The sequence below is a fragment of the Ixodes scapularis genome, unplaced genomic scaffold (assembly GCF_016920785.2).
Source record: "Ixodes scapularis isolate PalLabHiFi unplaced genomic scaffold, ASM1692078v2 PGA_scaffold3__209_contigs__length_174095766, whole genome shotgun sequence".
Taxonomy (NCBI): domain Eukaryota; kingdom Metazoa; phylum Arthropoda; class Arachnida; order Ixodida; family Ixodidae; genus Ixodes; species Ixodes scapularis.
Genome location: NW_024609868.1, coordinates 134,167,951 through 134,238,263, shown reverse-complemented (window position 1 = coordinate 134,238,263; position 70,313 = coordinate 134,167,951). Strand labels below are relative to the sequence as shown.

The 70,313-nt window shown below is 46.6% G+C and overlaps 1 protein-coding gene across 1 annotated transcript; it reads left to right on the top strand.

Annotated features, from left to right (window-relative positions):
• The first annotated feature begins 39,491 nt into the window (after positions 1–39,491).
• Positions 39,492–65,810, top strand: LOC120849824. Its single transcript, XM_040222075.1, has 8 exons — positions 39,492–39,518; positions 41,010–41,219; positions 43,859–43,933; positions 44,028–44,066; positions 47,769–47,852; positions 52,351–52,450; positions 64,606–64,708; positions 65,579–65,810. The coding sequence occupies exons 1-8, from the start codon at positions 39,492–39,494 to the stop codon at positions 65,808–65,810; spliced, it is 870 nt and encodes a 289-aa protein (XP_040078009.1).
• The last annotated feature ends 4,503 nt before the right edge of the window (positions 65,811–70,313 follow it).

Here is a 70,313-nt window from a genome sequence, read left to right as displayed (position 1 = left end):
TGCAATATTCTCAGTTGTATAACAGGTCAGTATTACCTCTTCACATAGTAGAGATTGCTTAGTGTGTGCTTGTCTACAGAATGGGTTGTGTGTAATAAACTTCTAGGAGATTTGAAAACAATACCTTGTGTCTGTTTACCTGTGCTTTTGCAAACACCTGGGTGAGTGCATTTGTTTTTTGTTGCTGTTTTGTTGAAATGTTAGCTCTTTGTTTTAAATGTGGCTATGAAGTTCGGCACGTCTCACACGTTTTTGTTTAAAGATTGCCTGAAGCTGAGCAGGTTGGTTATTCATACTTGTAGAGATTCTTAAAGATGTCCAGTGAGAACAAATAATTTGTTTCACATTTCATACGACTGCGGTAAAAAGAAAAACTACAGGCAGCTATGGCACTATGGTAGAGAGACTCATAAGACGAGATATAGAAGAAGCTATAGCAAACCATACAGAGAGCAACAGGCAACTAAAGAAATCATAAAAAAGCCATAGGCAGCTATAGCACGGTGTCTAAAATGATTCATAGAACCAGCCATAGAGATCTCGATAGCAGACCATACAAGATGCTATAGGCGGCTAAAGAAACCAGAGGAAATGCTATAAGCAGCTGTAGCACGATGGGTATAGAGAACCATAGGACGAGCTATAGAATGAGCTATCGCGGACCATACAAAGAGCAGTAGGCGGCTAAAGAAATCATAGGTAAAGCCATAGGCAGCTGTAGCACGGTGTCTAAAACGATCCATAACGTAAGCCATAGAGATCTCTATAGAAGACCTTACAAGAAGCTATAGACGGCCAAAGGAACCAAAAGAAAAGCCATAAGCGGCTATAGCATCCTTTCTAAAGAAACCCATAGATTAAACCATACAAAATTCGATAGCCAAATTTCCATTGAAAAATCTATAGACAACCATAGGGGAGACCATAGGAAAAGCTATAGGCAGCCATAAAAGCGGCTATAGCTAATTGGGCCAATTTTCTATAGCCGGCCATACAAAGGATTTTCTATAGCCGACCACAGACAATTTTTGTATGGGAGAAGAAGCGGCCACATGGCCAACGTCAACCACAGCCACGGGCTGAGGTTGGAAAGGAAGAAAACGCGTGATGAGCTCCAGGAATTGTTAGAGTTCAGCTATTCTCATTACCGCAGCTGTTGGACACGAGCTACCACCAGAGTGTCAGCCGAGCCATTGATGTTACGTGCCATAGTCGAGTGCTCACGCAGTTCACGTGTCTAATATCTACTGCGTGATGCACGTTTAAAGGTACGTTTATACTCCAACGTAACGTCGACAGGCGTGGCGTAGCGCAGCGCGCACAGATACTGATTGGTCGAAGATATCGAGTTTCTTGTTGCCGGTCACCGAAAGGCGCGCGTTCTTCGCTACGCGGCGTTCATTGCGCCCAACGTCGGAGTATAAACAGCCCTTTAAAGGGGTACGGAAACCAAATTCTGGAGCTCATTTCTTTGTTTCAACACGACGCAGGTAGCAGCACAACCACAGAAACATAAATATTGCGCTAGAAAACGCAAGAAAACATATTTTAAAGTAAATTAAACGATAATCAAAAACCACCTGGTAGTTGGTTATGAAGCTTCAATGGAATGTCGTGACGACAACATGCCTCTGAAAGCAGCGCCGCAGCGGTATGTCCGCTAACTGTATAGATTGCCTAGGCCTGAACGCAATACCGAGGCGTCTTGGTGGAAAGAGCCAAAACGAAGTGAGCCACCTTGGTTTCAGCTCTCGCGCGACGTGCAAACGCGTGCTTCGGTTGTTCTCAGGTTTGGTGCGCGTGCTGGCCCCGCGATATCTACAGCCCTTGGGTACTTCAACAAAGCGAGATTGTAACGCGTTGACGCCTCCAAGTGGCAAAACTCGTCACTACGGTACGCTTGGTCGTCCGAGGCATGATGACGTCAAGACGTCTGCCGGATCTCCCGAGATGCATCGCGCTCCTCCATGGCTGATTTTGAAGCGCTCGCCAAAATCGCGGCATTTAGAGCATAAAATATAGCCATCTGCTCAAAATACGACCGTGCGATTATTCATTACAGGCTTAGCTGATCATATTGAACTCATTTCTTGATGTTTTCTCTATATTTCAAGTTTCGATTCCGTATCCCTTTAAACCCCAGGCTAGCGTTTGTACTGCACTGGCTGAATTTCTCATCTACAGCTGGGAGACTCGTCGCCCCTTCAGGCAGATCAAGTTCTAGGCTGTATAAACATACACACAACCAAATTTTCATGAGCGGCGCTTGACTGTCGGAAGGCGGGTGGTTTCAATCCCACAATTACGTGATCAACCTTTGCTAAAGCAAGACTGAAAGAAACAGTCACCTTTTATTCTCACAAATGCACCGCGATCAAGAAGCTTCTGACTTCTCAAGACCAGGACCTGTAAGCCTCTGCAAAGTCATGAACATTTCAATCCGATATTGTTTCATCACACCTTTAACATTTCGCCGTTACGCCAACGACCATCCTCGAGCTCGTCGCCCGAGCTCTACCCCGTGCTGCCATCGTCTTCCAACTTTCGGCCTCCGCGGGCCCATGTCCGTCCCCCTCCTGGCTGTGATCCGAACAAAATACACGAGTTTTTCCGCTTCAAATTCCGTCTCCCTATTTTATTCGTAAGAGTAAGTTACATTATATTTAATATATAGTATTTTTAATGCGTTCAAATTAGTGCCCTGCTTCGTTTGGGATGTGCTCAACTCAACGACTGCCCTTGCTGGCGGGAGTTGGATCTTTACATACAGGGTGCGGCCGTAAAAACTTTCACATTTGCACGCCTAGCAAAAATCGAATGTCAAAAATACATACCTGAAATTGGGCACACGAACGTCGTTTATTCCAAAGTTTTTTGCCTATTTTTTTCAGACGTCAACTCTGGAGTAGCGAATTATTAGAAAGATAACAAATATGGGAGACGTGCATTTCCTATGGCATACCCGCCCGTTCGTCGTCTGCTATCTGGTTTACGACGCCGCTCCCAGGCGGCGCACTGAACGCAAAAACGCGGGAAACGCCACACGAAAGGCTGGTGTCGGGCGAGATAATCGCGATAAAAAGTGATTTGGACGAGATATATGAACGATTGTTGAAATTAACTGTTTCAAGTCAAGTTCTGACAGATTGTCATGCAAGCAAGAAGACACCATGATACGACAAGATCCTTTATTTACTGCTGCTCGTCTTGTTGACAGTTGCGGGTCGCTCTCGAAGACAGCAAGCACCACTTCAATGAGCTCCTCATTTTTCAGCAGGCTCTCACGTTCACTGACTGGATTCTTCTTTTAAAGTCTTCTCCACTCACAAAACGATCCGCCCAACTCAAAACAGTCGGGCGTGAAGGCGGGCGTTTATGAAATGCAGTGCGAAATTTTCGTTGTGCTGTGGCCACCGAGTTTCGCTCTACGTACCACTTGACTGCCTGGGCACACTCACTTGCCGAGTATTGCGGTATCGCAGGGCGGCGCGGAAAATATTTTGATAATAACTGCAGAAGATAGTGCAACAAAAACAATAAATAGGAACAATCAAGATGCCTCCGCAGCGGCACTCTTGATTCCAAAGTTGAGCGTTCACCGGGAACGGACCCGTCAACAGATAAGCAGACGACAAAGGAAGACACAGGTTCGTCTGCTTTAGAACATATTTTTATTAAACGAGGGCGTCCGCAAGTTTCTAAATTTGAAGTAAAAGGGCATAATCGTTCACATATTTCGGTAAAATTACTTTTTATTGCGATTATCTCGCCCGACACCAGCCTTTCGTGCTGCGTTTCCCGCGTTTTTGCGTTCAGTGCGCCATCTGGGAGCGGCGTCAGGCGGCGTCGCGAATTAGCAGACAGCGAACGGGAGGGTTTAGGCCATAGGAAATGCACGTCTGCCATTTTTGTTATCTTTCTAATAATTCGCTACTACAGAGTTGACGTCTGAAAAAAAAAAGGCAAAACACTTTGGAATAAACGACGTTCGTGTGCCCAATTTCAGGTATGTACGTTTGAAATTCGTTTTTTGCTAGGCGTGCCAAATGTGAAAGTTTTTACGGCCGCACCCTGTAAGCACAGCCCCCTGGCGGCGGCCCCTACTCATTTCCACGGGAAATTGTGTGGTGGAGTCGACAGGGGCCGTCGGCTGGATTGTCGTTGGTTGGGATCCAGAGGAGCCATGACTGTTTATTGGTCAAAAATACAACAGAAACAAACGCTTCCTTAATGGAAAAAAGTACGTCCGTGTCCTTTAGTTAGGGCGTGCACAACGGCCTGGTTGTCACAATGCACAAGGGTTCTTGGCGGTAACACGAGGATGGCCCGGAGCACGGCCCAAAACTCCCGTCGGAAGATGGTCGTGGGCGTCTGGGTCAAAATGGCAAGGCCGCCCTCCGTAATGCAGACACAAAGTCCGGTCGAGCTTGCGTCCGCGAACCCGTCGTGGAGCAGAGGGGTGATGGAGAAGGGCATAGTCGAGGGAAGGAGTGTCAGCAAAAAAGAAAAACGCTGGATCCCAGCCTGAGGGGTTGGATTCCGTTCGCGGCCGCAACATGGAGCGGTTGGAGCACATGAAGATGGGCTTCGTAGAGCAAAAAGAGAAAGGTCCAGAGACCTGCTATTTTTTGGTAAACCTTAATGGTCTGGGGTGCCTTAAGGGCGTCGAGAGTGAGAAGCAGGTCCTGGTGACGGACAGGGGTATGCGCCATGCCCGAGCGTTGTCCGTCTAAAAGAAACCTCCCCATAAACTGAAAGCCGTTTACAACTTCCTGTAACGTCGAATTAGAGCGCAGCTCTTGAGGAGGAGGAGGAGGAAAGGTTACTGAGGGGAAGGTATACCCCTTCTCCGTCCTCCTCACCTCGTCATCCTGTCGACTATTCCTCGCTTTGAGCGGCGTCGCCGTCACACCAGTGACGTCACTAATGACGTCGATGACGATGACGTCATCGTGATGACGTCATCGTCACGTGACCTCACGGGGGTCCCGTAACCCCTTCGAGATCACGTGACGATGACGTCATCACGATGACATCATCGTCATAATCACTGATGACGTCATTGGTGACGTCATCAGTCACTGATGACGTCATCAGTGGCAATGACGATGACGATGCGGATGCCGATGACGTCATCAGTGACGATGACGATGCGGATGCTGATGACGTCATCAGTGGCGATGACGATGCGGATGCCGATGACAACATCAGTGATGTCACTGATGACGTCATCAGTGGCGACTGCGATGCGGATGCCGATGACGTCAATAGTGGCAATGACGATGACGATGCCGATGGCGTCACTGATAACGTCATCAGTGACGTAACCAGTGACGTCACGCGTGTCATAATGCACCACGTGGTTACGCCGACGGCGACGCCGCTCAAGCCGGAAACGGGCGCCTAAGAGCTGCGCTCTAAAACTTAATAGTAGGGGTGGGTGTAAATTGTGAGTCCGACAGGTTGATCTTAAACCCGCAGCGAGTTAAGTTTTGCACAAACCGGTCGGTTTGTGTCTGGAGGAAAAGAGGAATAAGGGTGGCGATGTGGGTTAGTGGGTTCATACTGACAAAAAGGCAAACAGCGCACAGTAATCGGGGATGAAAGGAAGTGCAAACAGGACAAGCGCTGACTCTCAACTAAAATTTAAACACATGAAAACTAAACAAAGAAAACAGCAACTCCGCCCATGACACATGATACATTCACCACGTGTCCTAAAAAACAATCTCTTTGCCCCTCAGGCCCAGTGACGTTTGGCTTACGCAGTTCGCGCCTGCTTTGATAATAGACCGATCTCACCAGCTAGTTCGAGTACGCCACCGCTGCCGCCATGCATCGTGGAGCTGTAGTCTTTCTGCACGCGCGACAACCCCGCTGGAGGTCTGCAGGAGCAGGGCACGAGGCGGCATGAGCTGTCTCGTGAACTGGCGCCTGCATCCTATGAACTACAGTTATGGCGGCGTCACGCATGCGTAGAACGCTTAGTGAGATCGGTCTATTGCATGCCCCTCTAAACTTTCTCTATTCACTCTGTCCCTTCCATTGCCATTGATACCAGTCTTACTGAAGGTAGGTTCGCACCCTCATCCAGGACAATGCAATGGCAAATGCCCCTCTACAAAGAGATCGTTTTCTTTTGGACACGTGGTGAATGTATCATGTGACGTGGGCGGAGTTACTGCGTTCTTTGTTTTGTTTTCTTGTGATTAAATATCAGTTGAGAGTCAGCGCTTGTCTTGTTTGCACTTCCTTTGGTCCCCGTTTACTGTGCGCTGTTTACCTTTCGTGAGGAAAAGAGGGGCTGGGTGGGCAAAAAAGGAGGTTGCCTAAATGAGCCCATACCAGAAGCCGCGCGCGCGTCCTTCTCGTGCCATAGCGGTAGCCAAGCTCAGCATAAAAAAGTGGGCGGGGTGTATGCCGAAGGGGAGGTCGGTGTAGTGATAGTAGATGCCGTCCAGGCGAAAAAGCCGTTAGGCGACGAGTTTGGGGACTGCGTCCAAAATGGTAGAAGGCGTCTTTGAGGTCTACCTTAGTGAAGAAGGGGCGCGACGGCAAGGGGCTAGATACGCTGACCTTGGACTGGTTCGGGGCAGGCATATATAAAGTTCCCCGGAGGTTGCGGCGCGAAGCCACCCCCTCCCTTCCTCGGAGATGGGGGGAAGTAGGGCGCATCTGTGTTGCGCGTCTCGGCCACTGAAAAGCAGGGGCAGAGATGTGCTCCCATAAGAAACCAAAACCTAGAAACGCGTCCAAATGGAGCGTTTTTTGGGAGGCCGTGAAATGCTTCCCCTGCGATTTATCCTTCTAGAAATAGATGATTTAGTGGTTTTCGATGACGTTCAGCAAGCTTCTAATTAGAACCACTTGTCAATTTTCACTAATTAAAAGGATGTACAAAGTTCGGTTGATTAGGCGACTAATCATTACGATTAGCCCCTTCAGTATGTCCCCCTGGCCATATAACTCACCTGCACAAACCGCATAGACTGTGCAATAAAGGCTTTATTATAATTATTATTCACGGCTTTTAGAGCGCAGCTCTTAGGCGCCCGTTTCCGGCTTGAACGGCGTCGCCGTTGCCATCGGCGTAACCGCGCGGTGCATTATGGGACGCGTGACGTCACTGGTGACGTCACTAATGACGTCATCAGGGACGATGACCATGACGTCACCACGATGACGTCACTAATGACGTCATCAGTGACGATGACCATGACGTAATCACGATGACGATGCCGATCACGTCATCACGATGACCCCGCGCCATAGGCTCCTTGCACTGACGTCACATCGCATACTTTTGAACACCATGTAAAAGGAGGAGAAAGAAGCTGCTTTTGTAAGAATTTTGAGTGACGGGTTAATCTTCTATAATCTTCTGGGAGGAGAATAGCGACGTCTGCGCAAATCCGGAAGGCACAAAGGAGGATCCCGATAAGAGGGGAGCTCCTTCTTCCCCTTTTCTGTGGAGGGCATCGGAAATGACGTCATGTGCAAGCCACGTATTGAAAAATATTTTTTTTTACCGGAATTTCATTTCCAGTAAAAGTCTATTTTACTCGGTTATGGGACTGTTACTGGATTATGGGACTTCCAAGAAAGCCGTAGTTTACCGGATTATCGCCGGATTTTTTACTTGAATGTTACCAATTGTGTCACTGGAATGACACCGGATTTTTACAGGAATGCCACCGGATATTTTACCAGAATGTGACCGGATTTTGACCGAAAGTTCATTCCAGTAAAAATCTATTTTAGTGGATTATGGGACTCTTACATACACAATCCCCCTGCTCGTCTTAATTGGCTTCCTTGACTTTAGCCGTTCCCCTTGCGTCGGCTTCCAGTGATGTTCGGTGTCCGGCAAACGAGAGTGGCTTCCGGTAGGATTCCAGCGGCGGGTAATCGAAAGTGGTTCTGGTATAACTTCCAGCGAAAGTGGCTAAGCTGGTTTCTGGTGAAAATGTGTGGAAATTAACCCCTTTCCACCGAAAGTCACGGGAAGTTTTTGCCGGATTTTAGCCGTAAGTGTCTCCGGTAAAAGCTCCAGCGAAATCTGGTTACTGGAAGTGGGGGTCGGTAATATTTCCACTAATAAACTGGTAAAATATGCTGGTTTTTGGTGAAAATGAGTGGAAATTAACTCGTTTCCGCCGAATGTCATGGGAAGTTTTTGCCGGATATTAACCGTAAGTGTCTCCGGTAAAAGGTCCAGCGAAATCTGGTTGCTGGGAGTGGCGGTCGGTAACATTTCCACCAAAAAACTGGTAAAATACGCTGGTTTCTGTTGAAAATGAATGGAAATTAACCCGTTTCCGCCGAATGTCATGGGAAGTTTTTGCCGGATATTAACCGTAAGTGTCTCCGGTAAAAGGTCCAGCGAAATCTGGTTGCTGGGAGTGGCGGTCGGTAACATTTCCACCAAAAAACTGGTAAAATACGCTGGTTTCTGTTGAAAATGAATGGAAATTAACTCGTTTCCGCCGAATGTCATGGGAAGTTTTTGCCGGATATTAACCGTAAGTGTCTCCGGTAAAAGGTCCAGCGAAATCTGGTTGCTGGGAGTGGCGGTCGGTAACATTTCCACCAAAAAACTGGTAAAATACGCTGGTTTCTGTTGAAAATGAATGGAAATTAACTCGTTTCCGCCGAATGTCATGGGAAGTTTTTGCCGGATATTAACCGTAAGTGTCTCCGGTAAAAGGTCCAGCGAAATCTGGTTGCTGGGAGTGGCGGTTGGTAACATTTCCACCAAAAAACTGGTAAAATACGCTGGTTTCTGTTGAAAATGAATGGAAATTAACCCGTTTCCGCCTAATGGCACGGGAAGTTTTCGCCGGATTTTTCAATAGGGCGGTAACGTCACGTGACCCCGTGAGGTCACCTGACGTCTGTGAGGTCACGTGACCCCGGTGACGTGACGCGACCCCCGTGAGGTCACGTGACCCCTTAAAATCACGTGACACCTGTGAGGTCACGTGACCCCAATGAAGTCACGTGACCCCCGGGAAGTCACGTGACCCCCGTGAGGTCACGAGGGTCAGGTGACCTCACGGTCACGCCGACGGCGACGACGACGGCGACGCCGATGACGCTCGGTGGGAGCACTAGCAGGCTGGATGTGAAGGTGAGGAGGAGGGAGGAGAATATACCCTCAGTACCCTTCCCTCCTCCTACTCAAGAGCTGCGCTCTAATTCGGCGTTACATGGAGCTGTAGACGGCTTTCATTTTTAAAAACAAATCTTTTAAGCATATAAACAAAAACAAACTTTCGGCCTTTGCACACTCGTGTAGAAGGAAAACCAACGAAGCTGCACTATGTTGGAAATGAAGTATTTATAAATGTAAGGATTAAGGTGTGATTGGGTAATGGGTTATGTGAGAACCGTATTGTCCCCCGTTGTTTTTGTTATACCATGTCAACCTCCGAAGGCTCATGAACGGGATTCGAGGCGCCACTAGTCGTGCCTCCACCACGTTCAACCTCGGTAGGTATTCCGGTACGGGTGGGTACTTGTAGCCCTTCACGGTCGCCAAGCAGGGCACCGCGCCTTGCAGCAGGGAATCTCGGCACGTTCTGCATGCCGGTTTTTTGTAGACGTCCGCCGACTCGATACACTGCCGCAACGCGCATGCGCCCGTTTCCCGCTTCTTCTCGTCCGACACGTCGCCGATCGTGGATAAGTCTCAGGCGAACCAGGGTCGGTCGCACACGGCACACGTGACGCCAAATGGGTTTCCACGAACTCCCTCCGGAACCTCGCCGTCGCACCCGGGAACTGTTCAGCCCGCGTGGAGTGCTGTCGTCGCCGGGCCTCGCGCTTGCGCTTGGCCTCCGTAGCCCGCCCGCGCCATTTACATCGCTGGTTCTGTTGTCGGCGGCGACTTTCCAGGCGAGCGATGTGCTCTTCTTTCGCAAGGGAGTCTGAAGCGATGAACGCAGTGGGAGTCGAGGCCACACAGGCTTCCCGTCGGTTGCGGACCCATTCGCGCTGCTGCGTACGTCGCCGCTCTTTCCGCATCCAGTCTTCTTTACTCGAAACGGCACGCGCACGGCCCATCCTGAGTCTAAACCGAAAGTCCGAAACTGATAGGAGCGTAGGAAACAGCGCGAAAAACAGACGAGGACGAAGAAACACACGTGACGAGCGCTGCGCTCGTCACGTGTGTTTCTTCTTCGTCCTCGCCTGTTTTTCGCAGTGTTTCCTACAATGGATAGACCGATCTCACCAGCCAGTTTGACTACGCCACCGCTGCCGCAATGCATCGAGGGAGGTTTAGTCTTTCTGCACGTGCGACAACCTAGCTAGAGCTCTGCGCGTGTGGAGCAGGAGGCGGCACGAGCCGTCTTGTGCACTGCTGCCCGCCTCCTGCGAACTAAAGTTATGGCGGCGTCACGCATGGGCCGAACGCTTGGTGAGATCGGTTTATTCCCACCAATGCGCCCAACTATCCATTGTGCTATGATAGCTGAAAAGGATGCCGCCCTCCACGAGCGGCGGCGGCAACCAGACTGGTTGTGTGCTTGTCGCCGTCGCTTATAGATGGCGGTAGCTGTCCAGAGGTTTGTGGAGGTTTGGGTGAACAAGATTTGGGTACCGGACACGATCCTAAGAAACCTAGCCCTTAACAGCTCGGCTGTAAAAAAAGGCCGTGTATTTGACCGCTGCGCGAAACCCTAACGCATTCCTTCGAGAATCAGCGTAACGGTAGCAGCGATTTCGGAGCATTTATATTCATGTACTTCGGGAAGTCTATGCGCAGTATAAAAATCTTTTTTTTTTCTTAAGTTTAGGTGACATGTAAATTACACCAGAGTTTTCGAGTCACATATGCATATAGCTCACTATGATGAGCTACATGCTCAAAGCTGTCACTTATTGCACTTTTATGCTATATTGTTTCGCCTATACAGCAAGCTAGCGAGCTCGTCCGCTTCTTGGGCAGTGACTTCACGCCGGAGAGTCACGCTTTGATTGGAACCGTATGCCGGAGTGCTTTTGCAGAGACATTCAAATGCTTCTAAATATAGGATGTTTGAGGAAAAAAATAATCTCATTTGGGGAGAGGTGAATTTTAGAGTATTTTTGTCGTGTCAATTTGAATATCCCACGCATTCGACCCAAAAGCATCAATTACGTAACCCCCCCCCAAACCCCCCCGCGCCCCCCCCCCCCCCCCCCAAAACAAAAATGCTAAAGAACAGCTGGGTGTGACGTCATTCCGAGAGATTTCAACTGCATTTGGCGTGTCACTTGTGAGGGAACGCCTGCAGCGTTTCTGACTGCTTGAGTGAGGCTCGCGAAAGAGATCTCTGTATACGTCACGAGTCCCTCGTTCCACCGAACGCGCATTGAAGGAGGGGTTTCAGCGCTAGTTTTAAAGCGCTGTTATGGCCACCTGGCGCATAATCTTAAAATATAAATTTGACATTCTTAGTTCAGGAGGCCAAATAAACACGCTTTAATTGTTTCTCCTCAAATACAGAGTCTGTTCACTTTCACTTTAATGTCGTTGAGATTGTCGGAACAAAAAAATGTTTGACGAGATCTAGATGTGTGCCCGCAGAGTGTGGGTTTCTTTAAAGGGGCTGCGTAAAAATATACGAGATTCGGTATTGCGGGAAACTACGTTAATCATATATTTTCATAACTGGCGGAATATTTGACATATAACGGATACTTCGAAACAACCTAACGTGCAACCCTGTCACCATTGGAAAGGGCGCTTACTAAATCATGGCAGAATGCGCATTGCTATACTTATGTTCTTACTAAACCAGAAATTATTGAAGTGTCAGACTTGAAGTAACTCAGAAAGTAGGGATTTTTAGTTGCGCGTTATAATGTGCCAGACCTCATAAGCGTACTTGTTTGAACGGCTGCTAGGCTACTACCTCCCAAAGTATATATAAAAAAACACAGAAGGAGGAATCGGTATTTTCATTCTTTATCTAAAATTGAACAAAATATATTTAATGCGCAAAACTATATATAAAATAAAATGCATTCTCTGAGAACCAGTTAAAGGATCATGTCAAATACCGGTAAGGATGACTATTTTTAAAGAAAAAAAAAATGCACGACTCTTTGCCAGCCTTCCAATGGCAGCAAGAATGAACATTTCTGTAGTCACAAGCGGGATGAGAACTGTAGGGAGGCCTTACACCTGTATCGTATTGCGTGCTTTGGAGGCACGCGTGCAGCCAAAGCACGAGGAAAGACAACGACCGCGTGCGTGCTGGAGGCTCATCATCCGAGGGAGACGTCCGTCTAATCCTGTCAGCTGCTGTAGTAGTTTATTGTTTAGTCAACAGAAATAATGCAAGAGCACAGTCTGTCTCCCAGTAGGACTGATCTTCGTCATCCTTGTGGGGATTGGAAATGGCTGGGACAGTGGACTGGGAGAAAGTGGAAAAGGGATTACGTGATTGTTAATTTTGGTGGGATCAGAGACACTATTGATGTTTAAAAGGCGAACATTTTTTTCATTACTTACAGGCAGCTTAAAATGCTTTACTTGATACGTAATTGAATGCTAAGTACAGAATGTGCCTTTAAAATACTTGAGCTTGATGTGCCCCATGCTGCTAGCGAGTATCGAGAAAACTCGGTGTCCTCTCATGCTCGGGAATACGAAGCACCGGTGATTAGAAGAAGTGAAACTGCTGAATAGAAGCAGGTGCTGATCTAAGAATGTCCATTTTATGGCTCGCTTTTCGTTCTTATTTATGATAACTCACCTAAGAGTTCGGTATTTTTTTTTTTAAATTGTGGTTCCTGTTACTATTTTTGTGCATTTAGTGCGGTGTGTTTTTACATAACGCCTTGGGCAAAGACTACATTTTTGCGATTGTCGCTTCTGACCACGCGTTTCTTTTCGTACATGTGGGGGCTTGTGCTAACAAAGTATTTGTCAGTAGTATTACACCTAAGGCAGTATTTTGACCGCCTAATACGAAAACTGCCTTGAGCATTAGTTCTTATTTACGAACAAACTCCCTAGATATGATGAAGTCATCGGAGTTTTTTTATTTTTACGTAGTAAAATACTTTGAGGTTTAGACTTCTCTGAACTTTTGCTGAATGTTTACGTCATATCTACCGTGGGGGGCCCCGATCTGCACGGCTTATTGAGCGGGGATAACGTTGCAAATAAAATTAATCACTGCCGAGAGCGGCTACGCTGCAAAGATAAGATTATTCGTCACTTCTGACGCTGCTGTGGGCGTATGGTTTTTTTTTCAGTCTAAAGTTCCGGCTACTTTATTTTTCCTTCGCCGCAAAATGTTGTGAAAGAGCACCTCAAACTTAGCGATAAAAAATGATTTATTGGCAACACTGTATAACTGGGGACTAAATCGAGCACAGGGGCGTATTTTCATCGAAAGGCTTCACTCTTCACGCTGTGGCCCGTCTCCGCTAGCATCATGCCTCTCAGAAAAGTTTTAACGCCCTGTTGCCTAAAACATTGCGCCTGCGTCAAACTTTCAGCTTACACGTTCAGCGTGGTGAGTTCTTTGCATGTTTGTTCTTTACCCCTTCGGGAAATCGCCGGTGTTTAAAATGAACTTCCACCTCTTTCCTCGGAAGGGACCGCCGCTGAGCATAATCGCACCATAATTAGTCTACCTTCTTTTTTTCTTAAGGCGCGGTTACACTGAGGAAACGGTATGAGCACTTTGTCCATCAACTCAAAGGAAATATGTTTTTGGTTACCTTGTCACAATGAGTAACAGCGACTGCCGGTAAACTTGTACTTGTCGCTCGAAAACCATCTTTGCTGATTTGTTCGCCAACAATTGGAGAACACCCTGTGACACTGCACTGACGGCGCAACGAACAGAAAAAAAAAACACTCAGTCACCTTGATTGTTTACACTCGTTTGTGTGAGGTTCGGCGTCGATGGAAACGGGCCTATACGAAGTTCCAGTGCATTTAAACTGAAGTGCCGGAAACCACCGCCGGACAACGTCAACCAGTGAGAGTGATTATAAAACTAGACATGAGAAGTATTCCGCGATCTTTCTTTTAGAAGAATGCTTTCATTTGTTGACGAATCAGATAGCTCTAACCGATGAGAATAACGCTGCTCATTTCAAGATTTACGCAACCGTATTAAGGTATCTGCTGGTCTACGTTGCATTGAATGCCAATTTCTAGTGGTAAAGGGGACCAGCACCGACTGTAGCCGAAGCTGTTTTTCTTAGCGTAGAGCGTCTGAAATGACTTTGTTTACAAACTGCGACGTCGACACGTTTTGGACTTCACAATGATCGGTAGAATGAACGTTTTTTTAACGCTGCCTTTTTGTTGCTTCTGCCCGCTTTGTGATCGCTTCATTCCCACAAAACGTCACGGTGTTTGGCAACAATTTAGTCGTCTGTCAACAGCCGTTTTGAAGCTCCAAGGATCAACAGTCATGATCGGCAGCGGGCGTTTCCATGCTCAGACATTTGAATCGCTCGCTTTTGTTGATGGCTAACGTTGACGTTTAAGCTGGTTGGTATTTCAGCATTAAAAAAAAAAAAATGAAACAGTGCAAAGACGCGGACAACTTGAAGGTAGACGAGCAACAACGCTGGCTTGCGACTGAAGTTTATTTGTGCTAACATCGAGAAAATGCGTGACTGGCTTAAAGAGCATTAGGCGTCTTTTTCAATGTTCTTCTCTCGGTTTGTTTGTTTGGCGCTGCAGTATTTGTACTAGATTTTAGTACAAATAAACTCGAGTTGCAAGTCAGTGTTGTTGTTCGTTTACCTTCAAGTTCTCTTCCGTGTCTTTGAGCTGCATTCCTATTTTTGGTGGACAATGTTTGTGCGATTCTTTTCAACGAGTATGTAGGCACGCCATTTTATTAACCATTATGCGAACTGATCTGCCAGCAGTCTTTATTTCAAGGACCATTTGAATGCCCAGTCACCTGACTCTTTACATGACCTTTCAAAAAAATTGCGTACTTAAACGCATAAAACATTTGTCAAATCATCTCAGCTGCACACCACCCTTAATTTTGTTCTTTACAAAGAATTTGCCAACTTTTTATATAAATAAATGAACACAGAAAAAAAAAAACTTTACTGAATCGGCACTTTACTCAAAGCTAGTCTTGTTGTTGGCATAACATTCGCTGATCCACCGATTCGGACACACGCGCCGTTCAACACAAGTTGCGGCTGTTTTTGTTGTCGAAAGATGTGATATTGAGCGTCAGGCGTTTTGAGACACCGGCGGGGCGGGAATTCGAATAGATCGTTTCCCGAGGGTGCCGTGAGGTGGGGAAGGGGATAATTCTCCCATGGTTGGAGTACCCCCGAACACTGTCAGGGAGAACCCCAGCGGAGAGTGATTTGTGGCTGCTTCAAGTGCTGCGCCCGCCATCGGCAAAGGCAACAGACGCGGCCGACGTGCTCAGCCAACGACTTCGCTGCTGCCAGGCAGGAGGGACGATGAGGCCGAACCGACTCTTCTTCAGGCGGGACACCCGACACCGGAAGCAATCGACAACTACGCCGATGCTCGAACCCGCCTTTTGCCGACGCGGGTTTGTGTTGTGGGTGTGTATGACACCGGCTCGCCGAGCGTCCTTGGACGACGAAGGTTGCCTGCACCGGGACGTCTGGGGATGCTGTGGCGTATCGGGCTGCGTGCTTGGGCCCTCCGTGGCATCAGTCAGAGTATTGGAGAAAGGAAATCAAAGGAAGTGTTGCGTGTCCTATGGCCGTGTATGTCACCTTTGTCCGGGACCTGCGCAACAGCGAATTTTATGACCAGGATTGAGTGTGGTGGGATGGACCTACTGCGTGACGGACGAATTAGGGTACATCACCGAGGGAAAGGAGGGCAGCGAAGATTCTCAAGGGTTGTTTTTAACCCACGGGAAATGGAGGAGAGACGGAGAGACGGACTTGGGAGCCGGACTCGTCTTGGCTTAGTACTGGGCAATGCATTAGACTTCTGCATTAAACCAGCGTATTAAACAACACGTCGTCATGTCGCTGACGGAGATCAGAGTAAGGAGCTACCGTCAGGCCATCTGTGATCGGAGGACCCAGCGGGAGGAACCTATCTCCGAGGCAACATTGTCGAGATTGAAATGCACCGCCTCGAAGTCACACAGAGGGTGGTGTTGGCAGAACTGATAAGCTACACATTCACCGTGGAGTTAATACAACGATCTGCTTGTCGGGCCGGTGGATAGTGATGAAGTAATACGTTGGGAAGCTGCGGGACTTTTATTCTTATTGCTTCTTATTCAATGGAAATGGCTCATTTACGGATGATGCGCAGCTTGCCAAGTCTTCGAGCATTTCCCGAGCTTGAATTTGAGGTGGTAATTCCAATCTCACGCCAACGGTTAATCGCGTATGGCGCCCCGTGCGAGAGTTGTAGCGCAACAGCTGACGCTCCGTCTGGCCGGTTCATAGTATCGTAGGCTGTGCTATAGGCCTGTTTCTCTCGGTTAAGAGGCGCGCACAGGTCCGTAAGACCCCCCTATTCGCAACCTGCACGACCTACAGTCTGCAACGCGTAAATAATTGCGGTTTCATAAATGCGAGCGATATATCGGCCTTACTTCTTACTTCCACGTGAAAAAGGTGTAAGCGCGCACCTAAATTCCGAAGTCGATCATCCAAGAGTTAGGGAGCGCGATTCGCACACCGCGGTACCACCATCACTGAGGGTTGCGAATAAGTTGAACCCGTGACGGTCTGGTGCACTCGCTCAGCGTACTCTCAGAGCGACGTCGGAATAAAGAGGGGCCAGTCATAACAATGTCAACTTGACGAGGAAAATATAAAAAACGAGGAAAGTTTGTTATAAAGGACCCTCTTCCCGAGGCAAACGTCACACGTTTCGTCATGGACACCTAAGATGCCGACACTCACTTACCCGACCCTGCACAGACTGTTTCTCAAATTCAACGCTGCCGTTCCATCCAGCCCGTCGGTGGAACGTTTATTTAGCTTGGCTGGGGACGTCCTTAGAAGGAAAGGGGGAGAACTCTCCTATCAAGAACTTTGAAAGTCAATTGCTTCTGCGAGCGAATAAACTATTTTGGCGAAAACCCAAGCCATAAATAGACTGCATTTATTTTAGGCTCGCAAGGTTTTTCATTGATTAAAAATGCTGTTCGTTTTGCTACTACAAAAATATAAAAAGTAACTTCGAAAGTAACTTCAAAGTAACTCGCTACTTTTTACAGTACTTAGTAGTTTACTCAATTACTATTACAAATGCGTAATTTCTACTCTACTCCAATTACTTTTGGCGTCGATACATGTCTGCGGAAAAGTAAAGACATTATTAGGGCTAGTTCACACTAGCGTAAAGCTTTCTTGCCGCCGTCCTAATTTATTGATATCGAAGTCGTCAGAGCTTAGCTCACGGTTATGTGGAAGGCCTTTACTGGGCACATTGGCGGCATTTCAAGGGCTTGTACAAAGTACTTCTGGTGCAAGCTCTTCCTTTGAACTGCAGCGATGGCCTCGGGGACAAACTGTAACTCGGAGCCTGTCTTTCATTTGTAGAACGTGTCATTTATTTAGTAAATAAAGGAAGCGACGCTGGCTCAGACTGTACCGGTGGGATGCCATCACTATACTCTGTTTCACCTTGAGTTGTACCACAGGAAAGGCTACAAGTGCAGCGCCAGATACAACTACCGAATTTGCTTCAGTTTCGTTTTAATGATTAATTTAGACGGGGCGCATCGAGATGTCTCTTTTTACTTAGTAACACCTAGTATGCGCTAAAAGACGATTGGTGCGTAAGGTCATTGCTTAGTGTTTTTTTTTAACCATGTTGGCAGTTTGGTGGAAGGGTAATCATGAAAAAGTTATTGATGAATTGCAGAAAATTTCTGCAAGAACTTGTTTTCGTCACATCTTCACGCGAGGTTTTCACCCTCCATTGCAGGAGCTCTGTGATCTTAAAGGAGCTGTGCAAAGATTTTAACGTTGAAAGAATTGGCATTTTCTGCTTTTGATATTGTTCACTGTGTCACAAATGGCAGAAAACACACCTCCTTTCATCGAAATGTTGCGATTCCGCCGCGTAATAGCGAGGTAAAACTTGGAATATTTCCCGACCTGCAGCCACGAGCGGTGGCTATGAGAAACAAGCGGCGTGACGTCACTTGGGTAGTTGTAAAAAAGGTAGCAAGTTGTGCGAATACCTGCTCGATAAAAGGTAACTTTGTTATAAATCTTGTCGTTCCAACATATATATAAATGCGACAAAACTCTGGTATCATCGACAAAACTTTTATTATACGGAGTTTTAGTGGTGCCATCTATCCTAGGTCCACAGAACCGCGAACAGCCGCCAGAAGCCCGAGGGGGAGGGGGACAGCGCCGGACGGGCAAGGACGGGTGGTGACGCGGTCGCGAGCGGATGAGTTCTCGCTGCTCGCTGATGGCTCTATAGAAAGAACTTTTCGGGAACTCCGCGCCTACTCAAGTAACTTCACTGTGCACGTGACCCGGAAAACGATGCGCGAGTTGAGAGGCGGCAAAAACCTGGATCTTTTTCATTTTTTTAAATAAAAACTAGGGTATCCAGGCAAAATCTGTTTTCTGTAGTTCACTTCAGAAGTGCCAGGCATCAACTTCCACAATTATTTAAGCAAAGCCCTGAAATTCTTGCACAGCTCTTTTAAGTGTCAGTCACACTGCTCAGGCATGATACAAAAGTCAGTCTGCAAACTCGAGTCGCCGCCATCTCCGCGGTTCGAAAGCCGCGTGACAAGGTTTCCCCTTGAACTCATTGCCATGAGGCATTCGAAGCACGAACGTCGCGGTGATTCGCGCTCGAATCTCTATGCAGACTGTCTTTGGTATGATGTATAAGCAGTGGGACCCCGGCTTTGGAGTTCCGTAAGGCGGCCACCTTAAGGTAGCTTCAAGTCGTCGCGCTGCTTAACCCTCTGCGCTTTGGCAAAAGCGGTGTTTGTGCAATAAAATCATCTGATGGGCTAGTTGGGTAAACGTAATTAAAAAATAGTGCAAGGACGACGGAGGGAAGAACGAGAGACAGGAAAGAGCGCTATTTCGCTCTTTCCTGTGTCTCGTTCTTCCCTCCGTCGTCCTTGCGCTATTTTTTAATTAAAGCGGCATTTCTGTTTGTCGACGCGTATCACCGCGTTTCTCCTCTTACTTCGCAAAGTGTCGTACGGTGCTATTGCTTGGAATCATTAGTTCCACAATTTCTGAAGTACATTTTCTAAAATGTTTTGACTAGTTTTACCGTGGGCGTTGCGGATACGTGTGAGGAGGGAGGATGCACATGAATGAGCGTTAGCCCTGGCTGGCGCCCACTGATGATGTAGAGGACTATAAAGTCGTTTCACGCTGCTCACACATCACACGAAAGACAGCCTGCATACAGATTCGAACTCGAGTCACCGTGAGGTCCGCGCTTCGAATGCCGCATGACAGAGTTCAAGGAGAAATCTTGACACGCGGCACTCGAACCACGGATATTCCGCTGACATGTTTGCAGGCCCTCTCTTGTATGATGTATGAGAAATGTGACGCCGGCTTAAAGGGGCCATGAAACAAATTTTGGGTTGGGATGAATGATTTTAAATTGGGACTTCACTAATCGCATATCGTTTAGTTAGCCAAAAGAAAGAGGCTAGAAAGTCAAAAGCCAGCTTTTCGGTACGAACATTTGAAAATATAGCGGACAATTTTGTACCTTCCTGCCTTCGAAAGCTCTCCGCCTTTTCACTAAGATACATCCGCGGTTCCAAAAGCGCGTCACCGGCGCCAAACTGACGTCAGCAGAGCCCAGCTCACGCATTGAACACGAGACCTGCGTCACTCGGACGTATGCGCTCGTCAACAATCACTCCGTCAACGAATATTTGGATTCGCGTTTGTGGCCAATGAGTCCCTGACGGAACCTATCATCACTGGGGAATTACAAGTTCTATGGTGTGCATAAAACGCACGGTGGAAGCTAGGAGTCATCAGCCCGGCGCCGAAGGAATGTCACGATGGCGTGATTTCACAATTCGCATTTGAGTTGAGGATTAAAGCTAAGGAGGAAGAAGTAGGAAAATCGTTTCATGGAACCCTTTTAAAGGTGTTCCGCAGTAGTGATACACGTGCACCACGCAGTAGTGATACACGACCGCACGCCGGTACCACATACCACGGCCACTCGATCCCCCCTGTCCTAATCGAGTGGCCGTGCCGGTACGATGCTCATCCAGATCGAAACGGGCAGGGGTGGGGCTCGAACCCAGGATCCCTGGGTTCTGCACCACGAGCTTTCGCTCCACGCGCGTCGAGCTGGGTGTGCGCTTCAGCCCACTCGGCCACCGATCCTTTTTTTAGATGCGGAGCATCTCTTGCTCGGGTCTATGTCCCGCGGCGTCGTAGTCCGCACTCACACTACGCATGCGCAACTCTCCTCCTTCCCCCTCTCCAACAGCTGCGCGTTACTCTCTCCGCTCTCTCTACTAGCTGCGCGCACTTCACGTGCGTTCGCTTCTACTCACACCGCGCGCGCATGCGCAACTCTCCTCCTCTAGTCTCCTCTCCTCCAAGTGAAGGAGAGGAGACGGGAAGCCGCGTTGGTTCGTGAACGTCGAGCTGGTCGAGCAGGAGAACCCGAGGTTCGGGACCGTGAAGTTCAACGTAAACGTACGAAGCGAGCGGCGGAACCCGACCTTCGAGAACGGGAAGCCGCGTGTAAACGTCAACAGCGAGAGGCTGCTCCCGATGCTGCACGCGACCGCGAGCGCGCAGCGAAAGCGGCGGCGCGAGCCAAGCAACACGCGCAGCCCGACGCTCGCTTCAAACGTGACTTCCTGGACCGGAGCTTCAGACACAGTTGCAAGGTGTGTGATAGACTTTGGTTCGACAACAACCTCACGCGCATCGGCAACATAGCGACCACAAAGCCATCCTCATTAAAGCAAAGTGCACACCTCAAGTATTAGACGCTGCTCAATAAAGACCTTGGTTAACCGTTTCACCTTCGTCTACGCAATTAAAAAAATTACACCATCTTCCCGAGGGGAACCATGGGGTGATGTGGAGCATCGCGAAGTTTCCAACAACGTTCACGCGATGTGTGGTAACCAACGCAAGTCAACAACGTAATAACACGCAAGTTAACAACGTTACTAACAACGTTAATAACACCGTTAATAACGATCCGCCATGCTCCGCATCACCCCATGGCTCCCCTCGGAAAGATGGTGTAATTTTTTCTTTCCTGCGCTTCAGCAGAGCTTTAGCAGTGCTCGGTTAGCGCTGCAGTAGCGCTCAGTAAGCGCTTCAGCAGCGCAGTGTAAGCGCTCTCACGCTCCTCGTGTCGTGCTTGCTACTGCGGAACAGCGCGTCGTTGTTGTTGTTTTAGAGCGCAGCTCTTAGGCGCCCGTTTCCGGCTTGAGCGGCGTCGGCGTCGCCGTCGGCGTCGGCGTCGCCGTTGCCGTCGCCGTCGGCGTAACCGCGCGGTGCATTATGGGTAAATTTCCCCGCTAAATCTAGCGGAAAAATTTCCCCGCTAAATCTAGCGGAAAAATTTCCCCGCTAAATCTAGCGGAAAAATTTCCCCGCTAAATCTAGCGGAAACATTTCCCCGCTAAATCTAGCGAATAAATTTCCCCGCTAAATCTAGCGGAAAAATTTCTCCAGGTCAGGTGACCCCCCGAGGTCACGTGACCCCCAGGTCACGTGACCTTGGCGAGGGGGTCATGTGACCCCTCCAAGGTCACGTGACCACCCCACCCCCCCGATAACACGTGAACCCCAGTACCCTTCCCTCCTCCTCCTCCTCAAGAGCTGCGCTCTAATTCGGCGTTACAAGGAGTTGTAAACGGCTTTCATTTTTTCCTTTGGCATTGAAAGAAGAGGAAGTAAAAGAGCCGCTCTGCATGCAAGCGGTCGGGCAGACGATTAAGAGTCATGGGCTTTGAGTGACTAATTGATTGGGTACGACCTCATCGCTTTCTATGCGACATGCGTGACCCTGGTTTCAAAGACGCGCAGTTAAAAAAATCAGTTTCAAAAGAGCTCTGTGTCTGGGTGCCTCAGCCTGGGAACAAGGTTCACCCGGTACCCGTCGGTATCTCGGTGACAAACGATTTCGCGCACCCAGAAGGCTCTTCTGGGCATTAAGCCGTACACACAGATATGCACTAATTGCGTATGTAACAGCATTTGTCTCGTTTCTATATCAGCGTCCCACATGTTCGCTATGGTACCGCTGATGCACACCCAACCACCGGAACCGGAACCGCCATCCACGCGCTAATCCGCAGCAGTAGCCGTGCTACCAGAAGCACTTACAAGGCGCTACTGACGCGCTAACAAGGTGCTACGAAAGTGCTACCAAGGCGCTATATTAGGACTAAGCCACACGGCAGGAAGCGCCACATGAGCGTTCTTTTGAGCGCTCACGTGGCGCTGACTTAGCACTCCCCTGTATCTCTGAACAGGCCCCTTTATGTTCCCTCTCTGCAAAATACGTTCAGCCTTTCCACTCTCGTGAAGAAAGAAGACCAGCGGAGCTGTACTCGACACACTGCCGCAACGCGCACGCGCCCGATTCCCGCTTCTTCTCGTCCGACACACCGCCGATTGTAGATCCGTCTCCGGCGAACCAGAGTCGGTCGCACACGGCGCACGTGACGCCAAACGAGTTCTCCACGAGCTCCCTCTGGAACGTCGCCGTCGCACCCGGGAACTGTTCAGCCGGCGTGAAGTGCTGTCGTCGCCCGGCCTCGCGCTGGCGCTTGGCCTCCGTGACACGATCGTCGTCCGTGGCGTTGGCCCGCCGGCGCCCTTTACATCGCTGGTTCTGTTCTCGACGGTGGCTTTCCAGGCGAGCGATGTGCTTTTTGGCAAGGGAATCTGAAGCGCTGGACGCAGTGGGAGTCGAAGCGACAGCGGCTTTGCGGCGATTGCGGACCCATTCGCGCTGCTGCGTACGTCGCCACTCCTTACACAGCCGCGCGCGGCCGACCCACCGTGAGCCCAAACCGAAACTGATAAGAGCTTCGGAGGGTAGGAAACAGACGAGGACGTAAAGACAAACGTCACGAGCGCTGGGCTCGGTACGTGTGCTTCTTCTTCGTCGTCGCCGTCTGTTTTTCGCGCTGTTTCCTACGATGAATTCCCACCAACGCGCCCAACTATTAATTTATCTATGATAGCTGGAAAGGTTGCCGCCATCTACGAGCGACAGCGGAAACCAGACTGGTTGTGTGCTTGCCGCCGTAGCTTACAGATGGCGGTAGCTGCCGCGACATACCGGACACGATCCTGGGGAACCTAGCCCTTAACAGATCCGCCTTAAAACCAGTAAAAAAGTCATCGCTTGGCCCCTTTAAAAGGCGGCTCCGGTCAAAAACGGAACCAAAATAAACGACTTGTATCGGTTTAGTGGCACGAAATATGATAACAGCCAAAATATTAAGTCGAAGTGAAGCCGCGTAGTCCACTAGAGCGAATTTTAAAAATGCAACCAGGTGCTCTTTAGCGGGCGGCAAGCGGGTCAGCTTTTAGCCAGGAACACTAGCGCAGCACTTTTTCGACGTCATGTCCCGGCCGTGCGGCTGATGGTCAGTGTTGCCATCCTTGTAGCAGATAGTTTCGGTTTAGCCGAGATGCCCGAAACCAAACTTCGAGCCGTGATATCTAAAAAAAAAAAAAAAAAAAGTGCACACAATATCAGGAAAAACGATATCGTATAATTGCTTTAACTGAAAAAAAATCATAATCCCAAATTCAAAACTACTGACCAGAAAAGCACGAGACCTCGAGGTAGCTGCTTTGAAGCGTTCTTCCGCAAAACGACCCCTCGCGCTAGAAATGCATGTCACAAAGCCAGGCGCGCACGCTAGCTCGCGCTTGTAGCTTTGGCTGCAGTTGCTAACATTCGACTCCGACCAAATTTCCTGGAGGTCACTTCTGTGGAGTCCTTTAATTTAATTTGGCAGTTTTTAGAGAAGAGAAGAGTAGGGGTTCGCTTGGTCAGCTGGCGCCGTCCAGCTTGCCTGCTCCACAAGGGGTGACGAAATTCGTCATTGGAAGCTGGATGGTTCTTGTCGGAGACTAACTTGCTTCACTTGGTCGTCGACAACTAACCCACTGGAACTCTGGAGTTCTTTTTCAATAAACAGCTTAAAACTTTCGTAGCGAACAAAATTGCATAAGCGAGACAATGCCGCAAAAACTGGCTTCTCCTCTACGGGATTGGGAAGAAGGTGCTCGGATGTTAGCTTATCCAGCCTCGGGAGTCGGCTGGCTTGTGTGATCAAGTTCGGATTACGGGAACATTTTCCCTCGGAGTCCCTCAACCGGACTAGATTACTGAGCGTGAGCTTTCGAGCTCCCGCGCGAACCAAACTTGCTTGCTAAGTTTGCACTCAGAATCACTCCTTTGTTCATTCCCTTTTAGTAGATTTGCAAATTATTGCGCGTCGTCAGACCGGCGTTTCCCATTGGCCGAAGGGGCCACAAGAAATAGGCTCACTTTCTCACCATAGGACAATCGCTTACATTCCCGCTTAAAACCCGGTGATCTGTGTATATCTCGCGGACAGAGGTCAGGCGGCTTCGGATGCGGGAAAACTATTCCTTGAACTCGCAAGTCGATTCATGCAACCGAACCCGGTTTGGATTGCGCGAACTGGGCTACCCCGCCGTTCATTCCGCCAGACGGGGTTCGACGCTGCCGTTCTACCGTGCCCCTATAACGAGGGCTGGAAAGACCACTGATGTAACAGTGTCAGCCCGAATCACCGCGTTCTCCCGACCGGAGGCGCACGTTCTGCTACTCTCGGCTGAAAACGCACGTTTCGAACCTATCGCCGTAAAGTACGCCTTTTCTCGAGGTTGTCCCTCTACAAGCAGTGTTTACGCAAACTCTTTCTTACCAGTCAAGTCGTTCCGCGGGTAGACCACCTGCAGAGCCCTCGTCGATTCTTACAAGCTTCAGACCATTTAATGGGCCTGTCACTTATATCCTTAGTGCGTCGTAAGGAAGAAATATCCTTGAAACCACTAGTTCATTGTCTAATGATAACATTATGAAATGCTCTAAATGGCTACATTTAGAGTGCCAATAGTTAAAAACAATTACTAGCCGGCCTAGGATGAACTATCGGAATATTTCTGAGTACCTTATTTCTTCAAAGCAAACAGCCCGAGACAATATCTCTTTTTTTTTTTTTTAAAGATTTTCTGCGTGAGTATAAAAGACTTTAAGAAGTCTCCGAAGCTCACAAAAAGTTGGTGTCTGTGAAAATCAAGCAGTGAGCAGTGAATTTGCGACTTCTTGTGTTCTTGTGATTCCACAGATTGTTAATTAGGTTGTTGATCTGCTTTTTTACTATGCATATGTACATTAGTGTCTTCATAAACTTAAGTAACCTCGAGAGTTGGGGTAGTTCGTGTTATTTGATCATAATAATTAAACAGCGCAAAAAACCCTGATGGAGCAGAAGACACACGCCAACACTATACGAACGCTACGCGCGTCCTCCTTGTGTGTCTCGTCTGCTTTGTCCGTGTTTTTTTTTGCTTTCTTTTGACATTAGGTTTATTAGTCTATTTTTATGGAAACTATGGTCTGTACGGCCGTGAACGATAGAATCTTTTTTGTGCATCAGTTCAGTCGTTTCGCCGCCGAAACTGACAGAATTGAAGAACGAACATAAACAGATGCATCTACAAATGTTCGTAAAAAGGCCCGAAGATATAACTCGAAACCACTTTGTAGTTTTCAAAGCGGATCAACAGCATTGGTGAACTGGTTGGGCGGTACAACCGAAGACATTTGTGTAAAAAAAGGTGAAAATTACATTAAACAACAACATAGTCGCGAGTGAACTGAAATTAATCAAACAGAAGCCCCACAATAATGGCTCCAATAGACCGATTTCACCAGCCTGTTTGATTACGCCACCGCTGTCGCAATGCATGCAGGGAACTTTAGTCTTTCTGCGTGTGCGACAACCTCTCCAGAGCTCTGCGCGTGTAGGACACGAGATGGCACGAGACGCCTCGTGCACCGCAGCCTGCCTAATTTGAACTAAAGTTATGGTGGCGTCACGCATGCGCTGAACGCTTGGTGAGATCGGTCTATATATTTGTGCGCCAGCGCCTTCCATCCTCAGGTCGGGTGAATACTGAGATGGAAAGGTCTATAGAAGCTCAAGGTGGAGAGTGCTGAAGACATTTGCTTTTGACATTCTCGCCTTCACACAAGTTAGTTGCAGCCATTGAGGGATTTTTGCCTGGCAGAAGTTAATCTTATGCAGAATGTTGACTGTCGCCACATGGAACATCGTGCCAGTTGTTTGCGACTGGGCTCTCACAAGGTTTAATAAACATAGTTTCTGCCTTTATCATTCAACAAGAATTTTCAGAGCTTTAGAAGATAAAGGAAGGTCACACACACTGTGACACCGGTGGTGCTAAGACGTCATCATTTGCTGGCACGCCATGCATTCTGATCGTTTTATAAGAGGAAAAGATCTGAAAACTTTTCACAGCTCAAGAATACGCGAAGTCTATGGACGCATATTATATTTCCCAGGCAGGTTGTCTTATTTGCAGACTCTCACAGTGCTGTTACGGCACTATGCGCTCTTTCATAATTACTAAGCATCTGGTGGAGCAGCGTCTGCAAAATAAACTTAATAAAGCTATATGTTCAGGTCTTTATATACATTTTGTTGGGTGCCCAGTGTTACGGGAATTAGAGGTGATAAAGAAGCAGACAGAGTCGCTACATCATCAGTTAAATTTCCCACATATCACGCCCGTTGGCCATACCAAGACATCAAACCTCTAACAAAGTAGCGCATGGTTCATTTATGGCGGACTGAGTGGAACATGTAATGCAACAAAAAACTTCCTATTACAAAGCCGATCTTTGGGCTATGGGAGAACTATTCCCCGAGGAACCGATTCTATTAAGTACTGTTGTGTCGTATTCGCATCGTCCATTCTTACATCTCGCACAAATATTTTCTTTATGGGGAGGACGCAGCGCTGTGTGAAAACTGTGGGGAAACGCTTACTATCCCATATATTTCGTGGCTTTCTTCGGCTTTTGACAATGAACCTTCTACTAATTTTCCTGAATTGTTTCGCTTCCAAATCCTATTAAATCCTGCTCTTTTACTGGGAGAATATCCCCTCATCCCGTTTGACCGCGGCTTTACTTTTATTACTTGTACTGAATTTATTCAGTAAATATAGTCCTGCATTGCTTTTAAAATTGTTTTCGTAACCTATTTAACAATAACAGCGTGATTTTTTATTTGGCGCCGGATGGCCTTCGTAGCTGTTGCGCCATACAACCGCCCAAACAACAGCCACGGAGGGATTAGTCGAAACACGTAATCTACCTCAGAATTATTGTACACTCCTTTTTCTATACATTTTCTGTTAGCCTCTTTGCATACCCCGGTCATGAGGTGGGGCGGAATGCATAATTTTAAATAAACGGTCTTCGATCTGACCTCTTTGATCTATGGACTTAATACAAATCATCAAGTGACTTTTGGTCACTATTGTTTGTGTTTAACGTTGTACACAATGCAGTACGAAATTCGATACTTATTGTCGCGCAAGTCGCCAGTAGCCTAAGACTGACAGGGGTGGTGATTGATTCAGGATGCATGGGTTTTGCAGTGAGTTAGCGCTTCAAGTGTTCCGAGATGATTTGTGCTAACACGGACGGTGATCGCACTACCAAAACGCCTAAAAGTTATCCAACTCTTTGGAAATTTATTTGAAATGCTTTCAAATCTATCCAGCGGCGTGCCACTGACTCGGGAATACTGTACATCGTTAGAAACTCATTGGCACTCCATTGGCATCGCTATCAATGTATTAAACGGGAGAGGTACAACCCCGTTGTACCTTCCCCCGCTACCCAGCAGCGCGTGGGCAGATGCCCCCGGAGTCAGTTTTGGAGCAGTTGTCGGGGATTGTGCGCAAGCAATCATCGCTCCTCTGCCGAGGCCAATATTCACTGCGAAAAACTCGCAAAAGGCGCTCCTGTTTTCCTCGCTTTAAAGCCCCTCGATCGCGGGAAAAGTGGCGCCATTCTTTGTTGTGGAAATTGTATTTATTTATTTATTTTATTTATTTCTTACGGCCAGCCATTGACTAGCCAAGGCAGGAGTGGGTACATTGTGGAAAAGAGCACATAATTAAAATATGCGGTACGACATTACATCAGAAAATACGAGGCTATGCTTTTTTCAAACACAGATGCGCTTGGATTATTTACAATAGTTTCAGGCAAACTATTCCAATCATCTATAGATCTCACAAAGAACGAAAATTTAAATACATCAGAAAAGTACGGATAGGGATCAATCTGCCTGTTATGCTTATGTCTAACAAACCTCGGAGTCAAAAACAGTATGTATTTTTGTTTGCCCAACTTCTGGCAATCACTAATTATTGAGAAGAACGTTTTAAGGCGATTTATTTTCATATGCGCTTCAATCGTGTGAAATAAAGCTATATTTTGCAATTCTGTAACTGATGTGGTTGATCTGTAATCATTGAAAATAAAGCGAAGCGCCCTATTTTGTACTCTTTGCAGTTTGTCTATGTTTTGACGCGTGTAGGGTTCCCAAACCGGGCTGGCATAATCCATGACTGGTAAGACCGGGCTTGTGAAAGCAGTTATTTTAACTTGGGGAAAAGCGTCTCGTAGAGTTCTGCGTAAAGTCCAGAGCCGTTGCACGGTCTTTTTGCATATTTGATCAACATGAAAGTTTCATGAGAGATTCGGACAAAATAATACGCCTAGATACTTATACTCTATCACTTTTGTGAGCGGTTTCTCCCCAATACGGTAATCGAAAACTAGAGGGGTTAGCTTCTTAGTCACTGTCATAAAAACGGTTTTATTTATGTTCAGTGACATCTGCCATTCGTCACACCATTTTTTAAATTTTTTTGCAAATGCAGATTTAATTTTAGCTGGTCGGATCTACTTGTAATTTCGGTAAATATTATCGTATCATCCGCGAGATGCCTAATACGTACAGTATCTTCTAAATCCTTACCCATGTCGCTGATAAAATGAAAAAAAAGTACAGGCCCGAGTACAGATCCCTGTGGTACCCCAGATACAACCCTACAATGATGCGATTGTTTATCCCTTATAAGCTCGAGACACGTGCCTCGCGCCACTTTTGGGAAGAACATGGCGTCTGAAATCTAGCTCAGTGCTGCGCTATGCCGCCGTGATCTTCCCAAGGGCTGCAGGCAGTGGCGTACCGACTTGTTTTCGAGTAAGGGGAAGGGGGGGGGCAAACCATACCTCCCTCCCCCTGGCCGGGGGCAGTGCCCTTGGTATACCTTCGGCGTCGCCGGCCAGTGTTTGCCCTGCCCAGAGGCGGCTCTTTCAGAGGGAGCGGGAGGGGGGGGGGGGGCAAAACAGATGCATTGACCCCCCCCCCCCCCCCCCCCCCCCACACACACACACACACGCACTCTGAGAACTACGGGAGGCAAGCGCCCTTGCCCTCGCGGTTGGTACGCCCATGGCTGCGGGCTGCACGTGCCTTGCGCATCGACGCACCTTCCGCTACTTTTGAATCATGAAGGGGCCTTACCCCGCTATGGGTAGTGCACGTGCTACCCACGAGGTTATGTCTTAAAAGGAGTGAAAGAGCAATTGTCGTACTTCGCGCAAATACCGCGTGGTACAGATTTGTGACGTTAATGACCTGAGAAACACCCGCTTCATTTTTTACCGCACGCAATCGAAGTCGCAGAAAAAAATAAAGCAGAGTTCACCCCCTCAACTCGCAGCCAGGACAAGCTTCCACGTGATGCGGAGTCGGTTATATGCCGCCAATGTTGATCATAACCACGCGCTGGGGTTGGCAAAACACAAGACACGCGTTGAGTTCCAGTCATTGTTATGGTTCGGCAATTGTCGTCATTGCAGCGAACGGGCCACCACCCGAATGCATTTTTTACCGCACGCAATCGAAGTCGCAGAAAAAATTAAAGCAGAGTTCACCCCCTCAACTCGCAGCCAGGACAAGCTTCCACGTGATCTGGAGCCGATTATATGCCGCCAGTGTTGATCATAGCCACGCGCTGGGGTTCGAAAAACACAAGACATGCGCTGAGTTCCAGTCATTGTTATGGTTCGGCAATTGTCGACATTGCAGCGAACGCGCCACCACCCAAATGCTTCGCGAGCTATCGATTATCATGAGCTCAAATTAAGTGCCCATACAATGCTCGGGTTCAATCTAACAGCCGCATTCAAATATCGTCAATAAAGAATACTGCGATTTCCCAGTTACGACATCAAGTTTCGCAAAGGAGAGATTGAATGAAAACGCTGGCTTTTGTCCTTGAAGTTACACCGCAACAATACTTGGCCAGTGGCGCTGCGTGCGAGTATGTTTGAGTCCCACTAGTACCAGTAAGCTCGTGTAAAGCGAAAAACATTCCAGTTAAATATTGTGGCGCAGCCCCTTTAATTTGCATAGTGCATAGAAGCTTGGCATTGAGCGTACTTGGACCAGCAGAAGAAGTTAAAGTATCCGCACGCTGGGTTGTGAAAAAATTCCACCAGGCGGTGATACCCAAACCTCTCGCCGCGAGTAACTCCGGGAAGGACCAATAGACCAATCTCACCAGTCAGTTTGACTACGCCACTGCAGCCGCAATTCATCGAGGGAACTTTAGTCTTTCTGCACGTGCGACTACCTCGCTGGAGTTCTCCGTCTGTAGTGCCATAGCCTCCTTTGTACTCAAAGCCTGGCAGTTCGACAACGGAGCCATAGAGTGCCCGATCGCAGATATATAGCGCGAGCATCTGACAGACCATATCTTGGGGAATGTGGACGTCAGCGCACAACTTTTAAAGCGGGGAGGACCCGAAACATGATTTTCAAACCTGTGGAGAAAAGAAGCGGTAGCGCCAGGAACGTGAGGAGCACGAGCGGACATTCCGTCGCTCGGGAGTATTGTGTTTCGGCGTCTCGCCGCAGCGAGGACCCCGTCACCTAACTCTCCCTAAAAAAAAAAAGAAGACTTTTAGATACATTCTCGGCGTGCGGTCATGTATCAATACTGCGTGGCGCCCGTTAAAGACCCCAGGCTAGCAGTCGCACTGCACTGGCTAAATTGCTTATCTACGGTGGGTAACAATGTCGCCAGGTTTTGGCAGACTTCACAAGCAAAGAACGACAAATTTGACTTCTTTTCTTTTTTGGCGCAATACATTGTTGTGGAAATGCTCGAGACACGTGCTGCCAGACAGAGAAGAAAGGTTTGGTTAATGGGAGGCGCGGGCGGAGCCAGGGCGTGCACCAGACGCAGAAAGTTGTTGGCATGCTCTCTTGGCCAACCAGAAGCCTAAACGAATCCCCTACCGGTGGTAGCGAGAAACTGTTTGAATCAAAGGTATATGTTCGTATATTATTTTAATAAGCGCGTAAGAGTGAAGTGCAGTAACCCTTCGTGGTTGTAAATAGGGTGCACGTGATATTTCGATCATGATCATGCAGAAGGATGTAGAAACGAATGCTCCGGTCTATTCTGTTTTGCTCGGACAGAGTTTGGCCGCTCGGACGGCAGATTCTCGGCGCTTGGCGGACGGATTATGTCGATCGTTCCGCTAGTCGCACTCTTCCACCGTGATTTTGGATGACCGTGATTGAAACATCACGTGCACCATATTGTCAGTTACCGAGAGTTACTCCGATGAGCTTGTCAAGATTGTTTCTCGCGTCCCCCGCCAGAGTATTATTTCCGGCTTTTGGTTGGCCACATTCAAATTTCTGAAGACGCTCTAGAACACGCCAAGCCCACGTTCGGCCAATGATGCCTCCTTCTTTGTCTCCTACACTTCCCAGCAAATGGCCGAACTCTCTACCTAAACGGTTCTGCGTGCCGCGCGCCACGTCTGGAAAGAACATCGCGTCTGAAATCTAGCTGAGTGCTGCGTTGTGCCACCATGATCTTCCCAAGGGATGCACGTTGCACATGCCTCGTGCAACGTGAAGGGGCTCTAGGCTCTCTTCTCATCCGTTGTCTGCTGTTCTACCTTTTTAATTTTGGCGGCCGCTTTAATGGCGATCTGCAAGGCTTTTTCAGAGTTCTCGCAATTACGGCCGTCTGCCTCATGTGAACGAAAGTTATGGCGGCGTCTCGCATGCGCCGAACGCTTAGTGAGGCCGGTGTATTGGAAGGACTCAGCCGTGTTGTGGTGCGCGTGCATTGCCGATAAAGGTACTGTTCTACACACGGACAACAAAGCTTTGGGTCTCGCGCTGGGCTACGGATGTTTCCACTGTTTACAAAAATCACAGTTCACACGTGCTAAATCAGTCCTACCAGCGCTCGCGCGCAATACACCGATCTCACCAAGCGTTCCACGCATGCGTGACGCCGCCATAACTGTAGTTCGTAGGAGGCAGACGCCAGTTCACGAGATAGCTCATGCCGCCTCATGCTCTGCTTGCGCAGACCTCCAGCAGGGTTGTCACGCGTGCAGAAAGACTACAGCTCCCACGATGCATGTCGGCAGTGGTGGAGTACTCAAACTAGCTGGTCAGATCGGTCTATTGCGGCCAGCCAGAAAGTGCGCGTGCATAACACACAAAAACAGCAATGAAAGCGCCCTCAAGTGCTTTCATGGAAAGGTGCCGCTGCCAGTGCCGCTGCCAGTGCCGCTTTTCTTCTTTTTCGTAATAAAAGATATGTCGATAAATATGGTACCAGCGGACACTGATCTCTATGTCTATTTGCTGGATCGCGTTTGACCAGCTCCTCCTATGGACCGGAATGCGGTCACTGGCGGCCATCTTTAGGTAGAGTTATATCATCTCTAGCCATCATAGTAATATGGCGGACAGCGCAATGGCGGCAGGCTGCCATAAAAATAGCCGTAGATCTAGTACACTGTACCGTGGGTGACATTTCGTGCTTGATTGAAGTTGTTCGACGAAGCAGATTCTTGAAACCCGGCGTGAACGGTAGCCTCATCTTCGAGGACCCGGCAAAAGTTCTACAAAAGCGCAGCACCGGGGGAAAGCAGCGCAGCTCGCATGAAAAGCAGACTCCGTACCGTCGTCTGCTTTCGATGCTTCTTTCGATGCGGCTTTCGGTACGTGCTGTGCTGCTTTTCTCCCGGTGCTGCGATTTCGTGAAGCTTTTACCAGGTCCTCAAAAACCAGACTACTGTTCACGCCGGGTTTCAAAAACATGTTTCGTCAAATAATTTTAATCAAGCACGCAATATCACCCACGCTATTTTGACCGCAGCCTGCCAACCCACCTGCCAAAACGCTATCTGCCATGGATGGATGATAGCGGCTGCAGCAGCTTACATTGGCTAGAGGTGATATAACTCTACCTAAAGATGGCCGCCAGTGACCGCATTCGCGGAGCGGGCAAACGCGATCCAGTAATTGTCATAGAGATCAGTGCCAGCGGACATGAACTCCACCGACTTGCCGCCGTCGCGCGCTTGACACGCGATGGCGCGCCGGCGGGCCATGGAGTCCTCGCGCTTGCGGCGCGATACATCTTTTCCTTCTCGTGCTGAGAGCGGCAGAAGGAGCGGGGTAACGACCGAAAAGTGTTTCTAGTTTTTTCTTTCGGGAAACTGTAAGAAGTATCCACTGGGCTCCATATTTGCGGGTGCTGTCTAAAGCGCATGAGTGAGTGAGTGAGAAAACGTATTTATTAAAGGAACGGGATACATCACGATTTCTTGATAAAGTCATCCAATCGTGACGGGGGAAGGGGATTATGGGAAGGGTAGGGGGAGGAGGCTAAATGTAACAGGCGATCCCCGATGAGCGGACGAAACTAATCAGGGAATCGAGAATGTGTTTGCGGTGCGGGTGCTCGAGCCTGGGGCGGGTCCAGTCCTCGTACGTAGCTGGTCTTGCCTCTTCAGGGAGTGAGTTAATGGCGTCGTTCCGATGCTCTGCGACCCCCTCGGACGTCCAGACGAGATGGGTGCACGTGGCTGGAATCCCGCAGTGCATGCAGAGCGGGTCAGGGCCGACGTCTTCGGGTGTGGACGGGCGGTGAAAAATCGCCAGCCAGATGGGGGTAATTGCCGTCTTCGTTTGAAGCCTGCGTATGCAGACCCGTTCCCACCTGCTGTAACCAGGAGGGACAGGGTCTTCATCGGGTGGGAGAAGGGCGCCGAGTCTGAGCTTCCTGGCAGCCCTCTCCTCTTTTTGATCTCTTCAATGTCGGGTGGGAAGCCCGGGTCTTCTTCCACGAGGGGGGGACCGTGGCCAGGTGAGGGCATAAAACCTGCATGTAGCTGCGCCCTCGCGGCCTCGTTCGCCCTCTCGTTCCCCGGGACACCTTCGTGTCCGGGGACCCACGAAAGTACGATGTTGACTCGCGGACGAGATTCAACAATGATGCTCTTGATTTGTTTTACCACCGGATTTGTGCTGTTGCCCCGGCCGCATTCTTGCAGAGCTTCACGGGAATCGGTGAAGATGCGTGCTTCAGTGACTGTTCGGGGTAGCGTATGTGCCGCTTCTTGGATGGCGTGAAGCAGAGCTAATAACTCTGCCGTTTTCGTGCTGCTGGTTTTGTGCGTGATGCCACTCCATGTGGTGTTCCTGGAGACAGAGTGCCATGCAATCGCTGAGCGGCCCGCGTCGTCTCTGGCAGCATCTGCATACATGACTTCGGCGCCGGTCAGTGAATTTATCTCTTCGAGGTGTTTGTCCGCCGCGTGCTTGCGCCTTTCTTTGTGTTCCTTTCCTTGATTCTTGGGTACTGGTTTGATCGGGACTACAAGCTCGTTCTCCCATGGCGGAGATGGAGTTGGCATTGCTGCTGTTTTTGCGAGGAGCTCATGTTTCTCGAGTTTGGTGAGAATGATTCTGCCCGGTGGAGATCTGGATAGGCGATTTTCCTGCCCAATGACCATCTCCTTGGCAATGTCACGCAGAGTATTGATCTGTGCGGCAGCTTCAAGCTGTTCAACCGGTGTAAACTTGGGTAAGCCTGTAATGACTCTCATTGCCTTTCTGTTGAGTACTATCAGCGCTGCTTCTTGGGTCTTGGTCAGGCGCAGGTAATTCAGACCGTAGACGACCTTAGAAACCAGAAGAGACCTGACGAGTTTCTTGAGAAGGTCCTCTTGGGCACCCCATGCCTTGCTGGTAATTTTCTTCAGAAGGTCGATTCCTTTGTTCCACCGAACTTTGGTTTGTTTGAGCCAGCTTGACGCGCCTCCAGATCGGTCGAAGGTGACGCCGAGAATCTTTAGGGTGTCAGTAGACTCAATGTTGGCACCGTTCAGTTGGAGGCGAATGGGGTGCTTCGGCTCGCGTCGTGTCTTGGAAACGACCATGTACGCAGTTTTCTCGGTGGAGAGAGTAAGTCCGGACTGCACTGCGAATGCGTTGGTAACGTCAAGGGCGCGCTGCATATTCCGCCGTTGGGTTTTCGCAAGGCCCTTGGTAGTCCAGAGCGTGACGTCATCGGCATAAATGGTAAAACTGACGTCCGGAACATCTTGCAGGGCGAAAGCCAGATCCGCCATCGCCATATTAAACAGCGCGGGGGAGAGTACCGCGCCCTGCGGGACTCCTACGTTATTGTGCTTCCACTGGCTTCTGGTGCTGCCAACGACGACTTGGAAGGATCTGTCATTGAGAAACGTCTTAATGAAGTTAAGGAGCTTTCCCCTAATGCCCCTCTTTTGAGCCGCCTCGATGACCGTCTTATGTGGTATAGAATCAAAGGCCTTTTTTACATCGATAGCAACGACAGTGCGGGGTTGCGCCTTAAACTGTGGTTTGAGGAAGATATCGTGGTGAAGCATGGCGAGGCTGTCCTGCGTAGACAATCCCGGCCTGAAGCCGGTCTGCATGGGGTGAAGCGCATCTCGGGTATCGAGGATCCACGAAAGCCGGGCCTGAACCATGCGCTCGAAGATTTTACATAAGTTCGAAGTTAGCGAGATAGGTTTCAAATTTTGGATTGAGGTAGGCGGTTTTGCGGGCTTGGGTATGGGGAGGACTGTCGATTTCTTCCAGTCGGCCGGGATCTTGCCGCAATCCCACGCGTCGTTGTACATCTGCAGGAGTTCTTTCATGTCCTCTGTTGGCAGGTTCCGAAGGGCGGTGACAGAGATGCCGTCTGGGCCAGGTGCCGTATTGGTCTTGGCGGACTCTAGAGCTTCGATGAGTTCGCCCAGCGTGAAGGGGGCGTTCTCCGGTTCCTCGACGTTGACCAAAACCGGAGCGTAGATCTCAGTTCCAGGTGGCGGGGATTGTTGTGGGAAGAAGAAACTACCGGCTTCGTTGGCTAGGTCATCTTCCGACACTCCGAGGCGCAGGGCTAAGTTGCTGCCAGTGTTGCGAGCCTTGGTTTTCCCCGCGAGGCCTTTGTAAGTCCGCCAGACCCGGCGCAGGCCAGTCCTCTCATTGAATGAGTTGCACAATTCCCTCCATCGGTTGCGGAAGAGTTTCAGGGTGTAGCGTTTGGCCCTGGCGGTTGCCAGGTTGAGCTTGACCTTGCGTCTGAGTGTCCTCTTCGTCCTGTATGTCATTAGAGCCGATAGTCTCGAAGCCCAGAGATTCGTGAGGTGAAGATCCGGCGTCGGGGTACCCTCCTTGACTTGGTACGTGGTCTTGGAATGATTTACCGCTTCCACAATTCTGCGATCAAGCGGAAGATCTCTGAGGCTCTCCATGTTGGCACGAAAGGCATCCCACTTGATGAAGGTGACGGGTCTCTTGGGAGACTCGCGTAGCAGGAGGTCTATGCGGATCGGGAGGTGATCACTTCCCATAGGGTCAGGCAGCGTCTTCCACCTAACTTTGAGGTTCTTGGAAGCCCACGTGAGATCGGGTGATGTGTCCGTTTCGGAGTCGTGCTGCGAGAGTCTGGTGTGAGCCCCTTTGTCGTTGTATAGTTGCAGGCGGAGTGCTTCGCACGTGGCCTTGAGTTCTTTGCCTCTCGTGTTTCTGATTTCGTACCCCCACAAATTGTGCATGGCATTGAAATCTCCAGCAACGACGGTGGGCGTCCTTGGGTCCACTGTTCTGCGCAACCAGGAAAAGTCGTTTTCATTCACCCTGGGTCTAATGTACACGTTGATCACGTCCACAATTATAGATTCCAGTTTGAGTCGCACCGAAACAACTTCGCGGTTGTCACTACAGTAGGGAACCGTGTCGAGTTGTACTTGCGGAATTGATTTCCTGACAAGAGTAAGCGTCGTGCATCGAACTTCACCCTGTCGTAACATGCTCGGTTGAGAGTAGATATTATAATTGCGGACCTTGACATCCTTGACGTAGGCCTCCTGTAGCAGAATTACGTCAGGGGCTTCCTCCCAGAGAATTTCGAGTCTAAGCTTGAGCTCCGCGAGCTTGGAATGCAGGCCTCTACAGTTCCACTGCATGAACCAGATCTTATGTTGTTTCTTTCGCTTTCGGAAATGCCTCTCCGGGATGTCTGAGATGTCGGCGTTAGCGTCCATGTGGGTTGACTAGAGCGTATACGAGTCCGCAAAGACGATCTACCTTATTTTCGAGTGTCGTGAATCTGGCCTCAAATTTCTTAAATTCTGCCCTGGTTATAAAAGGCCCCGTGGGTTCCGATATCCTCAGAGCGACGCTCCATGCGTTGGTGCTTTCGTGCTTTGGTTTCAGTGGAGGAAATTGAGACTGCGACGTCAGCGGTGGGGGAGGAAAAGCAGCCGACGTTTCAAATTGGGGTCCAGGGGCCCTGGAGCCTTGTCGGTCCAGGAATTCTCTCTCAGCGTCGCGCCAGGGCTGTAGTCGCGAACCGGGTTGCTGTTGCCTTCTGACGGGAATCTTGCGTAGAGTGCAGTCATTGCTCGTTGCTACATGAGCACCACCACAGTTAATGCATTTAGGTTGGAGCTTGCATCCCACGGCGGGGTCGTGCTCGTGGCCGCAGCCGCCGCACCGGACGGCGTCCTGAGGGCAGACGTCGGCCTTATGGCCGAGTGTGTGGCACTTGTAGCAGACGAGGGGCCTGGGCCTGTACGACGACACCTTGAAAGACTCACAGGCATAGCGTACATATCTTGGAAGGGTCTGACTTTCGAAAGTTATGAGCACGGTTCTTCCAGATCGGCCGATAATCCTGGCTGCCGAAATTTGGTGAGTTCTGCACTCCAGCTCCTTCATCAGTGACTCCGGAGTTTCGTCGTTATCGTGTCCCCTGAGGTAGATGACCCCCTTCGTTTGGGCACTCGACGTGGCGACGTATGGCTTCATTTCCAGCGCCTTTCCTTTCTGCTCAATGGTTCCAATCGTGAGGAGCTTATCAACCGCCTGCTTATTCCTGGTTGTAATGGCAATCGTATTCGATTTCTTGTTGACATGAACGGAACATTCTTTGTCATCAACACTTGTTCTAGTGATGGCGTCTCTTATATTTTTGGTGCCGATGTTGAAGACGTCTTCCCTACAGATGGGTTTTAAGACGACCGTGTAGTTTGGTGTTGATGGCGTAGAGTCGCTTATCTCGTAGTATCTCTGACGTTTGCCGCGTCTGCGCATTTGATACCACGGTCTAGCCGCACCTGTTTCTTGCTCCCTGTCTTCGTCCATGGACGCTATGTGTTGCTGACTCGCTCCAGCGCTGGAACTGCCTGAGAGAACTTCGCTGCAACTAGCCGACGAGTTTCCCGTCGAGTTTTGGCGCTTGTATTCTTGGAAAGCGGCCCTGTTATGCATATACTCAGTAATGGCAGCCTTGTTCTGCTCATACTCAGCAGCAACTGCTCGATTCTGCACATACTCGGCAATAGCAGCCTGGTTCTGTTGAAATTTAAGGAAAGCTTCCTTGTTCTTCATGTATTCTGTAAGATTCGGGAGTTCTCGCTTATATGCAGAGTAAGCTTGCAGTTCTTCGTCCGGTACAGTGTAAACGAGCCCTACCTTCTTAGCAGGTGTCTCCTCGGGGTTGCTGTCGGGCAGGTAAGGGTGGGCTGGACTCGCCATGCTCTTCCTTCTTTGTGGGTTCCGGATCTTGCCAGGAGGGTCGGCTTGCGAAGGTCCGTAGGGGTCCACTGTCCCTCCGGGAGCGGGAAAATCCCGCTCCCAGGCTGAGGAGGGTGGCGGCGATTGTTCAGCCAGCTGGCCCCGAAAACATGGGACCAGGGCCCAGAAGTTATTAGAAAACGCTTTACAAGGCGAGGAGGCTTAGCAGAGACGGAACGGTGAAGATTCGAAATCGAACGCCGTCCCTAGAGCCGAGCGCGTGCCAGCTCGTCGATGTTTCTCACCCTTCTTCTAGCCTAAAGCGCATGCTCAGAACGAGCCCCCATTAATAGGCTGCTAAGACCGGCCATTTTGACGGTGTGGAATGCACGTTGATAAAGAATTCTGGAAGCTAGCCATCAGCACGCGCTCAGCAGTCGCGCGCACAGCTATGGCCGCCAGTGAATACTTCCTATTCGGACGTTCTCTCGCTCCCTCCACCACTCTCAGCACGAGAAAATGTGTCGCGCCGAGAGCGCGAGGATGGTAGCTCGTGTCACCTACTGGTTGTTGAGAGGATAAGTGGCTTTCGATGAAAACTTTCTAAAGCTCGGGTGCGCTTGCTGCCGGGTTTTCGTGAAACTGCAGGACATACAGTTTAGCTTAAGGAACACTTTTTGTTGTTTTTGGTAAAAATAATAGCATAAGTCACATGAACCCTCGCGTGGAAGATTATTTCATGTTTGGAGGTACGGAGTTAAGACAAGCCGTGTTGAAATTTCCTTCCCAGGGCGGAAAAGGACGATGAAATGCAGCGTTATAAACGATGAGAAGGAAGTGAGCAGTGAAAAGCGGGCGGCACACTGGCAGCATGGTTGGCCAGCCTGAAAGAGCTGTAAATAAAACCTTGTTGTTAAGATGCAAATGGCGTACTGCGGCTCCAATGGAAATTGGTAGGTTGTCTGTCTTCGGCGTGCCATGACTACCTGGCCGATCGAGTCGCCAATCCTCTAGGATTCCAAAGACATTGCCTTGTCGACAATTGCAGCGTCCCTTTAGGTTCAGGAATGGCCAGAATCGAAAGGCGATTTAAAAAAGGGGGCGTGATCATTGAATATAGGGAGTATTCACTGGCGGCCATAGCTGTGTGCGCGAATGCTGAGCGTGTGCTGACGGCAAGCTTCTTAAGTTCTTTTGCAACGTGCATTCCGCACCATCAAGAGTGCCGGTCTTAGCAGCCTATTGATGTGAGCTCGTTCTGAGCATGCGCTCTAAACAGCACCCACAGATATGGCGTTCAGTGAATACTTCCTATACTTTGCAATTTAAGTGAGCTGAGGCAAAGCGAAAGCCTCGTGCACCATTATTTGCTAACAAATGTGCCCTATAATGCATCGACTACAGCATATTGCTTTGAAAGCGAGCGACGCTCTCTGGGGCGGGGCACCGCCTTGTTTTACCGTCGTACTTACTCTGCCGGTCACATGACTTAAACTTTCCCCACATAGGAAAATGCGGATATATTTCTGCCAGAGTTAAATTTTATCAAATTGGAGCAAGCGGGTTTAGGTGAATTAAATTCACATTTTGTCTTTCGCCGGGGCACACCTGATGCCCTTCGGAGGCTTGGCAAGGAAAAGCTTGGGGTTTTAATGACTTTTCAATATTGGTAAAAAAGAGGATTCCGAGGGTCTATTGTGGCCCAGTCTTTCCGACCCATAACCAATATTGACCAGGCGTTGCTACTATCGTATGACATGTTTGTAGGATTTAACCGAACCATAATCTTCTTACCAGTGCAGATTGATTTAATAAAAAGCCCCAAAACCCCCGCAGAAAATCTCTCTCCTTGTCTCCGGCTACATCGGCTGATTCTACATTGCAACAAAAGAAGCTACCCTTAGTGTAGACAATAAACCAACGACATCGTTTTTCTTCGCATAATTTCTTGAACCAGGAGAAATAGTGATACGTATTCAGCTCAATCACATTTGTTTCCTCAACGTGCGCTTGACCAGTGCTCTTCCCTGGTCGTAGGTGTGCGGCGTGCTGGTGATAGCGCTGGCCTACGTGTCCCTGACGCGGCTGGACCTGTTGAGCGTGGACAGCCAGCGGTGGGGGCTGCACGCGCACCAGCGCCACCTGGCCAGGCTCAGCATGGCCGAGGTGGTGGTGGGCACCGCCCTCGCACTTTCCGCCCTCCTGGGGTGCTTCGACGTCGTCGTGTCCAAGACGACGCATCGGGCTGTAAGGAGGAGCATGCTCGCCGACTAAGCTCCAGACCACGAATATGTGCCACAGTGTATCAAACCAACAAATCGGAAGTATATAGAAACTAGAGCTTAATTTTATACGTCAATCATGGAAAGTGAACGCGGGACACGAAGTGAACATGAGTGCTGAGCAAAAGCAAAATTACACGTTCCTGCTTGGACGACGCAAGATCCATGAGACTTACCGCCGAATTCAGAAACCTCACTCAAACTACACTCAAACTGAAGGGCCCTTCCACTTACTCGAGGAAGGCGCGAGGGCCGGCTCTGGCCAATCGCGAGGACGGATCCGCCGTCGCGATTGGCCAGCGCCGGCCCTCGCGCCTTCCTCGAGGAAGTGGAGGGGCCCTTCAGTTTGAGTGTAGTTTGAGTGAGGTTTCTGAATAGGGCGGTTAGAGTACAGTGACACTGGTTTACGTTGTAGATAAGAAGTTTAGCCAGTGAAGTCTAACTGACAGCCTCGGGTTTTAGAGCGCATCTCTTAGGCACCCGTTTACGGCTTGAGCGGCGTCGCCGTCGACGTCACCGTCGGCGTCGGTGTAACTGCGCGAGTTGTATTATGGGAATAAGGCAAGCAGGCGTAACCGCGCGGTGCATTACGTAAGCGCTCAAAGGAGCGCTCATGTGGCGCTTCCTAGCGAGTGACGTAGCACTCTGTTAGCGCTTCAGCAGAACTCTGTTACAGCTCATTCACACTGGAAGCTGATCCGCATTCGCAAAGCGATTGCGAACGCAGTTGTATAAAGATCCAGTACATTGCACGCGCACTCGATGACATCAAGTGCGCGTGCAATTGTACTGCATCTTTATACAACCGCGTTCGCAAACGCTTTGCGAATGCGGATCAGCTTCAAGTGTGAATGAGTGGTTAAGGCCGGTTCAGACACTTGCGTTTGAGTGCGTTTGACTGCGTTGCGTCGAGAACCGAAAGCGAGTCAGCGGCACAACTGTGCTTCGTGTGGAGCGTGGAATCCAATTCAAGGAATTATCTTGGCACGCGATATAAGCAGCAGGGATGTCATGGTTTCTCGCAGCCGCAACGCAGTCAAACGCAGTCAAATGCAACTGTCTGAACCAGGCTTTAGCGCTTCAGAAGCGCTTTGTTAGCGCTCTCACGCTCCTTGTGCCGTGCTTGCTGCTGCGCTGAACAGCGCGTGCACGGCGATTCCTTTGTTGTTTTTCTTTTGGCATTGAAAGAAGAGGAAGTAAGAGAGCCGCTCTACAAGCAAAAGAGCAAAGGGTCGGGCAGACGATCCAGAGTCATGGACTCTGAGCGACTAATTGATTGGGTACGACATCCTCGTTTTCTAGTCGATATGCATAACCCTGGTTTCAAAGACTCGGAGACGTTAAAAAATAATCACCTTCGAAAGAGCTCTGCGTCTCGGTCCCTCAGCATATGAACAAAGTTCGCCCTATACCCGTCGGTATCTCGGTGGCGAAAAATTTCGCGCAACCAGAAGGTTTTTCTGGGCGTAAAGCCGTCCACACACACATGAACTCATTGCTTATGGAAGAGCATTTGTCAGATATTTATTTCAGCGTCCCACATGTCCGCCATGGTGCTGCTTATGCACTCCCAACTACAGGAACCGGAACTGCAGTGCACGCGCTAATCCGCAGCACCGCGGTACAAGAAACGCTACCAAAGCGCTAAAAAGGCGCTACTGAAGCGCTAACAGGGTGCTACTGGAGCGCTAACAAGGCGCCACTGGAGCGCTAACAAGGCGTCTACTGGAGCGCTAACAAGGCGCCTACTGGAGCGCTAACAAGGCGTCTACTGGAGCGCTAACAAGGCGTCTACTGGAGCGCTAACAAGGTGTCTACTGGAGCGCTAACAAGGTGTCTACTGGAGCGCTAACAAGGCGCTACTGGAGCGCTAACAAGGCGCTACTGGAGCGCTAACAAGGCGCTACTGGAGCGCTAACAAGGCGCTACTGGAGCGCTAACAAAGCGCGACCAAAGCGCTAATCACGCGCTATATTAAAACGAAGTCACGAGCTAGAATGCGCCAAATGAGCGCTCCTTTGAGAGCTCACGTAGAGCTAACTTAGCGCTCCGCTGTAGGTGTAAACAGGCCTTAACGCTCCAGGAAGGAGAGGTTTCAGTGGTACTTTGAAAATTATTTTCTGCAGCCTCCATGAACGAAAGTGTTCTCATGATGTTGAGTCATGGTGACGCATAATGTCACTGCTTCAAGTCACGTGACCCAACGACACCACGGCTTCACGCAGTGAAGTGATATTTTCAGGTCACTTGACGCCGTTTAGTCGCTTGAGACTGCCACATGATATGACTTTATTTATTACTACACTCAACACCTTAACGTCCTGTGACACCGAGCAGGTGTCACGTTGTTACGCTGCCCGGATTCGCGTGTATATCTCTAATGAATTCTACATTCGGGACGATTGATCAAAGAAGTGCCTTAAATTGTTGTTTACGTAAAATGACGTGAGTGGTCGCAAGTTGTCCAATTGAAGTTAATAAATCAAGAAAATTGGGATAATGTTTATAGTGGAATGTTTGCCACTAAGACTAGGTGGCTAAGCACGCGTGTCTTACAGAGTCGCACAAACAAGTATTTTGAAGTAATCTGCTTTTCTTTTCCAGTTGGACGTTGTCACCGGACTCATTATTCTCGGCCAAGTGACGATTGCTATGACCGCCCTTACGCTTATGATCTGGGTATGTTGCCAACTTTTGTTTCGCTGATGCTCTCCATGTCTCGTACGAAATGTCAAACGATGTAGGTGACCAAATCATCTCGTTGCTGTTTCAGGTAGAAAACGACTTACCTTCCCGAAGTTCCAACTGTAGGGCAAGTGTGACGTACTTGTCTTCATAAAATTATCATTGTTTACAATTAGGATAGAACATAATACAGTTTAGTACTAATGAGCTGTTTTAAAACGATAATAGTCCGATCTCACCAGCCAGTGTGACTACGCCACCGCGGCCGCAATGCATCGAGGAAACTTTAGTCTTTCGGCACGTGCGACAACCCCGCTGGAGCTCTGCGCGTGTGTAGCACGAAACAACACGAGGCCTCGCACGCACGGCCGTCTGCCTCTTGTGAACTAAAGTTATGGCGGCGACACGGATGCACCGAACGCCTAGTGGGATCGGTCTATTGTTGCATTTTAAATCCAAGACGTATGTCGTGGATTCTAATGCTTTTGCTATAGCAAGGTGCAATGTGATGTGTTGTACAGCTTTATCAAATGTAATCGAAGTAGAGCTTAATCAGTGCCACATAGTTCAACGGGAGAGTGAGCAAAGGCCCTAAAGACTCTAGTTACAATACAATACAATTCAATAAACTTTATTTTTCCAGAAGTACTGGAGGGATCCCCAGACAAAAACTGCTAAAAGCATTGTAAACATAAAAATAAAACAGCGCAAACGAACACAAGGACAAGTAGAGGAAGGGACACAGACACAGCGCTGACTCACGACTTACTTTCTTTCTCATCTTTTTAAAACATAACATAAGAAAGTAAGAAATGAAAAATATAAAAGAAGAAGAATCCAGCATGTAGGACATCCTCTCTGTCATATGCCATATGAGGAATTTTACAGAAACTATAAATTATATACCATTACAAAAAAAAAAAAATAAAAAAAAGAAGGAAGTAAATAGTAGGAAAAGATATAACTATACATCATTCCACCTCAGGTCTGAGCAAAGAAAAAAACCACAGCGCGAACCCTAATGCTCTGTGCGTACCTGTCTTGCACGCGGCCTCTTGGTATGTCGGCACCTTTTTCTGGCTGCATGTAGGCACGCGCCTGTGGTTATAGGATCACTCCCATGGAAGGAGAAAGGAAATATTAAACAAACGTGCCGAAACTCCGAAGAAACTCGAACTCTTCACTGTATAACGTCACTGATTCTGAACTGACGCATGGATCGGGACCATTTTGTCGAATGTAAAACGCGTCATGAAATTCCCTTGCCATTTTTTGTGAATGTTTAGCCAAAATTTTAATGTCACTTAACCGAGGGGAACAACCACACTTATCACAATGAAGGGCTAGGTGACCCGAAGGTGAAGACCTCAAAGACAGATAATGCTCCCGAGCTCGAACATTAATACATCTGTCCGTCTGCCCAATATACACTTTACCACAAGAAAAGGGTGTTTTATAAACGACCCAATGCAATGATGACGTTAATAGAAACACCACCACCACGTTTATGTGTTCAGTTCAAATAGAAGTGATTATAACCTGGTAAAACGAGCATGTCAGCTTCATGCTGATACCAGGTTTCCGTAAACATTATTATGTCAAAAGAAACACAGCACTGATCTAAATGTAATATGATACGGTCATGTTTATTTGTTACGGAACGGGCATTTAGGTGATAGATTAGTGTGTTATCTTTCGATGACAAGCAATGACCAAGGTCTACAGACAAAACTAACTCCCTGTATTCCATTGCAAATAAAAAACGAAACACAAAGAAACCGAGTAGATAAGATAACTAATCTTCTCGATGTCAGCTTCATTTTTGATTGGAACGAGTAGGGAACCATCGGCTTGACGAGCAAATATTTTTTAATTGCACACCCAGACATGTTTCCAGCTCGACTGCCGCTTCTTATCAATCGCTTTGCCAAGAATACCTTTTAATGACGGGCAAAGATGCTCGTTCACAAATATCGGCGTATTGGTGTCGAGGCCTACGTCAGAGTTTGTAAGGCGCTGCTTTTTTGCTTTCTGAAATATTGCGTCGCGCTTGCTGCGGTCTACAAGCTGTAGGATTATGTTTGTAGTCTGAGTGTCCCGCGTCGGTACACGATGACAAATGGCAATAGGGAATTGTAGTAGACCGTTTTTCTCCTCCGCTACGATATCCCTGAAGAAAACGCCGCAGCTGCGCCTGCGCGCCGCCAGCCTTATCTGCATAGTTCAAGGTCGTGTGGCGGTTTACGGAGCGCTATCCGGGTGCTTAGCGGGCAGCGGAAACGGTCTCTTACAATTGCCCAATATCCGCTCGAGTAATTTGTTCCCCAATTGATTCGCCCAGTTTTCGAACCACATCTGGAAGTACTTCGGCATCACTCTTGAGGATTCCTTTAATTTCCAGATTCGTGTTCCTCGAGTACTGCTCAGCGTCCGTAAGCCAATCCTGGCAGTTCCGCAAGCATGTTTCCAGTTCATTGCACTTTTGCAAGAGATTTCCGTTCTCTTCCTTTAACTGAGCGTTTGCTTTAAGTACTGTATCGAACTTTTTCTTGATGTCTTCAAACTCGCGGTTCATAAAATCCATACTATCCTTCGCCTCTTTAACATTATTCCGTAAGTCACGTATGTCACTTCTAGTATCTCGTTCCAATGTCTCCCTAAAAGCCTTCCATTCCTGGCCAAGTTCATCTTTAAGGTCATTTAGTATTTTGGAGATTTCCTTCGTCATAGGGGATCACTCAAAAACGAACAGAGAAAGCAGACAGGCGTAATTTTTAACAGCTGTGGCAGCAGCAACGGTGACAACGCTTGAGGTATTTAACGTAAGAAATTGGAACAAACCTGCAAAATGACGGGTTGTAAGCGTGCTAGCTGCGTGCCGTTGCTGCTGCCAAGTGACAGGAAGACAAGATGCGTGCGTCTTTTGTTGCGAAGAGGGGCTGACGTCCTCTAGCTCTTGACCAATGGCAGGTTGTCCCGTGGAAGATCAACGCTGGGTAGATGGCAGCACAACAGATTTGCAGTCTGGCAGGCCACCGGGACACAGGGATGATGATGCGTTCTTGGATAGGTTGAGACCACGGTCTGCAAAATGACGGGTTGTAAGCGTGCTAGCTTCGTGCCCTTGCTGCTGCCAAGTCGAGTTCAAGTCCTATTCGAAGAGACGAGCTACCAGATATTCTAGGGAGGCATATTGTCGACAAGGCTCCGTGATACAGGTGTTGAGGTTACGTGTCAAGGGACTCACAGATTTTCGATGGGGCGTGCCAGATGCCTTTTGTTCCGCGTGAACCCTCCTTAGGTGTTTTTAGTTAGGAGTTCATCAAAGGTTCAGTGGTTCGTGACAAAAGGACGGCAAGTAATAATTAATGGTCTTTCAATCCTACAATTTTCATTCATATCAGCTCAAGTTTGTACGGCGCTATCAAAGGGACTGATGTGAAAGCACGCGCCCAAAAGCATGATGGTATCGCACATGTGCTCACATGCTGTGTTCAACTCGAAAGTAACGCGAAAGAACCAGTGCCTGTCTTATCAATGCGATGTATCTTAAAGTAGACAATAATTAGTTACTTCTATTTTTTGCGCTGGTCCTGTCTTATTTACAAAATACTCGGCTAATTAGGTGGGTAAGGCAACTTTTTTTTATCGGATGTTGTGGATTTCAGAGGGGAAAACGTGATCCATTTAAATGTCTCACAAATCCTTGAAGCAAACTATTAATTTGAGGCTTCTTGCCTTGTAGTTGCGTTGTCTATATGATCATACAAAATAGCTCAATAGTGATCCATCTAATCTTGGCATATGTTGTTGTTTTCATTCCCCGTAGGACTGTCTACAAAGCCTCGTCTTTGTGGTCCGAAGACTGATTCCTGCCATTGCATGCTCACTCCTAGCTGCCATAATTTCACAGGTAAAAACTCACTAAAATATGGGTTAAATCGAGCAAGATTGAGTGTTGTGTGGAAGCAATAAAATGTAATTGGAGTGTTGATAATGCAGACTATATAAAATGATTTTCAGATAGAAAAAACAAAAATATTTTTCGTGACGTTTAAATCTTGGGCTTGTTTAAAGGACGTTCATTCCTTACTTGAAAATCGTATTTTTGTGTGGCGACTCTGGTTTTCGTTTCTTAATATTTGCTGTCGAACTCCGGTATGTACGACGGTGTGTATTATTCTGAAGAATTCGCATGCGTAAAAGGATATCAACAATTAACTTATACTTGGGCATGTATTGCTATCTTTTCGTGGAAGATTTTGAGGGCATGTGAGTATGACAGGGTATGTGTTTAAATTCGAGGCACGGTTGGCGCCGGTTGTCGTATGATATGCCGTCAACAAAGTTCAAGTAGGGAAATGGAAGGAGAGTAAAATTACGCGACGGAACTGTGTTCTGACCCAAGTGATTTGGATTTCTCAGTTTGTGCGACCAATTCATGCTCCTGCTGGGCATGTAGTAAAGGATGGTTAAAATTACGAGGTTGGCTGTGAAACCAGCGGGGGAGGGCGCCTTCACCTAAAAAAGATAAAAAAAAAACGTTCTATTACGCCTTGAAAATTTGCGAGTTATTATGCAGCACTAAAATGCATGCTTGGAGTAAGGGTAACTTCTCTGTACAGGCATACACTTTTTTCCTGCGCATTTTATAGCCACCCTCGGTATCTATCCTACCCTAAACTTTCCCGTAATCGCCGATTTAATTAGTGGAATTAAAGTCCGTTGATCAGGCCAAATGCTGTTTACGGCGATAGTCATCAAACATACAGGCTGTTCCACGTAATTTCAGCCGAGGTTTACCAATAGTTTGGTGCATTCTAGGGAGACGAAACCAGAGGAGTAAGTTCATTCGTTGTTTGGAGTAAGTAAGTCTTGTTTGACCAATGAAATGAATAATTTTAATTTACCTCGGTAATATTGCATTTAGGGCAAAAGCTCCAGTGATAGTTGTACAGCGTCCTCAGAAAGATCCAATTCAGTGGTTCATATAGAAAAACCTCCAATGTTTTGCCGGGGTTTAAAAAAAGACCGAGAATTACAAAAAAAAGCACGTGACTTTACGCTCGGGCACTGTGTATCGTAGAGCTCTCAACCATGGCTTGAATGAAATAGGCCCACATGCTGGACGGAGAACTGTTCACCGGACGCTGTCGACAGATTTGCGCTATACTTCGACTTACCTTAGGTCTAAGCCCGGTCGATCTTATACCAAAGGGCCAGCCAAACAGCTCAAAAAGCGCAACGTCATGGCCTGCTCACTGCGCTTGATAGGAAGAGCCGGCCCAGGAGCACGCACAAAAAAAAGGGCGAACATCGGCTGGTTCTAGGAACTAGACAGCACGCTAAAAAAGCGTTGTGACTTTATCGCCGTTTGCTGGGCCTTTGGGCTCATAACATCGGCCGTGCTCGCGGAATAACTCGCTGTCTCGTAACTCGCGGCCAGCGTCGTTATCGGCGCCTTGTTTTTCGTTTTTGCGGAGGCAGCATACACGCCAGGGGGTAGTTGGGTCTCTGTTACAGTCCGACGTCCAGCGTAGCGAACGCGGCGTTTGCTACGCGCGACTTAGCAATCGATTGCTGGAGCAATCGATTGCTCGACGATTGCTCGACGATTGCTCGACGTAGCAATCGATTGCTAAGTCGAGCGATTGATTGCTACACTCGACGTAGTAATCTATAGGTGTAGCAATTGATTGCTCGACAATCGCTACGCACGACGTGGCAATCGATTGCTGCGACCACTCGTAATGAACATTCGAATGTTTATTATGAAATTTAAACTCGTAATGAACATTCGAATAAACGTATTATTCACCGGGAAAGTCAAGCAAAGCTTTGTTCGAATAGGGATACTTCTCAGGACTACAAGACTAAATGCCCAGTGCATATGGATAATAGGCGCAATGCTTGTGGTGCAAAAATTTGGGTGATATCATCCGAGGTTTTGCACCGCCAGTTCTACCTCCGTTGCACAATTGGTAACTTGAACAAACACCCACAGGCTGAAATCTTTTTGTTTATAAATAGTTTTTGATTTCGTGATTTTTCATGGCGCTCAGCAAGCTCCCTATTGGAACCATATACTTATATATCTTTATTTTCGATAGTTAAAAAAAGTAACAAATCTGACTCAATTATTCGAACTATTCCGACAATCAGCCTCTTATATTGGCTCCCTGGTTGTAGAAATAACCTGCACAGACAGATATATAAAAGCCCCCCCCCCCCCCCCCCAGACACACACACACAAAAAGACGGGGACAAAAAGTGGAGACGACACAAGGCCTTGTGTGGTCTCCACTGCTCTTTGTCCTTGTCGTGTTTGGCGCTTTTACATTTTTGAATATGAACCAACTGGCCCAACTTTCCACTTTGCTGCTGCACAGACTCCATTGGTGTTTCGTTCACGACTTTATTTTGAACAAATCTATAAAGCATAAAAAAAAAAGTGATAGACGTTCACAATTCCCTGTAATCAGTGTTGTGCCCGTTACCGAAAAAAAGTAACAAAATAGCGTTACTCGTTAGTTTGGTAAAAAGTAACGCGTTATCGAGCTACGTTACTCTTTTACAAACGTAACGATATACCGTTACCGTTACTTCTCAGAAATAACAAACGTTGCTTTTACGTTACTTTTCTGTTCGAGTACATATGTTTGGCAGAGATGTATGATTGGATAAAGATAAAAATTTACAGAGTGGTTTCATGCCGTTTTGATGCGCGAAGCAGCTTAATTTTTGGCATGCAGATTAGGCATTGAAACTGTAAATTGCCTGATTCTGTCTCCTTTAGTTGATACATTTCATTCAGACCTGCTGGCCATGGCAACGGATTTTCGTTATTCATGCCCATCTCACGCGCAGAATGAGTCGGAGATGTTAGTCAATCGGCTTTTATAAACTACAGCATGCGAACGAGGACTGCTGGAACACAACCAGCCAACCAACACCCCTCATCTATACGCCGGTTTTAGTAACAGTCCGGTTCATAATACTACTACCAGAGACTGATTTACTTCACTATCTGGAACAGGTCACCGGTTACCAGCACACTGGCTATAATCACTTGCTGCCTCTTACCAGCAGTAGCTCTTAGTTTTTCTGTGAAAAAAAAAAAAGGTTTCGTGTTTGTAAGTTTTCTTTCCAGGTTTAAAACTTTTATTTTTTTATTTTTTTTATCATGACCTTAGGGAATTAAAGGCTAATCAAGCGAAAGATTCTTCTGTGTACAAAAGTGGGTCAGGAACTTTCAGGCAGCGAGGGGGAGAGCGAGGGTAAAAATATTCCACAAAGGGTGTTTTCTTTTTTCTTGAAACTAGAGAAATCAGCAAATCGGCTTCGCCACTAGTTGTCCACTGTTGCAAACGGATGTCTCTCCACGGCTCCCTCCCCCCCTGTCCACTTCTGCTGCACAAAACAGGGGGGAAGAGGAGGGAGGGGAGGAGGCTGTTACGCAGTCGTTCGTTCAAGCCTTGTGGGTGGTGACACTATGAAAAAAAAAAAAAAAAGAGGATGGACGGAATTAGCTGGTAGCTGAAGGTTTTTTTCGCCTTCGAGAAGTGAGTTTTTTTTTAAAACTTTACTGTGACGGATGCTGGTTCCGTGCGGCGATAAGCTGGTGCAGGATTTTGAGATAAGCTCGTGCCGGATTTCACCAGTCTTGGTCAAAAGTAACGAGTAACGAGTAACGAAATTTGACAGCCGATACCGTAAAAAAGTAACGGAAACACTTTACTCCTTAGTCATTCAGAATACTAACGACTACGTTACTGCGTTAGCGAAAAATGTAACGCGTTACCAGTAACGTCGTTATTAGTAACGCGTTACCTCCAACACTGCCTGTAATGCAGAATTAGAGCGCAGCTCTTGACGAGGAGGAGTGGAGGGTATGCCCATTTTCCCCTTCCGTATTGTCCCCTCCTCCTCTCCTGCTCCCCTTCTATTAAGCGTGCAATTTTCGCGAAATTTCCCTCTAAATTTAGCGGAAAGTTCCCTGATAAATTTAGTGGGGAAACTGAATTGGTGCAGAGGTCACGTGAGGTCGGTTTCTCGACAAATTTAGAGGGAAAACCTAACTCGGTAAATTTAGCGAAAATTTCCCCGCCAAGTTTAGCGGGTTAAGTTACTCGCTAAATTTAGCGGACAAATTGATGTCACGTGGCCTTAACGAACCTCAGTTTCCCCGCCACTTTTAGCGGGAAAACTGTGACGTCCCATAATGCAACGCGTGCGGTTATGCCGACGCCGCTCGACCCGGAAGCGGGCGCCTAAAAACTGCGCTCCAAAACGCCCTGTATATTGCGTCGATGTCAAGCAACTGTCTGCTGCCCTCATTTAAATGTGCTGCGAAATGTATTTTTGCAATTTATCTTGAGAATACAATAAATTTCCTCTTGCGTTGAATTTAGTGCATCGCAATGGTGGCCAACAGAATCTCAACTGCAACGGAGACAATCCAAACCAGGCTGAACAGAGCCAACAACCTTGAAGAATACAAGTTGAAATCAAGTGAGTTTTTATTTGCGCACTGGTCCTGAAGGCTATACTCCGTTAAACATTACGCTGAGGCTACAGCCAAGGCTACAGCATGGGCTAGCCCGCACTCCTGGCTTTCAGATGTACCTTTCTAGCGCGAGCGCTCTTTGTGTGGAAGAATGTTTCAAAGCCATACCTCGTGCTCTCGTGCTCCTTGCATTGGCTGCACTCTCAAACTCAAGGGTGAACGGATTATTCGCGACGAGGAGCTCGCCCCAGGGGCGCTTCTGTTTTCCTCCCTATAGGTAGTGCACGTGCTACCCACGCGGTTATGTTTTACTATCCATAGTGCGTAGAATCTTGGCATTGCGCGAGCTTGCACCAGCAGAGGATGTTGATGCATCCTCGCTCTGTGTTGTGCAAACATTCCACCAGGCGGCGATACCCAACCTTTTCGACGCAAATAGTGAAGTTGCATCGTAGGGGCGGATATAAAAGGAACAAGTCAGTTACTATTTCGACTTCCACTGTCAAAGTAATTCCAAATTTTTTTGACGTCTGTGACCCCACTTCCTCAATGCAAAAAGATATGGTTCTAATAAGTTTAACGTCTTCCGTTGATCTGGCCACCAAGCTCAAAAGCGGCGATTAAAAAGTTGTAACCTTAGTTGCAGTTTATGTCACGCATTTTTCCAAAAAGTGTCATGCAATGGACTGCAGTTCTTTTATTGACACAAGTTTATAAGTGATCGGGAATCCAAAAAAACTTGCCAAATACAACTCGGCTATCAGACCGCGCATAAGATTTACTTGGTAGCACTTTGCTCAACGTCACCGAATTCGCATTTATATATTTATTTATTTATTCGTAAAAATTGCAGTCGATTCCACATTTCCTATAAAAAAAACTCCGCAGGCCGTTAAGTGCGAAAATTTTGCTTGGCTCGTCGGAAGATTTGTTGTTCGTCTGCACCGGACATGAGACATCGAGGAGACAATGTTTGTATTCGCAAAACACTTCGTTTGACGTCCTGATTGTCTAGTAGCTTCCCCAGATTCGTTATACACGAACAAAAAATCTAATATAAGCTAAAACAACGAACAAACGAAACCCGGCTAAAAGAAAGTGAGAGCTGCGTTCAGAGTGAGATTTTTGGAACCATTCGAATGCGCTCGCATTGTAGTGGAGGCGTGGAAGCACAAGCATTGTTCCAAATCACCAGTGTAGTGCACGCACTTACATTTGTTACGCTGCGTGCAGGCCAGATACAGGGATATCTAGTTCGCCTTTGCTGTGGGAGTAAGACGCGTGCCGAAATGGCGTTGGAGAGCTTCGCCGCCGGTGTGTCACGTCCAAAAGGATAATCTCCCGAACACACATACACGCTGAAGAAGAGATTTTCATTATCAGGTAGGACCGAAGCTTCCGAGGCGTGCGACATAGGTACACACGACTCCGTCAACACAACACCGACAACACCGTCAGAAACCAAACAGAATGAAACGACCACCACTGTCGACTGCTGCATTGACGGGTGATGTGAAAAGATTAACTCAACTATATTCATCGTAAGCGGAGACACGGGAAAATAATAAAAAAAACAAAAACAAAATGACAACAAGTTGTTTTGTCCGTTTTTTTTTTTATTTTCCCGCGTCTCCGGCTACGATGGAGGTTCACCAGCTCGCCTGTACTTTTACCCTTTCTTCGTCAGCTTTTTTGACGGAATACTGCATTAAAACAGTAGTTATGGTTACCCGGGACGTCAAAATAAATGAAAAATTCGCTTCATAAGGAAGTAACGTTGTAGTCGTCAAAATAATTGTTTGAATATAATTTAGCTGTAAACGTCGAAATAGTCACTGTCAAAAGCAAACCACTCTGAGAAAGGTAGTGCCCAGGTAGCCGCTGTCACCATAATTAAAGTATATTTTCTTCTGCGGCGTCATGTCTGAAACTAAAAGAACAACAGCACTTGTTTGCATAGTATTTTTGTGCAACTGAAGTATTTATACAAGTTACTACGTCTGCACAATAAAATGCAGCGTAAATAGTTATGCAACTACTTTTATGAATTCTAACTACCAGCCGCCTCCGTGGCTCCGAGGCGAGAGCGCCGGCCTACGGATCCCCAGGTGACGGGTTCGAATCCCGACCGAGGTGCCCGCAATCTGACGGAGGCTTATTGCGGAGAAGGCGCCGTGTAACCGAGCTTTCGGTTGCACGTCAAAAGATCCCCAGGGGTCGAAATTAATCCTCATTCCTCCGCTGGGGCGTGCCAGATGCCCATTGTTGGTTTGGCACGTAAAACCCCCAAATTTGACTTGACTTTGAATTCTAACTACCGCGTGAATCGGAGATTTTTGGTTCTTTGAAGGGATCGCATGAACTTCTTTCCTAATGTATCGAGCCAAGAGTTTGTACATATGTGGCTGAGGGTAAGGAATTTTGTGTATTAGGAGAAAAAGAGTTTACCGACTAAAACGTAACAAGTTATGGGCGTAACTTTGCTACCTATAGCGGCCCTTTGCAAATGAAAGATATTTGATTGGCTCGACAGCTGACAGGTTCGAGCGGGCACGAATGAGGGCGCGCTTCACCGCGCAAATACCGATCTCCTATCATTTTAGTTTACGATACACCAAATACACCTCCTTTGGTCAACTCGTTCAAAAACCTTAGCGCGATAGGCGAAGAAACCGACCTACGCGGTTTCTCCATAGGGCCAATGAGCTCTGCGATTCACGCTGTATATGGGGCGGTTTAAAATACATATATCGGAATATGTCCTCGAATATTAGGATTTTGGCCACCTCATAATATACTTTTTTCTTGCAATACGACTCAAACGCAAACAAGTCTCAATACGGGGTTTGTGTAGTACTTCATTTTTTATTTGTTTTTATTTTATTTAGACATACTGCAGCCCCTGAACAGGCCCCTGCAGGTGTGGGGTACATACACACAGCAAAACTATAGATATGAGATACAAGAAACACATGGCAACTATATATACTGCGTATACAACGACATATATACTTATGAACGCCATCAGCGTAATAAATATTCTATAATCAACGCCTAATATACAATAAAAAAATGCTTGTACAAGCACCAGGAAAGGAGAACAAACAAAAGGTGTGACTCTCTAAAGCACCATCGAGGTCGGGGGCAAAAAAGATGTCGCGAGGGAGGGCGTTCCAATCCGTAATAGTGCGTGGGAAGAAGGAGTACTAAAGAATATTATATTTTAATTTTTTACTCGCATATTGGTCGATACGTCGTATAGGTCGACCCCCTAACTTCGGGACCCCCGAAAAAAAAGAAAAAGTTGAAAAATATAATACCGGGATTCGCGTATTGGTCGACCCCCCAGTTTTGATGAGGCGATTTTTGAAAAACAGGTCGACCTATACGCGAGTAAATACGGTAGTTCAGCGAATATTGGTACCAGAAAATACTGATGATGGTGCCTAGTTTCTCTAGATGATGATGGGGATAAATATAGTATTGATTCAATGCGGAGTCAGTTATGATAAACCGAAGACAAAAATTTTAGTCTCAATTTTTTGACGATGCTGGAGTGATGATATATTGTTTGCTATCATTAATGAAGATGGGGAATCTAGCCGATTATACTTTCCATAGATGAAGCGAATGGCTCTCCTCTGAACCATCTCAAGCTGTGACGCATCCTTTTTGGTCTTTGGGTCCCATACTATGCCAGCATATTCTAACTTCCGTCGGACCAAGGAGTTTTATGCATGTAATTTAACGGAAGGGGAAGCGCTTCTAAGTTTCTGACGTAACCATACCATTTTAAGAGAAGCGGAGGAACAGATGTTTCGAATGTGTTGTGACCAACGGAGATCGTGCCATACGGTTACGCCGAGATATTTGTGTTCAAATATCAGACATTACAGCATTGTTTTTTTGATAAGTGAACTTCGGTGGCTTCACTTTTCTTGTGATACGTAAATTAACCGGTTTCATAAAATGTAGGTGCACTTCCTATGCGCGGCACCTATAGCGCATAGAGGCGGGGGAAGAATTCAGCGATATTTGGTCAGCAACTGTGGATATCATTTTGAACAAAATGCAATCATCGGCGATTGAACGAATATTTACATCTGGGCTAACAACTTAGACGATATCATTTATATACGTTGAAACTACAACGGGCCAAGCACACTGCCTTGAGGAACACTCGAGGAAACACCCAGAATACAGGAAGCATGACCACCAACGTCGACTAACTGGCTACGAAACCCCTCTCGGGTACATTCAGGCTGTTTAAACTTTACCCGCTAGCTCGCACCTTCGATTTTTGTACTTATTGTTGGATTAATGATTCTTATTGTTATTTTCTGAATAAGCCTACGAGTTGGGGAAAGGAAGAACGGGCTAACTGACCCAGAAATTGATAAAAACAAATTAATTCTAAAATACCATTACGCACGCAAACAAAACAACAACAAAAACAAACAAAAACAAAAACAACAAGAACAACAACAACAGAACATACTGATAGTCGTACGTGTGCCTCAGGCATGCACCTATACCAGTAGCGAGTTTTGTCTTTCTTTTTATAAGGGAAGAGGGTATAAGATATTTAAAAAAAATATGACAAGCTGCACATATTGGATAAATCTCTCTCGCTCTCTCTCTGTATATATATATGGGTGATTTCATCTCAAATCGGGCAGGCTAAAAGTGTCTAATTTTTAATTTTCACGAAAAAAATATATGTTTTGGGGGTGTTTCTGAAATGAAGGAGGGCGCAAACCGCATGTTCTCCCGATTTTTTGTTCTCGAGTTACGAGCCGTAGAAGCCGCAGTGGCAGAAACTGGTGTTTTTTGCCTGCCGTTGCAGGTCGCGTGTTTGACACCCTCTGCTGACGCTATTGTTTTGTCTACACCCTTTTAAATTGTCCCCATAATTTAATAGGTATTATAAAGATACCTTGATGTATTCAAATATTTTTAGAAATCTGATTGTTTTCTAAAACACATGTCAAACTCGTCACTCCGGTCGCTTTTCGGTCAAATTTGACAGGTCATTACTTTGTCTGTACTTAAGGTACATTTTCTTTCTTTGGCTCTACAGAAAGCCCAAAGCAAGCCCATTATAGATATAATAATATCATTATGATCTGTCGACTAGCCGCTCCGCTACCTTCACGTAAACGTTGTAAGAAATAACAAATGTTAAAAGTTTGAGGTCGATTTTCTCAAAAACCCCATTTTTGTAAATTTTTATTTTTTAAATTCTTTTAGACATATTAGTCGAATACAAGAAAAAACAGTCTAGAAATGTAATATTGTGGTTGTATGTCCTCTGTTTGAGCCGCAATCGCGTGAAATGTGTGAACATTTGTTATTTTTCACAACGTTTACGTGAAGGTAGCGGAGCGGCTACTCGGCAGATAATGATATTATTATATCTATAATGGGCTTGCTTTGGGCTTTCTGTAGAGCCAAATAAAGAAAATTTACCTTAAGTACAGACAAAGTAATGACCTGTCAAATTTGACCGAAAAGCGACCGGAGTGACGAGTTTGACATGTTTTTTAGAAAACAATCAAATTCCTAAAACTTTTTGAATACATCAAGGTATCTTTATAATACCTATTAAATGATGGGAAAAAGTTGAAAAGGGTGTAGAGAAAACAATAGCGCCAGCAGAGGGTGTCAAACACGCGACCTGCGACGGCAGGCAAAAACACTAGTTTCTGCCACTGCGGCTTCTACGCTTCGTAACTCGAGAACAAAAAATTTGGGGAACTTGCGGTTTGCGCTCTCATTCATTTGAGAAATGCCCCTAAAACATATATTTTTTCCGTGAAAATTAAAAGCTGGAACCTTTCAGCCTGCCCGATATGGGAAATTTCATCTCAAATCGGGCAGAATAAAAAAGTATAAATTTTAATTTTCACGAAAAAAATTTATGTTTTGGGGGCATTTATCAAATAAATGAGGGCGCAAACCGCATGTTCTCCAGATTTCTGGTTCTTCAGTTACGAAGCGTAGAAGCAGCAGTGGCAGAAACTAGTTTTCTCCTGCCGTCGGAGGTCGCGTGTTTGACACCCTCTGCTGGCGCCATTGTGTTTTCTACGCCCTTTTAACTTTCCCCCCTCATTTAATATATATTATAAAAATACCTTGATGTATTCAAATAGTTTTAGGACTTTGATTGTTTTCTAAAAAACATGTCAAACTCGTCACTCCGGTCGCTTTTCGGTCAAACTTGACAGGTTATTACTTTGTCTGTACTTAAGGTAAATTTTCTTTATTTGGCTCTACAGAAAGCCCAAAGCAAGCCCATTATAGATATAATAATATCATTATTATTTGCCTAGTAGCCGCTCTGCTACTTTCACGTAAACGTTGTGGAAAATAACAAATGTTCACGCATTTCACGCGATTGCGGCTCAAACAGAGGACATACAACCAAAATATTACATTTCTAGACTGTTTTTTCTTGTAGTCGACTAATATGTCTAAAATAATTTAAAAAATAAAAATTGACAAAAATGGGGTTTTTGAGAAAATCGACCTCAAACTTTCAACATTTGTTATTTCTTACAACGTTTACGTGAAGGTAGCGGAGCGGCTAGTCTACAGATCATAATGATAATATTATATCTATAATGGCCTTGCTTTGGGCTTTCTGTAGAGCCAAAGAAAGAAAATTTACCTTAAGTACAGACAAAGTAATGACCTGTTAAATTTAACCGAAAAGCGACCGGAGTGACGAGTTTGACCTGTGTTATAGAAAACAATCAAATTCCTAAAAATATTTGAATACATCAAGGTATTTTTATAATACCTATTAAATGATGGGGAAAAGTTAGAAGAATGTAGAGAATACAATAACGTCAGCAGAGGGTGTCAAACACGCGACCTGCGACGGCAGGCAAAAACACTAGTTTCTGCCACTGCGGCTTCTACGGCTCGTAACTCGAGAACAAAAAATCGGGAGAACATGCGGTTTGCGCCCTTCTTCATTTGAGAAACACCCCCAAAACATATATTTTTTTCGTGAAAATTAAAAATTAGACCCTTTCAGCCTGCCCGATTTGAGATGAAATCACGCATATATATATATATATATATATATATATATATATATATATATATATATATATATATATATATATATCAGGGTTGGGCAGAAATACTCAAAAATGTATTTGGAAATACAAATACTGGGATACATTAAAAAAGTAGCCAAAATACTGATAGTAAAATACATCTGTAAAAATGTATCGCGATACGTATCGAAAATACATTTTAAATAGAGGCAAAAAGTATTTGGAAATACAAATACAGGAATACATTTTAGGGAGGGCTAAAATACAAATACAGAAATACTGATACTGCAATACATTTTTCACATTTGTTAGAGACGCCAACTGAGATGAAGCTTAAAGTTTGAAGTGGATGTTTTTTTATCCCAAAACTACTTTTCTGTAGGCTTGGCACTTTGCCTTGAAGGTAGTGGTTTCGGACGACGAGGAGCCTTCAATGGACTCAATAAAACGTTCCAATCAAGGACTGACCGCGGTCCCTTCCCTGATATCCTGTCTGTCTGACGAGGGATGCGAAAAGACTTCGACCTCTAAATAAATTCTATGTCACTCTAAATCCTATCAAATCGTCACCATGCCCCTGTCCAATAAGGACGTCCCTGCCAACATTGATCACATGACGTCACGGTGGAATGAACTGGTATTCTTTATCTGTAGGTGTGGCCTTGAACATTAAACTTTACCACGCTGCTCTATGAAAGTGCATTAGGTACTTTCGCTGTAGGTTACCTCGTTGAAGATCGTGCAGGCAGTGTCATTTGGAATTTTCGAGAATAGTGGTCCACCTTAAACATCCTGGAACACGTGTCTCACCTTCTGATACGGTTGAAAAAAAGATACTATGGCATCCCTGTTGTGAAGGTCCTTCCTGCAGACCCTCCGCCACCGACATATGCATTGCAGTCATCAAGTTTCGCCTAGCATCACCCAAACAGAGACCTCGTGGAGTGCGACCTGATATTGCCGGCACAGGTGCGAGCTCTCCGAGAAACAGCGCGCTCGAGACGAGTCGCAGGTGTACGAAGTCTGGGTCGGCACAGCAAGGCCAGGTCTGGCCTCCTTCCTGGGTTTCGGATCCCCAGAGCAGCGGGTCACGTTCATGTCGGCTGATGACGTACTCTTGAGCCGTGCAGTATTACTGGCGCAGCCGCATTCGAATATGTGTTGAATTTCACTGCGTGAGTCATCCCACTATGTCAAGTCAACCACCGTCAGGCTCGTGCTGCATCAGTGGTGTACACCCGCCGGCAATATGAAGGTGAACACCTTACCTAGCTTCTTGCCTGTTTTGCGGCTCCCTAAAGCTATATTAACTCTCAACGTCTCAAATGGTACGTGGTTTGGGGTCTAAAGTTTGCGTTCTTGCCCTCTTCTCGAACAAAGCTTGTTCTAAAACTTGCAGGAGCGTCAAGAACAAGAAGAGGGCTGTTCACCTTCAAATCGCTCACGGGTGTACTGTGTACGCTAAGGCAAGAGATACATTTATAAGCGGACATTGGATGACAGCAAGCAATGACTCAAGAAATCCATAGCTAAGGACCTCCGGCGGAAGATGCTCTAGCTCCACTCTTGGCACGCCACCCGGTTCAAGTCCCCGACTACGCAACACTTCTCAGAATTGAGAAGAGGACGCATAGAAAAATAGTTTGGAGAATCGGAAGGAACCTTGGTCAGCATAGAGACAATGCCCATGCATCTCCTTAACCCTGGTGCCCTGAGAAGTAAAAACAAAGAAAAAAATATGCGTTCGGACTTGTTTTTTTTTTTTTTTCGGTGGGGGGGGGGGGGGGGGAGGGGGGTATTTCTCAAGAAATGTAACGAAATACATTTCATCCTGATTGTATCGCGATACAAAGAAACATTCCAAATTGTATTTCGATACAGGAATACAGATACTGCTGAAAAAAATGTATCGCGATACAGAAATACAGATACGAAATGTATTTCTGAAATACTATTGCGATACATTTGTATCGCGATACTGCCCAACCCTGATATATATATACACAGAGAGAGAGAGATTTATCCAGTATGTCTGGCGGTTGATTTTTCATTCATCAGAATGAAAAAGCGACGTAAATAGCACAAGCGATAGGGAAGATAAAGGTAGAAATTCATCTTCAATAAAACAATATCAAAATGTTGGGTAGAAGGTCACGTATCTGCTCCACATTTCGCATATATTAAACGTGCAGATTTTATTTATTTTGACTCACGAAGCATCAGGTAGGCGGGAAAGTGAGCCACCTATCCCACTTTTGGCACGCCACCAAGAATATTATCCTCGGAGTTCAGCATTCCTAACATTGAAAACTTTTGGCCGAATTGCGTCGCGATCCGAAAGAGCAGGAATACGGAAGAGGCGTGAAGTGTTTCAAACTCTAAATTAATCTAATTTTTGAAGTGTGCTGGATGATGGTGTGCCGTGGGTTAACACGTAAGCAGAATAAATTTTATTTTTGCGACACCGGCATAGTTTAATGTTCCGGTTTCTTAGCATGCCTGATGTGGAGGATTTGTTTTTAGGCCTCCCACTTGTGATGATCAGCTAGTCGTTCCTTCTGCAATCATTTTTACACTTCACTCATTTCTGGTTTTGGTTAATGCCTCCTTTTCGTTGCCAGCCAGTGCTAGATTTAGGTGGCGATAGGCAGTATTGCTTAGTCCACACTTGGTATAACACATCAGCAATTTGTAACGCGGAGCAGTTTTATGAAGGCCCTTCGGTTGGGGCCATTGATGTTAGGCTTGTCGGTTTCCATTGTGGCTTGCACATGAGACGCCCACACTTCACTGTAAGCAAATCCTTTTCTGTCAGTCTCCAAATGATGCCACAATGAAGTGAACCAGAAGATTGCTGCCCGCGGAACCTTGGGCTTTAGTTTCTTGACTTCGGACACACTGTTGTAACAGATCTTGGAAGTCTAAGTGCAGGAGGTTCTACTTACAAGCTGATCAGCCCGAGTCTAAATGTTTCTTCAAACCCAAATTTTTCAACTCATATGTGACCATCTAAATTTGCACACTGAAGACAAAAAAAAAAAATTCTGCACAGTAATTATCTTAAAAAAAATAAAGAAAAATCTGTCACGCAAGTTTTGGGTTAGTGACAAAAATGATCGGATTGTGCAGAAATCTCTGGTGAAGGAGTATAACCTCGTGCATTAATTGCCACAAACTACCAAAACTAGCTTGCCCAATCGTCAGCACTCCGGATTAATGAATATCTCCAGATTCTAAATAATATTTCCCGTCTTGGCTCAATCGCTCAACGGAAGCGTTTTGGTTTTGCCCAGCGTTTATTCTCAAACCAAGGAAACACTCCCAGTACGTTGCGTTGTATTTTGTGCCTTTGAAAGTAGGTTTCAGACATGCCTCCTGCGTCGACGCCTATTTCTTGTAGCATTTTTGAATAATATAGCTCGTTGCACTTAAGTGCAAGAAAACCCATAGCTGCAAGGATAAGTATGCTGCAGGCATGAACGTTGATTGGACCGCACGAGTGCTTGTGCTCGACAGAGAGACTGTCAGACCACAGCTCGATCTTGCAGCTTCTGCTATGCTCGAACTTAAAGTGAAACGCACTATAGCTATAACAATGTCTGAGAACAAAGTTTTCTTTTGCAATGGAAAATAGAACAAACCTTTATTAAGATATCGCCCTTTCTTATTACACCAACTATTGTAAGGGCTACAAGGGGGAATTCTATAGCACCTCATCTGGCGTCTTTCGGAGGTTCAAACTGTTGCCGGGCTTGAACTTCCGATTGCGCGGCCCGACCACATGACAGGGCAGGGTGTATTAAATTTTCAGTTAACAATACTGTCAGCCCACAAGGGCTAATAAAGGGTGTAAATCAAAACGTAAAAAAGCATAATTTTTAACAAAAACAATATACAACATAATGCACTACGCCAAGAAAAAAAAAAATGACGCAAACGAACGGAGAACTAGACACGACGCGACCTAACTTTCAACGGAATGGTTTATTTGGATGAAATACTTGTAAAAATATAAAAAAAACCGGCACACTTGGTAGAACACAAAGCTATGGTCTAAACCGCCCCTTGAATATCAGCGTCATTGGTTCTTCAAATATCGTAGAATACTTTATCGGACAAAGGTTCGCGTACACAAGAGTTGACGTGGTGGGACTTAATCAAGAAGGCTTCGTGAATTTCTCAACGGCCGTTTTTGTTTTGTAATGCCCATGATTCAGGTCTCACCAAAGATGCGGCTGCACTTCTCAGAGTTTGGTCCCCATTCGCAACGGTCACAGTGGACCGATAGGTGGCCAGACAGGGACTGCGTGATTGCCAATGCATGCTCTCTATCCCTAACTTTGATATACAAACTAAACAGTCGCGCAATAACAAACGCGAAAATAATGTCATGAATTATGAAATCATAAATCAAGCAAAAAAAAAAATAAAGTAAATTCGATTTTATAGACAAAAACAACAAAAAAAAAAGTCACTGCCCAATCGCGATATCTAGTGGCCACCAAACAATATTTTCGAGGCATTTGAAAAATACGCTGAACTATGTGCTGCCAAGTCGAAGGAGTATATGACAGTAAAATGTCTCGTGTGAGGAAGAATACGTCTGGAAATTCTTTCGCGGCGGACGTCGGAAGACGAGCGCCGCAAGCCTTGGCCGTACTTACTAGGAAACGTATTTTTATTTGTTTTAGATTTGACGGCTTAGTACCAAAACACGTCAAGTAATGACTTGTCATATAGACATTTTAGATCTTACATAAATTATAAAAGGTGAATATGGTGGACCTTGTTATTTGACATAGTTGGCTGCTTACCCTGTGAATGGAAAAAAAGGTATGTGATTACGAAGAGAAAAATTTAAGTAACAACAATGCATGCACTATAACGAACTCTTAATGTTCGTAATAGTGAATTGTAGGAAGTGGAATACACTTCTTAGATAATAAATCGGGGACATAACGCTGAAATACTTTCTTACGCATAGGGAAAACGCAAAAATGTTCTGTAGTATTCAGTTTTCCGGACTGCACGGGTAAACTTTGTAATGTTCTGCAATTGAGCTCCTGATTAACTGGTTTAAATGCGTTATGCAGTGAACGAGTTAATAGGCGGCTGGGCACCGCGCAAGAGCCATTCCTGGAGTGGACAACTCAACTACTCCGGCTCATTGTTTGAGCACAATGTTCGACACGATTCGTAAGTACTCATTTTTACATTTTTCCGAATGAGATTGCTAAACCACAGGCGACAGGCATTTTATTGAGTTAGCGAAATTGTAGCAGTTAGCGTTTAGGACTCGCAAAAACGTCCGGACGGAACAAGATCCTGCTACGCGAGTGTATAAATTGTCAGCAACGGTACGAATGAAGTATTTTTGCTAGTAGTTTGTATTCTCGCACTTATCTAACAATGCTGAACGAAGAGCAGGTCTCACTATTGTTTCCAAGACATTGACAATTTACCCAGCATGTTGGCTCGCTCAATATTGTGCAAGTTGTAGGTGATTCGCAAAAGTTGGAAAGACTAGGTCCTCGCTAACATCAAGTCTTTTGCACATTTGAACTTTTGGTTTCTAGAAGCAAACCGCCTGCTACATTACCGTTAGTGGAAATTCAAGCGTTTACGGTCCAGCATAGGACGAAGTGATTTCAAAGTTTTGCAACGCACAAGCCTAATTTAACCTCATTGTTTCCTACTTTAATTTTCACTCAAATTCGCTTTGCGGACACTTTGCGGACGCTTTGATGGTGCAGTTGGCGGCGATATGAGCGATATGAGCTGGCTTTGCCCAGTAGTAGTCGAAAGGGGCATGCTTCGGCAAGGTAAGCTACGAAACTGACTGGAACGCTGTGACAATAGGGAATTGGACAGTCCATTACAACCCTTTTTTTTTAGTCGCTGGAAGTGTCCTGTGCGTGCCTTTTGTGCCACCCCAGGCTGAACGCAGGTGATCCGGCCGATTTTGCCACACCCTGTAACTCTATGCGCCAAATTCAAACACACACGCACAAAAAAAAAGAAAAAAAAAGAGAAAAACTCGTATTGTGAATGAACTGTCTGTTTCAGAGCAAGAGTGGGCACCCCCCGCGTGAAGCTCCACTTCGCCGAGAAACACGTACCCAATCGCAAGCGGGTCCCCGTTCAGATCGTCGTCACCCCGGCCTCTTCTCCGAAGCATTCCAGGAACCTTGAACGCTCCTGGGTCAGCAGGGAGGCACCGACATCTTCAGACTTCAGCCATTACGCCAACGTGGCGTTGCAACCTACCGAAGCCCACACTTTACCATCGGATCAGTAACGATGATGGAATATAGGAAGGCCAAAGCACTCCCTTTGGGAGGTTGTACACTCACTTAGCAAAATGTTTACAGACTTTGCAGCTACCGGCCTCGGCATAACAGGTCGGAAAGTTCCTACTTAATCACAACAGCGTTCCATTCAGCATTTAAGTAATTAAAAAAAAAGTTTGAACATTACTAAATTTTTTGTTGTTGTCATCCTTAGGATTGTTTAAATCTGGCTTGTTAAGCTCAATTTTGGGGTTGAACCAGTTTATTATATAAATAACGATTACTAAAGTGTTTCGTTTTGTTATTTGAACGGAAAAAAACATTTACGTAACGTTGATCGTTTGTTAATAAAGAAAATAACTGGAAGCAGCCTTCTACGACTTATGCATATAATATTTTAATTATTAGTAAAACATGTGTTTACAAATAGCTGCTTAGACATTGAAGGATGACATGGAACGCGGTAGTTTATTTTTGAGAGACAATAGATTGCAGATTCTGTGTATGGTCGATTAAAGAATAAGGGCTGCCAATATGTAGGGACAGTCTGACCGGAAGATTGTTAGATTCTTGAAGCCTACGCTGTGGGGGTTTCAGTACGACACAAAAAAACGCAAACCTGCCATGGAACCTTCAGGAGGACGTCCTTCAAAGCGCGGAGTGTCCGAGGTATCTTATGGAAGATGCAGGGTATCACTATGAATAGTGCAGTAATGAACCCCCCCCCCCCCCCCCCCCCACCCCCACCGGTGAAACATAGGCTCCAAGTGTGCAAAAAAAAATGATGCATTTGAAGGAATTATGGCTTTCAAATGCTTTGTTTGATGCCTTGTGTGATAAACGTGACTTTGCAGTTCTTAATCTCGTGTTTAAGAGTCACACACAAGATAGACGTGGTTGGTTGGCGAGCGCTGAACAGTCGTTCGCCAAGAGTTCGCTTGCATCTAAAGGCAACTCAAGTTAGGGTCAAGATGAGACTTTGTGGGTTTATACGGTCATTTTGTTTTCATTTCCGCTCGCACCGATATAAATATCGTTATGGTGGGAACTTGACGCTCCGGGCAGATGTCAGATCTAGGTGCGGGCGATTACTGCGCGGCCTCAAAACTCTTCGTCTTCCAGATTTTTTTGGTTCACGGACAGACGGCGTAGGAGACCCGATGCGGAATGATTTACTATCAGCCGGATGGAACATCAAAAGCTTCAATTGCGTAGTATAGCTGAAAATGTCCGACAACGTTTTGTAAACTTGTGATTGCAAAAAAAAAAAAAAAGAAAATCTGAACAGTTTGTCGAGCCGGAACCAGGCAGCTCGCTTCGTCCAAAATTGTTGAGAAGTTTTTGTATGAAAAATTGCTAGTTCTTCTGTAAGAATATTTTTACCGGCTGACACTGGGATTAGCCAGGAACGCCATGAATTACGCGGAAGTTTCACTTGCTGGGAGAGCAAGATTGGAGTGAATGGTGGCAATTACGTAGACCCACAACCCCATCCCGTCGCGACTGGCTAAGAAAAGGTGGGTACCAGCAGCCCATCGGAATAGCGACGGTACTGTACTCTCTAAACAAAAAAAAAAAAGCTTTGAATATTTTTTTTTATTTAGGACATTAGATGCGTCGTAATGCACTCACCGCAAATTAGTTGACAACTGACGTTAGGTGCGAAGGCAGCTGCCGAAATGTACCAGGGGGCAAGATGGTTGTAAAACGCAAAAGTAGAAAATTGTTTCAACCGAAAAATTGTCGGTGTTTTTTTAATTACAGTAAGAAGTTTCCTTAACATTTCTTTTTAAAAAGCATTATCAGAAGGCTAGGATACTTTTACTATGTTGTATGGATCCGAAGAAAATGGGCGTGGGGGGTTGAATATCCAAAATGGAGTTACGAGTTAGAGCAAATGGTATCGGAATAATCTGAGAGTCATAGTAAAAACAATCTGTTAAGTGGGTGTGATGCAAACTATTGAAACAATTTCATAAGTAATACTAGTTTTTAAGAGTGGACCATTTTTGTCTCTTTGGCTCGTTGGACTTGCCTGGGTGCTGCTTATTTAATTAAAAGCCAACGGGATGAATTTTAGAAAGAGTAATCTACCACTACCTCTATAAGATCAAACTTGGAGGTTTTCGTGAAAAACCAACGGAGGGCACTTGGCAGGCCCAGCGAAGGACTGGGGATTAGTTTCTAATATCTCGATTTTTCCGTACGCAACCTAACTCTCGGTTTCATGGCGCCGCTTCCGCAATAATACACCGTCAAATTGCGGGAACTTTGGCCGAGATTTCAACCACCAATCTGTAGGCCAGAACATTGCATCAGCCTCTAAGGCGACTATCCAATTAGCTCAATGAAATATTTTTCTAGCTCTTGACAGAGAAGTCAAGTTGATGGAATATGAATAGTCTTTGGAAAAACTCGGTAAGGTAATCACGATAAACTATCTCCGAAGCTCAGACAACTCGAATCTGCAGCGCGTTGAAAAGATTATTTGTAAATTTAAAACAAAAGTTCATAATTCTCTGTAATGTCGAATTAGAGCGCAGCTCTTGAGGAGGAGGGGAAGGTACGGAGGAGGAGGCGTACCCTCGTTGTGACTTTCACGAGTGACCGTGAAGGTCATACGGTTTCAAGCATTCCTCGACATCGCCGGTACGACGGATACCACAAAAAGGAGGCTTTTTATTTCATGATTGGTGTCCGACAGATTCAAGCAGCTGCAACCTCTGGTTCAACCAGAACATGCCAGTGAAGTTTTTTTTAAACTTTACAGGTGACATTTTGTAGCGATTTCGACCTGGTAGGATGTCGTCGCCTCTACAGAAAAAACACTTCTCTCCGCTCTTTGTGCGATGCCAGAGAAGTCGGGTTTTCCCGTCGGCCGACGGAAAAACCGGCATCCCACCAGTAACGACGCGACGCAAAGTCTTCAGTGTCGTCTGCTTCAAACACTCGTTTTCAAACATTACCCGTACTATGCGAAATACAACTTTGGCAGTATCCAGTTGCTACATACAATGTTGGATGGTTTTAGAAACTTCCACCGCGCTTACCTACTTGCTTCACGGATCACCGGTCACTAGTGGCGATCGTTAGTGGCATCCACGATGCCAACGGCGGCTATGAGAATTAATCACGTCGCACTTCCGTCACTCAGGTACGTGACGGCACCATTCGACCCGCATTGGGCGACCGCGTTAGAGTTATCGCTTTCGTTTCTTCGCAGATTGTGGGCGAGAGACGACTTCGACTTTATTTTTGTTTAGTTAGTAAAAACATTGGCCACTTATTCTTCGCCGGAGTGCTTCAAGGAGTTTCAAGGAGCAAAGTTGTTTTCAACGCGCCAGGGTGAACGGGAGAATGAAAACGAATTAGTAGTGCCGGCACGATCTGTCAATCGAAACTGCGAGTATGAGAACGACGCCGATGCTTGCACATGCTCGCTGCTAACAGCTATTTGTATTGGATTTCAAGGTCAACGCTTGAAAGCACGTCTTGTTCAAGACCAGATTGGTTGCTTTCAGACTGTTGGAAAGCTTGCTCTTAGAGGAATAAAAGTCTAGTTTCGTAAATTTAGAAGTGCCGATGAAGCATCTCATGCAGGCAGCCACATGAGAAATTCGTAGAGGTCTGCTAGAAAATATCTCGGTTACGGGAACACCAATCATGCCGAAGGAAAGTGCCGTTTTATGTTCGAGGACAGCAAAACTTGTGCAACAACATGACACACTGTTATGATGTGCCCTTTCTGACACAACTCAGCTATGTCCCCTCTTATTCGAGACCAGTCTGCCATGTTCCGATGAACAATGAAAGGAACAGTACTGGAGATCACAAAAGTCCTGCCCACTATAAATCGGCTTGGCAGTTTTTTGGAATGCCAGATAAAAGGCAAACGACTGGAACACAAAAAAAAAAGAACTGATTCGCAAGTAACTTTACTTGACATTCACACATAAAACCGCTGCGGAAACTATGGCTGGAAGCAACTTAATACTAACTGCACTGTCAGCAACGAGCCCATTAAGGTGCAACCCCACCGTTCATGACGTTTTGGTGCTTTTTTGGCGGCTTATAACTTTCTTTCTATGCAGCTAACAATTATAAAGTTAATGTCAAATTAAAGAGCTGTTTCTGGACAATGCTTTAATGTCTCGATATTACGATTATTTCTAGTTGTTAGTTATTAATCTTTTATTAGGCCACAGTCCCTAATATTGAAAAATGTATATCTCGAGTTTTAACGTCCTATCGTACACGATATTTTACGTGAGCGTTCGGTTGGATGTAATAAATTAAAAAAAAGCAAATAATTAACTGTACAGATAATGTATATTTTGAAATAAAAAAGAAACTTTAAGATGGTGTTGTTTCATGGCGCTAGAAAAACGGAATCACGTCAAATAATTAAAATAACGAGACATTAAATTGTGAAGTATCCTTCAATATCACATTTTTCAGAACTTCCATATTGGTATATTACACTTTAATAATGTAATAAGACCTAAAACGTT

Bases quoted from the DNA above. Each gene is read 5' to 3' on its own strand.
- LOC120849824 (XM_040222075.1), top strand. From the start codon at position 39,492: ATGTGTCGCGCCGAGAGCGCGAGGATG. The intron at 41,220-43,858 runs GTAAGGAGGAGC...TTTCTTTTCCAG, and splicing joins CCAAGACGACGCATCGGGCT to TTGGACGTTGTCACCGGACT. The intron at 44,067-47,768 runs GCAAGTGTGACG...CATTCCCCGTAG, and splicing joins CCCGAAGTTCCAACTGTAGG to GACTGTCTACAAAGCCTCGT.